This window comes from Peromyscus maniculatus, chromosome 9 (assembly GCF_049852395.1).
Source record: "Peromyscus maniculatus bairdii isolate BWxNUB_F1_BW_parent chromosome 9, HU_Pman_BW_mat_3.1, whole genome shotgun sequence".
Classification (NCBI taxonomy): domain Eukaryota; kingdom Metazoa; phylum Chordata; class Mammalia; order Rodentia; family Cricetidae; genus Peromyscus; species Peromyscus maniculatus.
This window is the reverse complement of record NC_134860.1, coordinates 93505140-93577228: the sequence shown is the minus strand read 5'-3', so window position 1 is coordinate 93577228 and position 72089 is coordinate 93505140. Positions and strand designations below refer to the sequence as shown.

Sequence of the window (72089 nt, the reverse complement as noted above, 5' to 3'; positions counted from 1 at the left end):
ACACTCTATGAAATGTTTCTTAATCAGTGAAATCTAGGCACAATTATCATATTTTAATACTTCAAATACTAGGAGAAAATTATGTTTCATTTCCAAACTGCCTCTTCCAGACCTAACTTTGTGACATGGCTTGTCACATCGAATGCTCTATTTTTCCTTAGTCACTGTGTCATGTGGTGGTCTGTAGTGATATTTATTTGTTTTTTAATTAAAAAAGAATGCCTGGAGATCAGAGGGAAAATGCAGCCATTATAAGTAAACAAAGAAGTAAGGCAGTGGTAGCACACACCCTTAATCCTATCACTTGGCAGGCAGGATCTCTGTGTGTTCAAGGTCACACTGGAAACAGAGCCAGGTGTGATGGCAAATGCCTTAAATGCCAAAACTAGTTAACTATGGAGGTATGGAGGTCTGTATAGACAGACAGGAATTGAGAGAGCTGGGTAGGAAGAGGAAGTGATGTAGCTGAACACAGGGAGCAAATCAGATGGCAGAATAGCAAGGCATATAGGCATTGGTAAACTGGAAATCCTGACATTTGGAAGCTGCAGAGTTGGTGAGGTAAGGATGGCTGGTGGCTTACCCTATTTCCCTGATCAGTCTAAGGCTTTCACCCCTATATTTCATTCCATGTTTCTTATGTAATAATACCATTTGGAAATTCATCTACAGTGGTATTTTCATTTACAAGTGCTGTTTTGATATCTCAAATGATTGTTGGGTTTGTAATGACAGACAGAAAAGAAGTTGACCCAATGGGTGGGGAGGTCTGGAAGAACTGGGAGGTGTAGAAAGAGGGGATATATTACGTGAGAAGAAAAGTTATTTTCAGTAAAAATGAGGGGATTACTGTAGAGAATACAGTTAAGCTGGAGCAGGGTGGCATATAGGTCACTCTGTTTGGACTAGAGTTGTGTTGTTTTCTTCCACCTATTACTATATTGGCCCTGTATTTTCAGCCTAGTGACAGAAAATGACTATGGCTTGTGATTTCCAAACTCTCAAAAATCTAGTGCTCTTTTACATCCTTTAGAGGCATCATCAACAAACCTTAACCCTTTTTAAGAGATTTGGTCCTAAGTCCATGAGACACTGCTCCCACCTCAGGAGAGCAAACAAATCGAGCAAAATCATGTCTTCATACATATAGGTTTCAGCTCCTCAGTAGGACTTTTTCTTCAGTATTCAAATTTTAATAATTGAGGCTACAGAAATGGCTTAGTGGTAAAGTGTCTGCTATGCAGGAAAAAATAGAGAATACCTACCTATCCTAGTTCCCCCCAGAATCCATGTACAAAATTGCTGTTTCAGGCAGGGGGATGGTGGTGGCGCACGCCTTTAATCCCAGCACTCGGGAGGCAGAGGCAGACGGATCTCTGTGAGTTCGAGGCCAGCCTGGGCTACCAAGTGAGTCCCAGGAAAGGTGCAAAGCTACACAGAGAAACCTTGTCTCGAAAAATCAAAAAAAAAAAAATTGCTGTTTCAGTATGCTTCTGTTCCTCTAGGCATGTAGGAAGAGGGTTATGAGGATCACTGAAGTTCATTTTCCAGGGAGCCTGATGGAATCCCAGACCTCCATGTTCTGTGTCTCAAAAAAGTGAAGACAGGAAACAACTGAGAAAAGACCATGGAAAGTGATGCAAGTTAACAAGAGGAATGTACCTTTTTTTTCCAGAAAAGTTTATTGAGTAGATAGTGTTACCATAGACAGAGAATCTAGAATGATTGGAACAATAATCAAATAAAGAAGTTTAAATCAAAGTAGAAAAGCATAGAATGATGCAAGGGTTATTTGAGAAGAAGATCAGAGTACCTTAATTTTATAGGGTGAAACTCAAACCATGCAGTACGAAACAGCAGAAAATCTAAATCAGTAATATATAGAGGTACACAGAAATAAAACAATGGGAAAACTGAAAATAAAGCTCTGAAGATGGTAGAATACATTGATGATTATCAGCTACTCCGCCCTGGGATGTTAGGTAGGAAGTGCTATCATAGTGTAAACTGACCAATCCTTCAGCTTTTTATGATTTTTGTGGGCAAGACAATCAAAGCAAGTAGCTTATTGAAACTTCTTGGCAAAGCACAAAGGCATTCCTTGGGTTTCTTTGAAAATTCTGGATGTTCTCTTCAGAAGTTCTTTTTTAAGAAACACCTCAAAAGTTGAAGTAAACCAGTCTTCAGGGACTTTGTTTTGTTTTGTTTTCCACACTTCATCAGTTCAAAAAGGGAAGTTCAATTACATCAGTATGTAACCTCAATGTGGCCTAAATAAGATCGTTTCCCAGGAAAAGAAATGCATCGCTGTAGAGAAGAGGTACGTGCTAGAGGAAAAGAATGATGTGGAAGGGGCCATTTCTAAGGGTTCAGACTTTTCACAGTGCTACTCAATACAAGTTGTCCAAACTCCACTTGAGAAGTCAGCTGTCCCATCTTGGATAAGAAATCAACCTCTTCTGCTATCCCTGGCATTGAAATGGTTCAACTTTTGCTGAACTGTGTAATTTTGTATGGGTGACAATTCCTATTCCTGTCATCTCTCCCTGCATTCTCTGTGAAGTCTGTCCTTTTTGTTGTTTATGTTTTTGTTTTGTTTGTTTGGCATCATGTATTTACAAATCAGCTGTACTGGATATTTAATCATAAAATCATTTCAAGGCAATACACAGATGAAATAGACATGAGAATTATTATGGTAGTTTGAAAGAAAATGGCTCCCATAAGGGTGGCACTATTAGGAGGTATAGCTTGTTGGAGTAGGTGTGGCCTTATTGGACAAAGTGTGTCAAGTTGGGGTGGACTTTGAGGTCTCCTTTGCTCACACTTACACTCTGTGAAACACCGTGGTTTCTGCTGCCTGCAGATCAAGATGTAGAACTCTCAGCCCCTTCTCCAGCACTATGTCTGCCTGCATGCTTCCTGCCATGACAGTAATAGACTAACCCTCTGAAGCTGTATGCTAGCCTCAATTAAATGTTTTTCTTTTTAAGAGTTGCTGTGGTCATGGTGTCTCTTCACAGCAATAGAGATCCTCACAGAACAATTATGCAAGGCCATACATTGTATTGGAATCTCATGATGCCTCAATCAGAAACATGAAACTTCACAACTACATAGTCATGTAGAATGTTAATGTTCCTTAGATTCCCAATTCCACCTCTTATTCAGGACTTTTAAAGATTTTTTTTCTTCTAGAAGTATATTCTCCTTGTTGGATCTTCATATCAACAAGTTTAGTGATCATAAATAAATGGACAACATCGTAAAAGAGGACTTAAGCTCAATTCTTCTTTTTGTGTGTTCATGGTATTTGTGTGTGTGTATGTGTGTGTGTGTGTGTGTGTGTGTGTGTGTGTGTGTGTATACATGCTTACATATGTGTATACATTCATGGGTTTTGGTGCAGGCACACTGCCCACAATGTGTGTGTGGATGTCCTAGGACACCCTCAAAGAACAGTTCCCATCTTCCACCCTGTTTGAAACAAGGTCCCTGTTATTCATACTGTGAATTCCATTATATGTGGCCTATATTCATCAAGGGATACTTCTGGCTCTGGTTTCCATTTCTCTTTAAGAGTACAGATCATACAGATGGGTGGTACCATACTTGGCCTTACTTGGATTCTAAGATTCAAACTAAGATACTCACATTTGTGCAACAAGTGCCTCATGTACAGAGATAACTTTCCAGCCCACAGATTTGTTATTCTTCCTATGATTTGTCTTGATCCCGTGTGTTAATTTGAAAATCATTCTCAACACCATTTCTAATTAAACCTGCTAGGCTTGAAACTGAAATCCCAAGTCTTATGAGAACTTTGATAGGCTTTGATCTGAGACAATCTTGTAGATACACAAGAAAAATAATATCTATAGGTAAAAAAAAAATCTGAAGCCACCAAGAAGTTAGAAGAGAGATGAAATGTATTCTCTATTCTCTTCACTGATGTCAGAAGAAAGCAACCTTGCTGACATCTTAATGTTAGAGCTGATTCCCCAAATTTGTGAGGTGCTGAGTTTTATTACTTTGGTATGGAGACCAGGGGATGATAATACAGCTGTAAGTAAATGCTTTGGAGTATTATTTCTTTTTATTAGTCTTCTACTCCTTTCAAGTAGGAGACAATTGCAATCCAGATCAATGTCAAAGGCCCACAGAAAACATGGAGTTGTAGGATGGATATAGGGCTTCTGGATGAACCACAGGAAGTCAAGAGGTTACCCTTTCCACCATTCTTTCCAGGGCTTTGAATGGTGCTACAAAAAGATGCAGAGCAAGATAGTATAAAGCAGGCCAAACTCTGTGCTTTTTAATAGGCACCACAATTTTCAGGATCTCCAAGGTCATATGGGAGTAGTACCATTTTCTATTTTTGTTTATGTTTTGAATAATTTTTAAACATACAGAATCCACTAACTGATATCACAGTTCAGTCTATATTGCTCTCTTCTCAAAATCTCCCTGACATAGTAAAAGACTGTTTGCGATTACTGTCCACCATATCAGCACCTTCAGATTCTTCTCACAAAAGCTTTACCCTGAAACACGCCTCCTTTGTTGAACATACATTAGGTCTCAATTTAACCTCAGAAGTATACGTGAAGTAAATTATTTGTCTTTAATGGTAAAATGACTTTTGGATTCTGTAAATAGTAAAACAAAACATTATTTTTATGGGCTTTATATACATCTCTTACCTTTTTTGTTTTATATCTCAAATCTGAATTATGTGATTTCTCTCATTAAATCATCTTGGCTTCAGCCAGTTAGACAAGTTTCTTTCCAATCAACAAAGATTTTCTTTCATAGTCCTCCTTGGTATTTGAGATAGTCTTGTTATATTGGCCAGGATGTCCAAAAAGTTGGCATACTCTTGACTAGCTTGGGAATGCTACCATACCTGACTGGAATCTTTGAGTTTTTAACACCACCATCAAATGAGATAAAATTGTAAGTCTAGTGTTGATTTCACGTAAATCTTCTATGATAAATTAGTTAGTAGAAATGGTCTAACAGACTTAGACATGACAAAGCTCTGAGCTAGGGACACTAGACTCATGACTGCCTTTACACTGGGGTACTTACTGTCTTGAACAGATCAGTCCTGCAGTCCTAAGTCTAGTGTCCCTAGGTCAGCACTCTGCAATATCTAAGTCTGTAATTAATTTGTAGACATGATAGAAAAGAGGGAATTTCTAGATAAAAAGGCATTTAAATTATATTTTTTCCTAATATGCACTTATTAATATCTATGATTTCAGAAAGAGGAAAGTTGAAGAGTAGTGAAAATGTTCAGATGTCTTTAGTTCATTATGATTCTATAATTTTGCATGAATATAAAAATATATAACAAATTTCCAAGCCTATAAATCTAGATATATCCTGGGTCATGACATAGTCATGGCAACTAAAATTATTCATTAGCAATATTTACTATTCCTAATGGGGAAAGAAGATCCAATTAACCATCTTTCTTTCCTTAGCATTGATTTTTTTTTTTTTTTTTTTTTTTTTGTTTTTCGAGACAGGGTTTCTCTGTGTAGCTTTGTGCCTTTCCTGGAACTCACTTGGTAGACCAGGCTGGCCTCGAACTCACAGAGATCCGCCTGGCTCTGCCTCCCAAGTGCTGGGATTAAAGGCGTGCGCCACCACCGCCCAGCAGCATTGATCTTTAGATGCTAAAATATAACTCATATATCTCAGTGCAACTAATATCATTACACATATCAAGAGAATTCATCAGCTTTCAGAAGAATGTACACACAAAGTCCTTTGCAATGGTCCTTTAATTAAATTCTACATTTATCCATGTTAATACTATGTAATAAAGTGGTCTCTGGATTGCTGTGACTCTCACAAAAATGAGATTATATGAGATATGACATTTATGACTAGCTTCTTTGAACTTATTCTGATATCCTCAAGGTTCATAGATATATTTTCTGACATTATAACAATTAATATATCACTAACTTAAAGCAGAAAGAATATGTTTGTCTCATAGCTGTGGATATTATAGTTCATATCTTACCGGATCACTTGCTCTGAACCCATGCTGAAATAACACACACAAAAAAATGGAAGTAGAATATAAAGAATGAATGATTACGTCAATGGCCAGGTAATGCGAGGTAAGACAACCCAGTAGCAGGAAAGAGGTCCCACAAGCAGGCAAAAGAGTCAGAGATACCCTGATTGCCATAGTTAGGAATCCAACCAAAACCCCAAGTTAAACCACTACAGCATGTTTGCGGATGATCAAAAATAGATCAATGCTGTCTTGGCGATTGCTGCTTCCATCCCTGTGAGCTCCTATAAGCCCTGCTTAGTGGATTCTGTGGGCCAGCTCTTTTTGACCGCTCTGGCTCCTAGAACCCTTCTTCCCTGTCTTCTGTGGGGTTCCTCAAGTTTTAGTCATCATATTCGGTGTGAGATGAAATATTAGATTTTGAATTTCCATTTTTAATGACTAATTATATTGAGGGTTATACCATGCATTTATTGTTTGCTTGTGTTTCTTTTTTTCTTTCTTCTTTTTTTGTGGGGAGGCTAGATGTATTTAAGTTGTCTTTTTGTTCCTTGTCTCAGTTTTAGTGAAGACTCTATATTTAAAGGTGGGTTTTATAAAGCATTTGGTTATAGCTTTCATAACAGCAGGAGAGACCTAATGAGATTATGCAATAATAATAAGATCAATTCCAGCTCTTTATTATTTGAATATGTTTTCCATATTAAGAAGGATGGTGGGACAAATTCATTACTTGGCTTCTGAAAGCTAATATCCAGCCCTATGGCTCTGTTCTTTTAGAGGGAAGGCAATTAGCTGAAGATATGTAGCTTGCTCAAGATCACCCAGCAAGTTATTGGCATAGTTAGAATGTGAACACATGGGCTCTGAGTTTCCCATCTGTTGCCTGGATCATTTGGCTGCTTTTCTAGACGTGGGTGTATATATGTATATTTATGTTGCATTTCAGGAATGAGCAAAGCAAAGTATGAAGGCTTATGCATTGTTTCAAACAGTCACAGGGAAATGAATATATATGCATATACATACATACATACACACACACACACACACACACACACACACACACACACACTTTATTGCTGTGAAGCAATACCATGACCATAGCAACTCTTATAAAGATAACATGTAATTTTGGTGGCTTGCTTACAATTTCAGAGGTTCAGTTCATTATCATCATGATAGAGAGCATGGGAGCATGCAGGCAGATGTGGTACTGGAGCTGAGAGTCCTACATCTACAGGCAAAAGGGAGTTGAATGACTCACTGGGCAGTATCCTGATCATAGGAAAGGTCAAAGCCTTTCCCCACAGTAACACATTTAATCCAAAAAAGCCATAGCTCTTAATAGTGCCACTCCCTATGAGCTTATGGGGCAAAATATATTCAAACTCCTACATACATAGTATACTATTGTAGATAAAGAGTTTGTGGGTTGTCTGATGTTTACACATCTCTTTTAATAGAGTACTTTCCTGTAGCAAAGATGCTGGGTCATAGGGATGAAGGGTCTGAGTCACCAGCTCAATATCTCCATGGTCATTGAGTTGTATAGGTATTGTCTTCAGCAATAAGGCCTTGCTGTCTATTTGTGGAGAGCAACCTGTAGTCTTGGCAACAGCCTGAGTTACTTGAGGAATTCCCATGAGGCCCCTTTGACAAACAATTCAATTAAATGTAATCCAACCCAGTACCGGAAGCTTTGGTGGCAATGTCAATGACAATATCTCTCTCATTATTTGGAGATTTCACTTAGATTGCCTTCATTTAGGTATATATTTTGAGAAGTTTCATCACATTTTCATACATACTAAAAGTATACTCTGGCCTTATAAAGTCAATAATATAAAAGGTCCTGTATTTTAAAAAATGCTATGTTGGCTAGGTTTGATTATATAAACCTTAGGGTTAATGTTGGTCATGATTACATAACAAGCTTGAGCCAACCTGAGTTATCTGAGCCTGTCTGAAAACAAACAAAATAAATGAAGAAATCAACACTTAATAAGAGTTTTACAGCAATTTATTTTCTGGATCCACTTTATTCTATAAAAAAAACATATAGTTTACTGTGTACAGAAATGGTCAAGGTTCTGGAAGGAGTGGGGAAAGGGGGTGAATATGATCAAAACACATGAAATTCACAATTAAAGCTGACAACCTACGATGTCATTCTTGTACCTGGATAAGGGTACTGTTTCAGATGGTTTTGAAATATTTAAGAAGTGTGTTAAGGGGCATAGGTCTTGGGTTTATAGCAACTTCCACTCTATTCTTCTTTCAGATTCCAGACTACCATGTCACATGATCAGTCAACTGCCTCATGCTGCAGCTGCTGTGGCTTCTGCCAGTTCTGCTGCGATGCTTGCCCTGACATGGTGGACTGTACCTCTCCCATAATGTGCCAAAATAAACCTGTGCTCTCTGAAAGTGCTGCTTGTTAAGTGTTTAGATGCAGAAATGAAAAAAAAAACTAATAAAGCAAGGTGTTTTTTCAATGATCTTTTGATTATAATGCTTTCTCTTTTTAAATGATATAGACTTCAAATACTTCAAGGTGACTCCCAAACCTTAGCTTCCCCGGATGGATAGAAAATGAGCACTGATTTTTGTTGAGTTACAGCACCTTTCTCAGAATGAGTTGGCAGGGATGACAAGTGTGTTAAGCATATGACACTTTGAGGCCAAACAGTTTCCAGAAAGAATAGAATTCCACTTTTTTTTTTCTGCTGGAATGGGGGCTGCAGAACCTCAGACAAGTGACTTTCAAGCCTCAGGCAGCTAAAACTCAAAGAAACAGAAGGTAAGTGTGTTTGGCAATGATGCCTGCTAACGGAGTACAATTGTACTGGAAGTGGGTTATTTTTATCTCCCCCACTGTCTGCTGCTCTCCCTGGAGAGCCACTTTCTTTTCCCTCTACCACTTTCTATCCAAGAGAGCTAATAGGACACACACCATCAATAACACAAGTAATCTGTGATGTAGTCATGAAAAGTCTCTCCTAACCCTGATGTCTAAAAGTAAAAAAATATTGTGAAGCAGGACTCCAAAAGATAGGCGAGAGGCTGGAGGACTTACATGAGGTGTGAATTTAATTGTCCATAGTTAATCCATGAATCAAAGCACTACTTTGTTTATTTTTAAATGTGTGCACTTATTGCTTGTCAGTTTGGAAAATGTGTTTTTTAAAAAAAGCAAATCTCATTCCCAATTACGTTAACTTGGAAAAGTGATGGAGCACCTTACTTCACAGAGAAAGTTAACTACAGTATTTCACAAGATAGATCACTCACACTGTTCCATCATTCTATTTCCCTTTCATTTCAATCTGTTCTTGTCCTCATGATGCCACCACTAATTTCTGTCCACAAGATGCAATCTTTTACACTAGTTTATATGTCCATTTGTATGATAATTTGATATTTATTCTGAATGTGGCATATACTGTAGCTTTACACTTCCTTTCATAAAGTGGACCTGTTACTTTAATTAGGCATACAACTCTAACTTCACCATTGTTTACAGCTGCATTTACATAATTTACCTTTAAAGATTATAAATGAACACAGAATTTTTATAGCCTGTGGGTTTCATAAATAAGAGCTAGAATTTCCTTGTAGAGTTAGCTGCATCTATCATCTTTTTTGGAAACACCTTTGTGGTGGTAATTTAATTATACTGAAATGTGATTTTGATTGTATGTTAATAAATAAAGTTGCCCGGGGGTCAGAGCTATTAGAGCCATAGCAAGAGTGTGGCGGTGGTGGCACACGCCTTTAATCCCAGAAAGCCAGCCTTTAATCCCAGGGAGTGGTGGTAGAAAGCAAAAAGATATATAAGGCGTGAGGACCAGAAACTAGAAGCATTTGGCTGGTTAAGCTTTCAGGCTTTGGAGCAACACAGTTCAGCTGAGAGCTATTGGGATGAGGACACAGAAGCTTCCAGTCTGAGGAAACAGGACCAGCTGAGGAACTGGTGAGGTGAGATAGCTGTGGCTTGTTCTGTCTCTTTAAATAGACTAACAGACAGGAAATAGAGCCCTGATTCGGGAAGCTGGGACACCGCAGGCGGAAGGGTGAGATTTCAGCTCTGAGCTCTGACCTCTTGGCTTTCTCTTTTGCATTGTTTCTGTGTTTCTTATTTAATAAGACGGTTGGTCACTCTTGCTATGGCTCTAATAGCTCTGACCCCCGGGCAACTTTATTTATTAGCATACAATCAAAATCACATTTCAGTATAATTAGATTACCACCACACACCTTACTGTATATCATGTTTCTGCATCCTTTATCTTGGCTGAAGCTTCTGCTGAATAAGATATTTGGGCTGTCCAACTAGCATACATTTCGTCATCAGAGATGAACACAGGTTGTTCCAACATAAGAGGTAGAAATGAGGGTACATGCACACCTTTGCTCTACAGCAACCAGTCTAAGGAATCTATGGTTGCAGATAATTCCACTCATCTTATTCTTTCTGGTACACACACACACACACACACACACACACGCACACGCACACGCACACGCACACGCACACGCACACACACACCCACACACACGCACACACGCACACTCACACACACACACAGAGGGGTTCCGCTATTTTGGTGACCTTAATGGATGTGTGTTTTTGACACTTCTAGGTTCAAGATGCATCCAAAGAGGTAATATTATAAAATATTTTATCATGTGTTCTGTGACACATTCAAATAAGCATTTCTATATTGTAGATGTAACCAACCGTCTTATTAAATAAGAAACACAGAAACAATGTAAAAGAGAAAGCCAAGAAGTCAGAGCTCAGAGCTAAAATCTCACCCTTCCTCCTGCTGTCCCAGCTTCGCGAAAAGAGACCTACTTCCTGTCGGTTCGTATTTTTAAAGTATGTTGTTCTGCCTTCTCATTGGTTGTAAACCCAAACACATGACTGCCTCGTCACTGTCTGAATGTACAGCCCCCTAGGTCTTAAAGGCATATGTCTCCAATGCTGGCTGTATCCCTGAACACACAGAGATCTTATGGGATTAAAGGCGTGTGCCACCACCGCCACACTCTTGCTATGGCTCTAATAGCTCTGACCCTGAACACACAGATATCTATGGGATTAAAGGCGTGTGCCACCACCGCCACACTCTTGCTATGGCTCTAATAGCTCTGACCCTGAACACACAGATATCTATGGGATTAAAGGCGTGTGCCACCACCGCCACACTCTTGCTATGGCTCTAATAGCTCTGACCCCCAGACAACTTTATTTATTAACATACAATCAAATTAATATTTCAGTACAAATCAAAATAATATTTCAATACAATTAGATTACCACACTATATTGTTAGTAGAAATAAAAGATTTAAAGAGAGAGAAAAATCATACTGTAAACTAGATATTTGGGGAAAATTCTTCTATATGCTGATGTCCTGCATTTAACTATACCTTCCTTACTTTAAAAAGTGAATTGACTTAATGTGTGAAAAAAGTTAATGTGTATTTTATCTTATGCAACATGGTATTTTATATATACAACATTTTATATACATATATATATTGACTAAAGTTAATTAATTTTATATATCACAAAATTGCCATTTTTATAATAGGACACATAAAAATTGATTCTCAGCAGTATTCAAGAATTTAGTAGATTATAATTAGCTATAGTCACCATGTTGTAAACAATTGCTGAATATACAATTCTATGCAATTGAGATTTATTTGTTTTTCCTCTTAGCATGTTTATAAACCTCTCCATCTCAACTCACTACAACTTTGTTAGTCTCCTACTCTGCTTCAGGAAGACCATGACTTTATTTTCCACTTATCAGCTAAATTATTTGTTATTTGCCTTTCACTGCTTGGTTTGTTTCCTGAACAGCATATTCTTGTTTAATTCATGTCATAGCACATATTACTCATCGTTTTAGCATCATATACACTTCTTTAAATTCTTTCAGTCTACTCGTCTTACTCTCCTGCACTGAGCATTTGATTTTTCCCTGATTCTGTCTTTTATGCAATGCCATAATTTGGAATCATGTAATAGCAGAATTGCAAATTGAATTTTATTATAACTATTATACATTTGAATTTATTTCATAACTTTATAATATGTTTCTTTTTATCCCTGAATAACTGTTTTATGGTCTGGATATTCATTGATTTATTTACTAACTAATTTTCTGAAAAACATGCTATTTGCTCCCATGTTTTGTGTATTATAAACACAGTTGATTTGTTCACAAATGCTGTTGGTCAATATTTCTTATTTTTGTGTGATATAATGTCCAGTATACTTTGGTAAATGTCAAGGAGTGGGTCTGTTGGATAAAACACTGAAAGCCTGGCCAATTTTGTAGGAAGCTGCCAAACTGTCTTCTTAGGTGTCTGGACCATTTTTCAGCCCTCTCTCCACCAAGTAATGAGACTTCCCATTGCACCAGCAGTATTTGGTATTGCCATTCCTTTATGTTTGCGGCATTCTATTAGGTGTGTAGTGGCAACAAAATCTGCTTTTAATTTGCAATTAAATACCCTATGAGATTCTAACTTGAAATATTGTCAGATTTTTTAAACCCATTTATTGTCAATTACACCAACCAGATATTTGTTCATGGGGGGAAAAAGGCCATTTTCTCAATGTCTTTGTTTCTTGATTTTATTCAGATGAGCCATAGCTTACTGTTGAGATTTGTGTTTTTGTATATTTTATGTAGTAAACTTATCAGAATCTTTTATAAACACTTTTCCAATTTTAGCGATTATTATTTTTATTCTCTTGGTATCATTTTTGAATTTCATTTTTAATGAAATTAATCATTTATTTCAAGTATCATATTTTAGTGTTAATGTCGAAAATGCTATCACTGTACCAATTTTTTTTTCTGGTTTTCATGTTGTTTTCTAAGAGTGTTAAGATTCTGCATTTTACATTTTTGTCTAGAGTTTATTTTGAATTAATTATTGCAAAGCATGTCAGTACTGCATGTATAAAGACACATTTATTTGCATGTAGATGACAAGTTGTCCCTGTACTATTTTCTCTCCATTGTAATGATTTTGTTTTGATGCCCCCGTTCATGGATCTGTCTAATTTTACACTACTCTGTTACTTTAGCAATGTGTTAGTGTGTAATACCAATACTGTTCCTCTTCGGATAAGGTATGTCATTCTGCTACTCTCGCTTCTACTTCAGTATTGTGTATGTCATTCTTTCTCCTCTATCTAGATACTTTAGAAACAGTTTGTTATTGTCAATAAAATAACTCATTGGACTTTGATTTGGAAGCATAAAATGTCTAAGTCAAGTCAGGGTAAACTGACAGTTTGAGACTTTATTCATAAACAATATATAGGATTTTTTAATCTCTTTGATTTATTAGATATTTATAGATGTTTTCTTATCAACATTTTACAGATTGTTTTATTTGTAAACTGGGAGATTAAGAAATAAAGACTGCTCTGTAATTGAAAGGATTCATTTTCTCTGTGTTGTTCTGCATAAAACCGTACAAATTTTACATGTACAATATAAAGCATCTTCTTTCTCGTGATGAACAAAGGGGAGTATGCATTAACTCCCATATTCCTATGCTCCCTGTTCTTTAAATTTCTATAGAACCTTTAAGTTTTTATAATACATAGTGTGAAGAAAACCTGTGTTTACAATGATTGAATCAAAAAAGTGAGCTTTGCATTATCTTATAAAGAAGACCACAATGAAGGGTATAAATTAGCATGTTCCTTGACGGGCAAACTTTTGAATTGGCTAGCTCTACTAAAGCCTGTATTATTCACTTAAATTCAAGCAGGCATGCAGAAGAAAATTTTATATATATATATATATATATATATATATATATATATATATATATATATATATATATATAATTATATACACCATATATATGGTTAAAATATATGTGTATGTTAAGATGGAGAGAAAATACATTTAATATGAATGATTATTAAACATTTGTAAAATATAATTTAGATAATAAAATCTTAACTAATCCACTGTAAGCCAAATTTATGTTCAAATTTATGCACATATTATGTAAGATATAGTATATAAGGTGATTGTGATATTACCATTTTTTTGTTTTTTTGTTTTTTGTTTTACAGATTACCCATAGCAACTTGGCTCATTGTTACTAAGATACATATACTTAATGTATAACTACCTCTCCATTACATTTCTCAGTAGTAGATTGAAAGATTCAACAATATTTAAATAAGCATTTCAAGTCATAATAAATTCAACAGCAAATATCTCTGTGTGTGTTTTAGTTTTGTATCTTAGAAAAACTATTCTAAATATTCTTCTGCTAAACTCTGTAAATTGGTGATCTTCCAGTAATACATGCTCTCAAGGAACATTCATTTATTTCATTAATAATAAAAAATATTTTAAAGATGATAAACTTAAAATGAGAGGTTTTGAGTGACAAAATAATGTTATATCAGAAACAGACTTTGTAAAATAAAACATGTGAAGATGAGATGCTAAAATATGCATGTGCTTATTCCAAATAATTTTATCTTATTTGTCATTGTAATGCCTGCTGAATGCAAACAGACTGATGTCGTCTAATCCATGACATTGACTCTTGAGGGTTTTCCTTGATTTCACACATGATGTGAATGCTAGATGATTCATTTGGTATGATTGAGTGCCCTTGAGGAAGGTTGAATAGAGGAGCTCAAACAGGGAAGATAAATTCCCTATAGCCACCCAGACTGCTGCGTTTTTAAAAGCTAGAAATATTTTTCCACACAATTAGCACAAAATCACATTGTCAGAGATTTGCCTTCAGGTCATTAACTAATATGTTCACTAACAACTTGTGCAAAGTGTATTGAAAAGAATAATTTTTTTTTCCTGCCTGAGTCAGAGCTGTGACTGATACAGAATTAAACCATTCTTAGTGAAATTCTGCTGGGAGTCTTGTCCTCTCAGGGATTCAGTTGCAACTCTGTAATGACACTAAAAGATGTATTTGTATTTTATACTTATTTTATACTTAAATTTATTTCATATTTAAATACATTTAAAATAAATTTGCTTATTTCTCCATATTTTAATTTGATTTTCATGAAAATAAATACAATATATGTTACAAAGTTAGATATATGTGCTCTTTTGGTCAAATTTGCATATATTAATATAGTAATTGTACTGTGTTCAGGACAATATTAAGGATTTATTTTTTGGCAAAGTCCCAAACTATATTAAGTAATATATTATTTAGGAAGAAAGTTATCTAGAGTTCCAAGTAAGCTTCGAAAATATAAAATTTGAGGAAAAGAATAAGAATCTTAAGGTAATCATGGATCTTTGTAACTCAATTTTATAGCTAAGTACAGTAAAAATTCCCTCAGACACCATTCTAAAGTCTTAGCTTCAGTTCTTAGATTAATTTCACTATCATTAGAGCTAGGACACGAAACATTTTGGAAAATAATCCTACAGAACAAAACTGAAAGTTGTAAAAGCGTGACCCAGTTTAAATTATCATTAAGTGACAATATAAATGACTTTTGCAGGCCTCCATCATCCAATTTTCTTAGTTCATAGGATTTTGTATTTATGAGATTTTCATCACTAGCACCGTTTGATAATTCTACCCTGTGACTTAGCAGAAATTGGTATCTGTATATCAAAATTACAAATTAATTGCCCTGAATAACTACAACAGAGGTAGCTGCCAGTTGGTTCAGGATCATTCCTCACAGGACTAACTACATCCCAGAAATGCACAGAAATTCCTGAACAGGCTGGAAGCCTGACTCTCCTGCTGCCACTTTGGGATATTCCCTGTTGCTAATACTACAGACATCAGAGAAACCAGAAGCAATGGTGACAGACAGCGAGTTTCTATATCCCGGAACTGAAATACAACTGCCTCCTGCTGGCTTGGAATATCTTTCTTTGTACTAATGTCAGCCATATGTAGATACCAAAACAAAGGTCCCAGAGGACCAGATGGAAGATACCCAACATAACATCTACAGAATGAGATGGCTGAGAAAATCTAACTTTACCAGAAAAAGACAATGGTGGCCTATAGAATCTTCATAGTGCTAGATGTTATTTCTTAGGAGACACCACAGTCAGGTCCCCATTGTTGGTCAGAAGTGAAACATTTCCATATGCTCATTACCATCTTACATTCCTTCTTCACGACATTTCTGAAATGTTCATTGTCTTTTTAGGAGGCTATAGTGGAGGGAAATATTAATCCATTACATGTTTGGTAGGTTTGAATTTTCTCCTGGACTTTTTGTTTATTCTATTTGGTAATACTAAAAATTTCAAAAAAAAGATTTCTTTTTCTGTAAATTATGAATATAGAAGTCTTCCCCATATACAGATCATAAATTTTCTACATTTTCCATTGGCATAACTTCTTTGATTTATCATTATCTCATATATATCATTTCAGTGTTACAGGCTAAAAGTGTGTCTCCACAAAATTCTTACGTTGAAATCCTGATTGTCTATTCCCGAAAAACAAACAATTTGAAATATAATTAAAGTTAAATGGGGGCTTGGGATGTACCTCCGTTAGTACTTGCCTATCATAAGCAAGGTCCTGGAGCAACGCTCCTTACGACAAAAACCAATCAAGGGGTGTCAGCCCTTGAGAAGTGCAGGTTGAAAGATCAGGAGTTCACGGATGTGCTTTATTATATAAAACCTTTGATACTAACTAGTCATGGACTTTGTTGCAGATGGTTTATAGAATAACTGAGTCCATTACTAGACTAGTTGCAGGGTGTCCAGCCTCCCAGGAAGTAATTATCATCTCCATAAAAGAATGAAATTTAGATAGCACAGAAGAAAGCAATGTTCTAAATTAGGCTGTCTCTGACTTCTGTGAAATAAAGTAAAAATCACCTTTCAGATCATGTTTATCAGAATTTCCCCCAGATGAATACTAAATAACAAAATAATTTGATTTATTTCTCTTTCTTTATACTTTCATTACACTTACTCATGGAAGAGCTTGTAATACCATTGTGTGAATGTGGAAGTTAGGGGGAAAATTGAGGTACTATGTTCTCTGCTCCCACCATGTGCATTCCAGGGACAAGACTCAGGCTGTCAGGCTCGCCAGCCAGTGTGTTTATTCATGAAACCATCTTCATGGCCCTGTTTTTGTGTTAAAATTCTTGTGCTTAGCATTATCAAGAAAGGCTTTACTTAATTGGTATCTTGTTAGTGATTTTATACAACATAATTATATAATTTATATATTGATATTGAAGTTATTTTTATTGCTAGAAATGAACACAGTAGAACATATTTCATTTTTTTAACTGATAATGTCTTAAGCATATAAGTTTTTTAGAACATTCAAATATAATGCATATGACCACAATAGATAATAATAATAATAATAATAATAATAATAATGATAATAATAATAATGAATTTGGTTTTTAAAAGGCTTATCATTTGCTTATCTCAGTCACATTGTGCAGCAAGTTCACTGTTAGTGATTAAATTCTACAATCATATATTTTGGTTTATCAGGCTATGGTTTGATAATTTAAGCCTCTGAGCTGAGTTTTTCTGTTCCAAATAGATTATTGGATGTGTCTGAGCTAACTACTGGAAAGTGAATATTCTATATTTTTCCCATCCACAAGAAGCTAGCCCAAAAAGGCTGGGAGGCCAACAGAAAAGCTTAATAATAGACACAGTTGACAACTGCTGGAATCAACTGCAAACACAACATTAGTCCAAGAAAGGTCAGTGATTTAGTACAGGTTCTGTGTAGGGAAGCACCTAGAAGGCACATACAGAGTCATGAAAAGTATGGATATTATTGTAAACTATAAAATTTCAGAGTTGATTTGTTAGTGCTAGTAGAGAGAAAACCTTTAGATAGTACTTGTTTTGGATTTATGTGTACAGTTAATTGAAGCCTTAATTTTTTTAACCAAATGTAAATTGTTTTCACTGGACTATAAATGTTTTCACTGATATTCACGTATTCCTTCTATGCAATGACAGTAATCAGATTTTCTATAAATCCTAATATACATTATACTTTTTTAGTAAGTAAAAAACATGCATATATATAGATATACATATAGATGACATAGGTTCATATTTGCCTCAAATATACATCCTAAAGTTTAAAAATTGATAGTGGGAGCAAAAGTATGAATAATACAGCATACTAGATTTTAACATTGTTGAGTTACCTCTTTCATAAATTTTCCAGAATTAAATTGTTATAAAAATTATGTGAATCATGATTTTTACTTTATTTTGGAAAACAATGAGAAAAATTCTCTTTATTTGTTCACCCAATTAGTGCACTTTTGTTTTTTTCATGAGAATTTACTATAATTTGTCATGATTACTTCAATATAAAGACAATGATTTCTGACAGCTCTAATATTTCTTTTGTTCTCTAACAACACATTGACTTCCCCTTGGAGACCCTTAATGAACCCTATTCTCAGGATCGCAGTCTCTCTTATCACAGTTGCTGAACTGAAGGTTAGCATCCTGAACATACAATAACCCACACTCTATTCTCAATTTCCTCCTCAGCCTGTCATTTTCTAATTACTTTCCTTCGTTCACTTTCTATGAATGAAATCATGTATTAATTCTATTTTAATGATTCAGAATAAAATTCAATATGTGGTAATGAATATTAATAAAATGCAAATTTAGGGCAGAATGACTTGCTTTTTCATAATTATTGTTTTTTGTGATTATAATGAAAATCAGGACCCACACATCATATGTAAATGATATTTTATGACTATTTTTAGTGGTGGTTGATGCTAAACTACCTGAAATTGGTCAATATTCAAGGACTTAAGGAACAGCAAACAAGTCAGACTTTATATATTCATGTATGGAATTCTTTAGAATTTTGATGTGGAGTGAGCTTGGCAATATTTTGTTAAGACATAAGGATGTGAGGTCCTACAATATGAGAGTCTAATTGGAAGTAAGTGAGTTTAAAGTGTCTGTGGTATTGTATTCCCACAAATATTGTGCATGCTAATAAACTTATCTGGGGTCAGAGACAGAGCAGCCACAATATTAAACATAAAGGATAGGCAGTGGTAGCACACACCTTTAATCCTAGCATTCTAGAGGCAGAAATCCATGTGTTCAAGGATACAGACAGGCATGGTGACTCATCACGCCTTAAATCCCAGAAAGCGAGCCTTTAATCCCAGGGAGTGGTAGTAGAAAGCAGAAAGGTATATAAGGTGTGAGGACCAGAAACAAGAAGCATTTTGGCCTGGTTAAGCATTTGGCTGGTTAAGCTTTCAGGCTTCTAGCAGCAATTCAGCTGAGACCCATTCTGGATGAGGACTCAGAGGCTTCCAGTCTGAGGTAACGAGACCAGCTGAGGATGAGGTGAGCTAGCTGTGACTTGTTCTGGTTCTCTGATCTTCCAGTTCACCCCAATACCTGGCTCAGGTTTGATTTTATTAATATGACTCTTTAACATTCCTGCTACAGGTGTTAGTATATTTCAAGAATGTGTTGAATAGATAAGTATGTATATGTATATACATATACAAATATATAGTGGGTATATATCATATATAAATATGCACACACATATAGTCATGCTGTAAGATTCTTGACTTTCCTCCCTTATTTTTACCAAAAACTGAAGTTATAGATATAGTTTATTTTCTGGCATCATAAATAACTCAATATATTCATTAGAAAAAGTAATTATTTTGGATGACCAGCTTGAATTAAGGTATTACAGGAACTGTAGCAACTATAGAACTTGTTTTTCCAACAAAGACGATTTCATGGAACAACCTACGTGAAGCTCATTTTCTATAAAAATCATTTCAACTGAATATTTTGCTCTAAAGGATATATATTTCTAATAATTCCTGGCTGAAATTATGTGCCTGTAGAATCCAGCATTTCCTAGTGGTAAATGCCACTTCACAATTTTCTGGGAATAATGATTAATACATGGATGCTGAAACAGGTTAAGATGTTAGTTACTAAGTGTTATTAATAATAATCTTATATTTTAAAATTAAAGAAATATTAATAAAGTAAGGAATTTCTGTTAATTTTCCATACAAAATAAAAGAGTCAACATTTCTGTTTCAAGAGATAATATTTAAAATCGTTAATTTAAGTCTGTTGAATATAGTGCAACTTAGGTAAATTAAGTCAACTGAAAAGTAGTCACATAGAGTGAGAAACCATGAAACACTCAGCCCTAAACTGGATGTCTCCATCAAACCCCTCCATAGGGCTCAGGGCACCCTTCAGGAGATGAAGCAGAAAGAGTATAAGACACAGAGGGAATGGTGGACACCAAGAGAACACAGCCTTCTAAATAAACGTGATCAATGCACCTATGAACTCAAACAGAATGAGGCAGCATGCAGAGGGCCTGCATGGTTCTGCCCCAGATGGGGCCCTGGAGCCCACAGGAGAAGTGGACACGTGTCCCCACCTCTAATCCTGCAGCACTTTCCAATTGTTACTCACTTGTGAATGAAAATTTAGTTTTCTCCCAAGAAGTCTCATGGTGGAAGCAAACTACTCCTCAAGATAGGCTGCATACCCAGCAATAGATGGCCAGCAGAAAATGAGTCAATGGCATCTTTACAGGTTCCTTGTTTCATGGTGTCATGTCAGCACTTTTCCAACTTTTTAAAAATGATCTATCCGTCCATATTATAATGCATTTTAATTATATAAAGATAACATGTAAAATTACCTATCTCTATATATTTATATGTGTGTTTATGTGTATGTGTAATTTTTCTTTCTTTTACCCTGAAGGTCCTCTTTGCATATATCATTGCTTTCAGTTTAGGGCTTTTATGGGATTCTTGCTTGTGCCAGCGAGTGACTATCTGTTTCTTGAGCCTAAACATGTTGAACACTAAGACACTGTTAGCAAACAAGCCAGAAAAATACAAAACCTTAAAAAGTATAAAACTCTTTCACTGTAGCTCAAGAGATGGCTCATGATTAAGGAAGCTGGATATTCTTTCTGAAGACCTGCATTCCATTCTCAGCAGCCCACAGGGTACCTTATTCCCATATATAACTCTGATTCTCAGAGATCTGAGACTCTCTTCCACCTCTGCTGGGTACCATGGTGCATGTGATGCATAGACATAAATGTAGAGAAAACACTCATACAAGTAAAATAAATTAAAACAAATAATAAAAGGTTTTGTACATTAATATGTATTTATATGTTGTGAATTAACCAAGAAATACATTGTGATTCCATTAACTAAATCTCTATTTGAAGCTTTATTTCATGCTCTGCTGTAAAATTCTTTTGTTTTTTTCAGAAAAATTAATTATAAAATTTCATTTCCATGTCTTAAAATATATAAATAGCATTTTTACTTGATAACTGGATAAAAATTAGGCACAAATAAAATATTGTACACAGTTTCTTAGCATAAGTCTGCCTCAACAGAGATTAATTAAGGTTTCTAAGTTAATACAGATAAAATTGAATTTTAAGGAATATAAATTGGATTTTGATAACTTAGTTTATACATTTACTATCAAAGACTTGTTTTTAACCTCTTTTTCAATGCTGTTGCTCTTCCTATCTACTTTCTGAATAAAATAAAATTCTTTAAAATGATAACTAATTGATAATAATGAAATAGGAGTAGGCATAATTGTAAAGATATGAAATTTAAAAACATGTATATTTAAAATTTTTCAGTGACTACATAGTATTATAGTCCAATATTTTGTGTAGAGGAGGGACATTGTATAAGTAAAGAGAGAAATGTGCTAACAAATCCCATGATTTCATATCTGTTTTTTGAAATATATTAACTTTATGATTTTAGGAAAGCCAATTTTTGTGTTTTGGCTTTATTGATATAAAATGAGGATTGAAATGATAAGATATTTGTTAAGATAAACTGAATTTTGTGGATAGTTTTTGGAGTATTGATGTAGATAGTTCTAGATCATACCACTGTATTTGAGCTGCTAATGGGGACATGTTAAGCCGGTTTCATCTGCTCTGATAATTCAAGGCAAGGTATATCATCACAAGAAAGTCAGCATTATATTTTTTGAAATCTGTGAAATACAGAGTGAGTCCAGGAAAAAAAACCACAATAACAAAAATACATTTTCAAGCATTATAGTATACCAGAAATGCAGTTAAGGAATGAGAGAATTGAGAAGCAACAGTTATCAAATGAGGCTAGTACTCAACTAAGCTTGATTCTGCAGATGTTGGCTTTGTGAGGGAAATAAGCAAGAAGGGTGAGCAAAGAAATCCCCATTTCTATGATAATGTGCTTGACAACCACAAATATTTTAAAGCAGGTAGGGAATAAATGCTTTTATAATGTAAAATTAAGAAACAAGAGATGAATAGCATATTGATGAAGCAATCATTTCTGTGCAACCTGAAAACTAAGAATTCAGAAAGGAGGTAAGTTAGAGAAAGATATTCCCATGCAGATTACAGAGAATAGATTGTCTGAAAGACCGACCAAAAAGTCTGAAGATGACTTATTATATAGGGTAGAAAGTGGTAGCATCTAATATCATGTCCTTTCATGGAAGTTGTATCATCCTTCAGAAAACACAAGAAATTATCAGCAATACAGTGAGAGGAGAAGACATGTATCTGGGCTTGACTTTGCTAAGCCTTCCCCGAAGGAGAAAACCATCCTGTGATACCATCAAGATATGCAATGGCTGCGTTAATCACAGTTGCTTTTACTGCAATGAAAACACCAGACAGCTTTTCTGAAGAAGGATCTGTTTTATTAATGAATCAGACGGTTTGAGTCAGTTATGAGTAGGAAAGGGTGGAGCATCAGCTGAGTCCACTGCAGTAGACCAGGAAGCAAAATGTGCAAGGCAGGAAGGAAGCAGGAGCCTCTCTCAACCTTCCGTGGCCTGACCAAGTGAACCACTTCTGCTAGCTATGTCCCAATTCCTAAAGGTTCCTTGATTCCAAAAATTCCACCAGTTGGAGAACAAATATCCAAACCATGATCCTGTGGAGGACATTTCAAATTCAAATCATAACACAGAATAAAAAGATTAAAGGCGCATTGCAGAGGAGAACTTAAAGATGTTGAAGTCCTATATGACATGAAAATCAGAAACAAAAAATAAGAACAGTATATGGAGAGTATAATGGAGCACAAAAATGGGGAGAAGAATGGAACTCGTCACCATAACTAGAAGTAACTTAATATCTGAGTTTAGAACTCATGGTCTCTTAAAGAAGTCAGTTGATCTACCATTTCCAAGATGCTGTAGCATGTATGAAACTAGTTTCTCCTCAAGCTAATGACATGTTGCTGATCTTGTGTCAGAGCAATATCAGTGGGAACACTGGTTTATCTATAACCAGTCCTTCTGGAAACCATAAAGAAAAGTGGCATTTCTCATTTGATTCCCATTAGATATACAGAACTAGCTTGCTTCTATGATGTCTAACATATGAAAGTCATTCCTGAATAATACATTTGAATTACAAAATTAGTTAAAAAAGAATATTAGAGGATATTGAGAGAATATATTTTGGTGATTGCTACCTTATTTAGATTATTTTCTTGACCATCCTAAAGAACACATTTAAATACATTTACAAGTTACTGAAATGTTGGTAAGTATATCTCAAACATACTTTAGTTGTTTTTGTTGTTATTGTTTTGCAGATAGGGTTTCCTGTACTGGGATGGCCTTAAAATTGCTATGTATGTAACCATTAATGACACTGAGTGCTGATCCTTGTCCTCTATAATAGGCATAACCTATTGTACATGACCGGTTTACTACATAACAATTTTTTATTAGAATTGTTTGTCTTGAAACTCTTCTCATTCTACTTATCAATAAAGCTCTAGAAACTAATAAAAGTCTCAGTAAATACACAATAATCTTATGCATCATGATCATCAAGCGGTCCTATTTTTCCTTCAAAAATATTTCTTATAAGTATGTTATTTAAAAATTAATATACATTTGGTAATAATATTAAAGATCATAGCTTTCCTAAATATGTCCAGCTCATGTGGGTTGTAAAATATAGTTCTTTGTATAGTATTTCATAATTATGATGGTACTTGGAAATTTTAGTAGAAAATTTTGATAAGCATCTGATAGTAAAAGAAGACATAAAATAATTATATTTACAGAAGAAGTCTAAAAGTTTCATGAGCTATATAATTTGTTGCTTGTAGAATGTACTGGAAAAATTATGATTTCTTAGACTGATTTCTAGGAAATCTTGATTTTTAAACTTAACATTTAAATTCTAAGGGTGTGGAAAACAGAACACCCTTACTGAAGGCCTGAGTGACTGTGTGCTGTTTTACATGTTCACAACCATGTGAAGTCCAAAGCTTCAGCCCCAAGGAGGGGCAATGTCTTCCTTGGAGGCCTGAGTGTGAATGTTGAAAGTGTGTCCAAAAAACTCCCTCACAACTTTCTCTTTTGCATCTTTCATGCCTGGAGACTGTTACCTAAAGATACTGCACTAACATATTTACTCAACCTGTCTTCTTGGTCAATCTGTAGACCATAAACAACACTTCTTGTTTATCTTTGGGTAATAACACTATCTTCTTGTTCAGTTGTATACAACAACCTTCCACACTGTTAAACTGTGTATAATCAACATGCTCAGCTACAAAGGTAACACTGTTTCTCCACCAGGGACCAGTTCACTCAGTATCAATTGTTTTATTCATTTGCATGTCTGTCTTTTCTTCATTACTTTATCACTCTAGTCAGGCCCACACCTGGAGCTGTGCAAGGATGGAGTACAAAAAGAGAGACTGAAAAAAATATGTCCTACCAGGCATTCCCAACAGTTTTGACTTGAGGATGAGATGCTGTCATCTACAATGTTCGCATTCTAGAAATACAACTGAGTTAAGAAAACAGAGGCCAAAAAACACCCCATCGTAAAAATTTCTCATACTCTTAACACTTTTTGTTTCCTCCATTTGTAGATATCCTTGTCTGTGCATGGTTGATGGTCTGTTGGTAATAGCTTGGGCTTGCCTATTAATATTCCACCTTCAACTGAACTATTGCTCTTTAATTGTGATACAATAATGAGAGATTTATGAATGAGAGGAGCTCTTGGTAACTGTTTCTACACTGAGAACATGTCTCCTGCCCTCATTAACAAGCTCTAAGGTGTTTTAAAGATCTACGGCTCTTGTCTGTGAAAAATAACATGTAAGAATATATAAACTATAGAGAAGCCTCTCTATTCATGTCTAATTTCCTGAAGTTTGTTTTCAGTCATTTTTTTCCATCATATTTGAGATAGAACTAATGGTAATTTCACTGTATTTTTTCTTTGTTTTAAATGGATTAAAACCCCAGTAAACACATGTCTAAGTCTCATGTAATATTATGCTTTTCTCCAAAGTCAGATTACATATTTGGAAACTAAACATGGTGGGGAAAAAATGGCCAATGAAATTTTAGATAAATTGCCTTAGGAATAAAATGGTGTGTTTGAGTCAATGTTCATTATCAGACTATGGCATTTCAAATTAGAAATATGATTTTATTTTTGTTATTAAATTTATTATAAGAACATAGTAGAGATAGGTAGGAATGGGATGTATTTTATACATATATTTTTGTCTACATGGAGACATAAATGTGTTCCCTTTTGATACTTTTCTTACATTTTTATTTCCTAACAACATAATAGACAAGATATTTCAGATATATTCAATAGAAGCTACTATTTACAGTGAATTAAGTTTTCAAAGTTTAAGACAATGAACATAACACACAGCCTTTGAAACTTCCTTTCTACTGTTCTGAAACTAGATATTTAAAGATGTATAACGGTGAAGTATAATTTTTTAAAATCACAATTAGATCAGCTGTTACTACTAATATGAAAAATGAAGTATTTCTTTAAGACAAGATTTCACTAGACTTTGATGGGTTAGATCCAACTATGCAGACCAGTTTAACCTCAAACTCACAAAGCAGCTCCTACTTCTTCCTCCATGGTGGTAGAATTATAGGCCTGTTAGATCATGCCTGGCTCTTTAATTTCTCTTAAGCAGAAATTCTTCTACATATTCATATATCAATCCATAACATTTGAAGTATTACTTTTATTTATTTATTTATTTTTGACAAAATGAGAATTTATTGAAATACATGGTAAAAAGGCAGCAGATAAATGCCCAAAGAGGAAGCCTGCTGCTGAGAGGGAGAGAGAGGGTTTTTGGTTTTTGTGTGTGTGGTTTTTTTTTTTTTTTTTTTTTTTTTTTTTGCTTTTGAGACTCGGTTTCTCTGTGTAGCTTTGTGCCTTTCCTAGAACTCACTCTGTAGCCCAGCTTGGCCTCGAACTCACTCCACCTGCCTCTGCCTCCCGAGTGCTGGAATTAAAGGCGTGTGCCACCACCACACCACCACCACCACCACCACCACCACCACCACTGAGCTTTTTTTAATAACAGTTGAGAGGGTGTGTTTGGGGAAGGAGTTACTCTGCCTTGTCCTCATGGCCTCTGTGACTGCTAAAGTTAGGTTTTAAATTTAAGTTACTGTACTTAGGAGATCTGTTTAGAAATGTCTCTAACCTGTGCGACCCACTTGCCCAAGGACAGATAACTTCCTGGAATGCTGGGGACTGTTCTTGTAAGACAACAAACTATGCAATTTTAAGAAGTATTACTTTTAATAAGTAAAAGAGTACAATAAATGAGAAGAAAAATTAAAATGTGGGGAAACTGAACATTAATACCTTTTGTACTAACATCTATCTTGGATTCTTTCTTACTAGTATAAGGATCTTTACTTGATATGAATTTAGTAAGAAGAGGCAGAAGAAATATTATTTAATATAGAAATTATAAACATTTTTATTCCTTACTTAAAATAATTTACATTAAAATGATTTTAATTTGAAAAAGAAAAATATTGTTACTTTGCTTTTGAAGACAAGGTCTCATGTAGCTCAGTCTAGCCTTGAAATAAAGTAGTCAAGAGCAGCCTTGAACCCCTGATGGCTCTATTTTTTTCACAATTGCTGGCATTACAGATATGCATAGGTCATTAACAACAATAACAACAACAACAACAACAAAAACCATACTCTGCCTTGCAAGACAATTTTGTAGCATGATTTGCCTGGCAGTCCCCTGGAGGTAGACTCATAATCCATCCCTGATGCATGAGGGGGCTTTTTGGAGCTCACTACCTATGATGGGGCACTGTGTGCAGTCTTGAAGCAAGGGGAAGGGCTTGGACTGGATGTGCAACCCAATGGGACACCTTGCCTTCTTATGGGAGGGAATGGGGGATCTGTTGGGTGTGTGTGTGGGAAGACTGGGGGGACAGGAGGACGGAAGAGGGGATCTCTGATTGGTGTGTAAAATGAAAAAAAAATTCTTAATAAAAAATGAAAAAAAAAAGAAAAACATCAAAAAACAAGCTTTAAGAACAATACTTGCTATTCGTTTCCTACAATGGTCTATGACCTTCATCAAAATTCTCTCAAAGGTTAAAACAGTCTTATGCATTAAATGTTTGACTAATACTACCAACAATAGTCTGTAACTCAGAGAAAACTAAGGAACTAAATATTTTTTGTTCATTTCTCAGGCCTTTATTTAGTTCCCAGGAGCCAATATTGAGCACTTCAATTTCTGAGGCTTCTAACAACAATGTATCACCTTCGAATTCTAGTTTTACGTTCCGGAATGCTGGTGATTGTCAGGGCATTGTGGTTAGTTCTTAGTTCACACTTTTCTGCGTCATTTTTCTCCGTTTGCCCTGGGAGATTTTTTTGTGATCTTTCCCTGAAGAATAGTATTCCACTCTTGCAGGATCTTTGCCTCTTCCTGCAGGGCGACTTCCTCGTCCTGCAGAGCCCCATGCTCTTGTCTCAGTGCCTTGTTCTCCTCCCGAAGAGCCTGTTCTTCCTTCCACAAAGCCTGTTCTTCCATCTCCAGAGCAGCTCCCTCCTTTGTGAGGGCCTCCTGCAGCTCCGCAGCCTCTCCATCCCTCATCAGGGCTTTCCCTTCCATCCTGAGAGCCCTCTCCTGGTGCTGGAGAGCCTTGGTCTCTTCATTCAGGGATTTGATCTCCTCACACAGAGCCTTAGCCTCATGCTGGAAGGCTTTCTCTTGCTGCCTGAGAGCTGTGATCTGAGCCTCCATGGCGCGGTTCTGTTGCCAGTAAGACTGGTTTTCTGTGTTCAAGGCACCGAGTTCTTCGCCAGAGAGTTTTTGATTCTCTAAAATCAACCTTTTCACTTTCCGGAGTAGCTGGTTCTGCTGCCTTAGTATATGATTCCTCTCCCTGATGAATTGGTTGTCCATCCGAAATGTTTTATTTTCTCTTTCTAAGGCTTTGTTTTCCCCCCACAGGAATTTGTTGTCTTTTCTCAGAGCCTTGTTTTCATCTCTCAATGCCTTATTTTCTCTACAGAGGTTTTCTTCCACCTCATGAGATTTATGCTTGAATTTGCTTTGATCTCGGGTACAAGAGAAACAAGAAAACAATCGCAGTATTTTCCCTTTATGTATTTGTTTGGATCGAGAGACATCCATTGTTTGTCTGTTCACTACTGATAATCATGACAGAAGATGTCCTAAATCTGTTCATGTAGTCTTGGCTGTCTGTTGAGTTCTTAGTGAGTAATACAGCAGGTACTGTTCAAAGCTTAGCAAGGAGCGCTGGAGGAGAGAAAATGAAAATAGAAATAGAAATAAAAGTTAGTAGATATACTATTAGGTTGATATGGAAATTGAAGTTAAATCTAAACACATATAAATTAGAATTTAATTACTTTTTCTGCATCAGGCATGAAGTTGATCAAGAGTAATGAATTGAATTGTCTGTGTTCACAAGCTAAGCTGTTTTTAAACAATATGAGTGTTTTATATTATCATGTATTAGCTTTATTAATTTATTGTCTTTTTTAAATGTGGTACCTGCTAATATGAAAGCTTACTACTTCAAGAATGTTTCTATTTGAATAACTTCTAGTAAAAAAAAAAAGAAAAAGAAAAGAAAAACTGGAGAAGACATTGAAGATATTTCAAGGCAATATAAACTAATGACTACAGCATTTAGTTAGCTTGCTAGGAAAGGTAGAGATTTGGGTAAGCAGCCTCACTTACATTGCTGTGTTCTCTAAGTCACTTAAAAGCCTGGTCTCTGTTAGTAAAAGAAAATATTCAACATTGTATGTCACCTATAGTGATGTCACTTAGTGTAACACTAGAAATGTCATGGGCTACATATGCTGTCTTTGGCTTTTTAAGGCATGTCTTTTAGGAAAATGAAGAAGCTAATATTTAATGTATTATTTTTAAATTAATGTAACTATAGTGCTAAGTGACACATAAATTATTAAAATTGATTTTAAATTAATTCTTGCAACATTAGTCAAGTATTTTATTATTGGCAAGTATTTGTATTGTTATTAATAAATAATAAACAACTTCAGTAGTTGAGAATATGTTAAAAAATTAAGACCGATGTTGAATCATCTGAGAGAGGTAAATTTGTATGTTAAACAAGTAGACATGTTAACATCTTAATTCTAGAAATCTTAACACAAATTTCATGTTATCATAAAATGAAATTTTAATTCATGCTTATTACTTTCATAGAATTTCCAGAACTGGAACTTTGAGTGATGAGGCACATGTGTAACTACTTTATATAACAGATGCTATGTTTCTAACCTTTACAAAGTTCTCACTGTACTTGTATTTAAACCTTTATATGAAACACAATAAGCCCAAACCACCTTATTCACACTGGAATAAAGATTTGCCAATTTATTTATCTTACCAGAATTACTAGTGTTTTTTTTTAACTTGTGCTTAACAAGGTTGAAATATATTTTTACCTCTGATATTTTCAAACTATCTAATTTAATTCATAAAATAGCTATAAACCATAAAAACAGGGGCTGAGATATTCCGTAAACCTAAAAGAATACATGTGAATGTGAAAGTATGAAGAACCCATCAGGCTGACATTGCAGTGACTTAACTGAGAATGTGTTTAATTGAAATCTGTGGTGGCTTCTTTGTACCACTGGTTCTGTTTCTGTGCTTCTGGCAGCTGTGGGTTCAGGAACTCTCCAAAGCAAGTGCTTAGAACGTTGTGATGTCTGAACTTTTAGGACAAACAGAAAAAAATAAAATAAAGTTACTCTTGTCCTTGATCTAGTGAATAAACTGAATATAGGATTTGGCTTTATTCACTAATTCAATCTTATTAACCTTTTATAGGTTCCTCATGGTTTTATACATATGTATAATGTGGGATAATGGAACAAAGTTAATCTCTCTATGTACATATCTGTATATAAAGTTACATATATATATATACATATATATATATATAAACATTCAGTAAAGAAATCAGCTTAATAGTTCATCAGTTCTTGCAGTGACAAAAAAATAGTCTGAAATCAACTATAACAATTGTGAGAATGGAAACTGCAAGCTAAAGTAACTCATGTACCACAGATCCAAATAATGACAATGGACACATCAAATTTAATGATGAAAAATAAATCATCAAAAACAATCACTTAGAAACTATTCTATCATTAAATTATTAAGTAATAAGATTATTTAGCAGACTTTTAGACAGCATGTCTGTTGGGATCAGAATGGCTCTGACCCCTCTAAGATTGCCTCCACCTCCCCTGTTCTGAGTGTGCTGAGGTCAGGCTGTTCTGCGGATGTTTTGCTGTTTGGTATATCTCCTAGTTTGGCAGCTGTGGCTTCTTGGGGCATACTGACCATTCCTTGACCCTGGGTGCTTGATAAACAATTTTGTTTGTTTCCTCCTGAAAGGGTATATAAGATGGGGAAGAAAGAATAAAAGGGTCCTGATGCTTGCAACTTGACTGATGTGTGCTGTGTTCATATCGACTTCCCTCGCCAGGTTTCGGTCCCAATTGCCATGAAGGCACCGCACAAGTCAACCAAGAAATCATAATTATCATCACATAGGGTAACTCCAAATTTCATATATATAGCTATAATATGAATGAATTATATATATATAATTAGGTAAAAGTAAAGGACAGAATCAAATTAAATTTAGTCATGTTACCCAGAAAAACAAATATCAAATGGTCACACACATATAAGAATGTAAGACAGACCCTTTAGATTTGTGTGCTTAATTTGAAATACCTATGTAACCTGAAATTTTAAAAAGGCCATTGGCAAGGAGGCCTAATGACAGATTTTTTTTAAATTTATTTATTACATATACAGTGTTCTGTCTGCATGTATTCCTGCATGCCAGAAGAGGGCACAGAATCTCATTATGGGTAGTTATGAGCCACCATGTGGTTGCCGGTAATTGGACTCAGAACCTCTGGAAGATCTGCCAGTGCTCTTAACCTCTGAGCCATCTTTCCAGCCCCATGAAGACAGATCTTAAGAGTGGTTGAAATAGTAAAATATAGGTAAGATGGGGCAGGGGAATAATAGAGGAGGAGGTTTAAATGGAAAAAAGGTGTTTTCCCAGATCGCAGGGACCCCCAAAAGACCACCACGGAGACCAAATCCTGCATGTAAAAGCAAAGAGCCTTTATTTCAAGCTCCAGAGCTTGGTCCCTCTGTCCCACACAGCGGTGAGAGGAGAGAGCCCGGAGCTCAGGTGGGGCAGAATTTTTATCATAGTAGATGTTGGGGTGAGGGGATTTCCAGGATCCAGGACCCTGATTGGCTGACAATTGTCTAGGGGTATCTGTAAAACAAAAATAGGTGTGTGTTAGACTCAAGGACATCTGGCCACCTTATCTAATGGTTGGAATGTTGGGGATGTCAAGTACTTCCTCATCCGTGGGTGGATCCCTGGGTAGTATCAGCTTAAGGTTTCTCCTGGATCTTGCCTGCCAGTAAGCCTGTCATAGAACCTGTGTCTAGACCCCTAAGCCTGTCATGGCTGCTGCTATTTTTGGGCCCCTTCAGAAAAGGGCTGGAAGTGTAGGGCAGAGTAAGTGGTAGGAGGAGGGATAAAACTAAGGGTACTTAAAAGGCATGTGGGAAACCTACTAATGTATGCCCATCATATGCACACATTCACAGAGAAAGAGAGACACATAGAGAGGGAGAGAGAGAGAGAGGGAGAGAGAGAGGGAGAGAGGGGGGGAGTGAGAATTAGAGAGGTTTATTCATTGGCTGCTTACTATAAACAAGAACATTTTTCTTCTGTATCACTTCCCTTGTTTCTCCTTCACCTTTACAAGACAAGCTTTTGATACTTTGCTGAAATTATTCCATTTTTGACAAATATATGATTTCTGATCTCTGTAGATCAATTATAAATTTCTGAATTTTTAGTCTTTGACATCCACACTATCCGTTTTGCTCTAAATTCCTTTCTGCTGTGTTATAAAACACTCTGATCAAAATTAGTATAGTTGAGGAAAGGATTCCTGTGAAGACTGCTTCCATGTACTGTCCATCACTAAGGGAAGTCAGAACAAGAACTCAAGCAGGAACTTGAAGCAGAAGCCATGAAGGAAGCTACTTCCTGTCTTGCTCTGATGTTCATGTTTTTCTTTCTTAGAAGGAATCATGATGCTCAGAGTGGGCTGGACCCTCCTATATCAATCAATCATCAAGACAATCTGCCATGGATGTGCCCACAGGCCTGTCTGAATCTGAGCAATCCCTAAACTGAAAGTCCCTTCTCAGGTGACCCCAAGCCTCTTGAACTTCTTTCACCCTTATTAACCTCTTTGTGTTTTCCTTCTTCAGCTCACACTTAGGCAACTATGCTGGTGAAACTTCATGGGTGTCGCTTCCGAGATTCTAGAAGACACAATCTCACAGCTAATTCACTGTAAGGTGAAGGCTTACATGTTTGAAATATCCATAAATTTCAGCTTTCCCATAACAAATATTGGCAGAAAGTTCAGACAAAAAAAATTTAAAGAGATTATAAGAGACTAATGTTCATTTTCTTCTTCTTCCTTTTCTTCTTTTTCCTAAAGCCAAATCTTTATTTCATCTCTATGTCCTTAGAAAATGCTGAGCTTGTGAAGTAAGCAGTTAAAGCATGCATGCAAAAGCCACCTGGGCCAGCTCACGTGCAAGCATTAGCTTGCTGGGTCAGAAGTAATCTACCCTCTGCAGAAGGCAGGCTGCAGTCTCCAGACCTTTTGCTTGCTAAGCCCCCAACAGTTGGTTATTGCTGGTCAGATCTCAGCTGGGTTCTGAGAGTAGCTAAGACACACAAGTATGTCTTGGGGAGCACTGCAATGTCTAAAATGGCTCCTTGTAAGCATTTCTGAGATCCATGTGTTTGCTGAGTGGATAACCTCTGCTTCTCTTGGCAGTATAAATGCATTTTTAAGTTTCTACAGTCTCACAGTATTCACTTAAGATATCTCTTTTAGGCCTCAAGATACATTCATGTGTAAAAATACCATCTGAATAGACTGTAGCCACAACCTAAAACCTAAGACACGATTCCAAACCTTCTATATGTGCAGGTATAGTGTACAGGTATAGCCTACGTTGTTACTACTGATTGTTCCTGCCTTGTGAATGAGATTTTCTAACCAGTACATTATCTTAAGCCATCACTGAATTTAACAGGACAAAATTACAGATGTCCAAATGACATACAGTACCCACATAACATGTAGTCATTTTTTTTTTTTTTTTCTGAGACAGGATTTCTCTGTGTAGTTTTGGTGCCTGTGCTGGATCTCGCTCTGTAGACCAGGCTGGCCTCAAACTCACAGAGATCTGCCTGGTTCTGCCTCTCGAGTGCTGGGACTAAAAGCATGCACCACCACTGCCCGGCTAATGTAGTCGAATGTTGATGGGTACTATTAATACAGTGTGTAAGAGCAGTAGACTGCACACCTTTGAGATAGATCACTCCAGTTTTCCCAAGTAGAATGCTTAAACTTCCCTCAAGAAAAGAAGGTAGGCTGAGGAGTATGATAATAGATGTGGATAAGAAACTCTTTAGAACCCTGTCCTTGAGGGAAATGACTGACGGAATTGTATTCGGTAACAGGAATGAGAGAACCTTGTTCTACAAGAGTCGCTATTAAGAGCACTAAGGCCGTCCTAAGAGGCTTAGCGGGAGAAAGAAACCCATTTGGCATTGTTTTAATGTTTCCACAGGCCAATCAACAGCAGCCTTTCATTGTGTTACGTGTTTGGAAAAGTTGACACTGACCGAGGTTGTGAAGACAAGGCAAGACATGTTCTGAAGAGATCATCGCTTTCAACCTCCAGGTCCCATGACTGTCTTTCAAACAACAACACTGAAACCTATAACTACTAAAATCAGCCACTTAATTTTTACTTATCTTCAAAGGACCATTTCCTAAAGTTAATGAAAACAAAATACAATCACAATGATGGTTTGTTTAAGTGATGATCTAATTACTTTATAGAAAATTACCTTCCTTCCTTAAAACAGCGTGAAGCTGCCAAACCCACTGCTGTAGTGAGGAGCCTCATGCTATTTGGCTTCTGGGCTCCATCTGTGTCTGCCTGCATCTGCTTTCATCCTCCTCAAACTCCTCTCCAAAGGAGCACAGAGAATCTGCAATTCATGTCAGGGCAGCCAGCCAGATTAGAAGCTGCCAACAACATCAGGTTTTGTGAGAAGAATTAAGTTACTTAAGCATTCTCTGCAGCATAGCCATAGTGCTGCTGGATGCAAGCTTATGCCGCTTGAGTCTGTATTTCCACCCTGCTGCGAAAAGATAATTTAGAAGTGACAGAGTGAGGTTATGATGTGATTTGGACATTTTACAGTGACCTAACCTTTTCAAATGTTCTTCTCACTGTCTGTTTATGTTGATAGTACATTTTGAAAACGCCCCCTCCCTTTTTGAGGCTGTTGTTGAAGGGTTTTAACAGGCCCAAACGTGTAAACATGGTGCCAGCTGGTCCTGCCCTTCCCCCTTCTCTTTCTGAAAAACCACTAGAGCCCCTGCTGGACTCCTTATTTGGCCATTTTCTCATGTCTGACTCATCTCTGAGGCTGACCACCAAGGTCCAGCTGTCCAAATTCCTTATTTGGCTACAATGACCAATGAGTTTAATCAGGATTTACTAAATCATCCTAGCAAGGACTCCCATTTTTCTCCGTAAAACCTATTTCTACAGAGCTTCTTGCTGCTGTTTCTGCCCGATTCAGATTCAGCTACCCTGTCTTTCCAGCTTAATGAAAGATTGCTTTGTGTTGGAAATTGGTGTGTAAGTGTCATCTGTGCTTAATCCGTGGTCCAGAAGGGAGCACCCCAGGATTCATGGTGCCTTTCATTCACAACACAATAACTTGGGGGACAGAATTTGAAAAGGGGCACAAATTACGTTCATATGCGTTTTGTGGGTCTAAGATCATCATCAGTATTCCATTTCCCTAGACAGCTAAAGTGATGACATGTTTCTTTCTGTTTATCTGTGTCCTTGAGCTGTTTTTACTCCCTGCCTTGAAAATGATTTTAGATTAATTTGCGCTTTAAAAAAATCTAAAATTTGAGAATATAAATGATAAGAAATAATTGCATCCTTAAATATGTATTTGGAGGTGTAAATCAGAAAATACACATGAAATATTTTTAAAAATATTAAATAGTTGCAAGTATTATGCAAGACACTGTTGCAGCCTTATCCTTCAATGTAACATAACACATAGTAATTGGAAAGAGGCGAGAAATGATCTTGGGCCCTTTCTTGGAGGCAGTTTCTTAATTGTTCTTTGATTTAGGAGCACCCAGTCCACTGAGGAGTGGACATGAGCTGCAGGACATAAACAAGACAGGGACCAAGCCTGTAAGTAGCATTCCTCCAAGATTGCTGCCTTGAATTCCTGCCTGTACTTCACTTGATAAAGGAGTATATCCTAAAAGCCAAATTAAGACCTTTCCTTCCACGGGTTGGTTGTGATCAGTGCTGTATGGAACGAAAAAGAAAGGAAACTAAGGCAGACTCTTTTCAACTCTCCTCTTTAAGTGAGAAACATTAACTGGAAGACATACATTTGAAATGTTTATGATATTTTTGTACTGTGAAAAAGTTTTCATAATCTGTGTGAGCCCTGTTATGCCCAGATTATGGGGACCCCCAAAAGACCACCACAGAGACCGAATCCGGTATGTAAAATCAATGGGCCTTTATTTTCAAGCTCAGAGCTTGGATTTTCTGTTGGAGGCAGCGGTGAGAACAGAGAGCTCAGAGCCCAGGCAATGTGGGGTTTTTAATCATAACAGAGGTTGGGGTGAGGCGATTTCCGGTTGGCTGACGTTTGTCTAGGGGTATAGAGAATGTTGGAAATGTCAGGTATTTCCTCTTGGATGCAAGCCCCACTGGGTGAGGTCAGTTTATGGCTTTTCCTGGGTCCAGGTGTTGTCTGCCAGAAGCTGTGTCTAAGCCTCTAAGCCTGTCATGGCAGCGGTGTGGTCAAGCTGTTTTGGGGCCCTTCCACAGTCTACGGTTACTTCTTAAAAATAAAGTTCATAAATTTGCATCAAAATTCTATCTAGTTACAGAAAGAATATTTTTGTAACTATTCAAGTGAGTTGGCTACTAAAGTATGATCAGATGGATGCCTAGGATTTTGATGATTGTATGACTCTATTGTAGAATGGGAGCTCCACAATTGGCTGCGCTGTGGGCTTTAAATTCCTGGAAGCATTAGTTCATGCTACATAGAGCATGGAATATTCCATTTTTTTACTTGACCACTAAGTATTTCCAGTTACTTTCCCATTGTGTGTTTTGTTATAAACATAAAACTTCAAGACACTGAAGAGAAAAAGAAACCACCAATTAAGAGCAAAAAAAAAAAAAAGTGACAAAATCATCCACAACCACTAAATTTTAAAAAGTAAGAAAAATGATTTTATTATACTTTTCAGTTAGTATAATGAATTGATACCATGAATTTTGAGTGAGATGTTTTTTGCTAGCTGTATCATTCAGGGGCTCCCTCAAATCTTCAGTCATTTTCATAGTGTAACTGTGAATGAAAGGCATTTGACTATTGCTTTATATACACTAATGATTATCATATGCATCTTCTTGGGTTTTTTTTTTAATTAAATTTCACACCATTTATTTATCTTCCTTGGAAATTTGTAACAGAGATCATAAATGTTACTGCCAAGTAAAACTATTAATATTAATCAATATAATCATTATTTTTGGCCAATGACCAATAAATCTTCTGGCCCACAGTGCTAGAAATTCTGACATGGTAGTATGGATTTCTTTTTCAAAGTTTCAGTCAAACAAAGACGTTGTACACTGTGTTTGAGCATTTCTAAATAGTCTTTCTAAATTATTTCCATCCTGTATATTCCTAGGGTAGAGATCTAGAAAGAATTCTTCATAGCACTAATCAGTCTCTTGTTCCCTTAATATTTATTAACAGTCACTATACCAGTTGGTCTAGAATTGTACAAAATTAAAGACTCCAGTTTTCATATTTAAGTCACAGTGAGGTTTTAGACTAAAGGTGAGTGTGATTCAAAATCAATTTATTAGAGGAATTTAAATAAAGATTAGTTGTAATAATATATAAGGCCATTCTCAGCCTTCCATCCTTATGGAGCTTTGATGGACAAGTACGAACAATGTGTATATTCTCTTTCTTTTGAAACCTATGCATGTGTCTCTTTCTTGTCTCTGGGTATATGCTGCTTGTGGCTTTTCACTTTTTTATTTTCTTGTTCTTCTTCTTCTTTTTTTTTTTTTTTAATTTCCCTGTATGCTTTCTAAAGAGTGATAGAAAGACACAGAGGATTGGATGGATGGCTGGGGTGGTAGGGAAGATCTGGGAAGAGATAGAGGAATGGATAATCATTATCAGAATATATTGCATGAATTTTCATTAAAAGTGTGAGTAAAATTCACTGGTAGGAAACTGTACAGTAGAACTAACAGATTTCCTTTACTTACATTTATTTGTTTGTTTGTTTAGATAGGCTTCTTAGATAGGCCCTGGGTAGCCTGTTACTCAATAAGACCAGACTGGAAACTGCTATTGTAATTTTCCTATCTCTGACTACTGGGTGCTGAACTGACTGACATATAATACCTTATCAGGATCAAAACTGGCAGGTTTATGGTATTCATATATGTTAGCACACCTGTGGTAGAGAAAGGAACATGTGTCTATCATACTTGTAAATTACATCAAAATATGAAGGGTTGAAAAATGGAGAGACAATGTTAACAAATGAAAGAAAAGTTTACAATTTATAGTAAAAATAAAAAATGCCTTCAGTATAGCATCGGCATAATTGGAAGGACTTTGAAGATAAGTGAATCCAACATTCTCCCTTCATGGGAGGGGACCTGGTGGACATTCACTGAGCATCTTGCTTAGGGTCACGTAACTGGTCAGCCACAGAACCTTCAAACATCCCAATTCTCCCACAGAGAGAACAGACCATTTCTTGGGATGTCATAGCAATATTTATTTTGGTGGAGAAAAATATTTTTTTTTTCAAATGGTTAAAATTCTGCTGAGACCTTCCAACCTGAATTATTTGTTTCCTTGTTTCTACGTCAATCAGAACAAGAAAGTTCTTTTGCTATTTGCCTTCAACAATCCCTGTCAGACTTTTCCTCCAGGCAGGAAACCCAGGGACTCACAGTACATTTGTGTGATACAACGTGTTGGTTTATGGTTCTGAGATTGTCAACCTAATCCTCTGTCTTACATATTAGACATTTCTATAAAAAAGGGAAGAAGTAACAGAGGCAGCAATGGGGAGGAAATGTACTTATAAGAGGGAGCCAGTCACAGGAGATGAGTGGTGTGAAGAGGGTGCAGTCTGAAAAGCAAAGCACATAGGACATTCTTCATTTTTTAAAATTTATTTATTTTATTATTAAGAAATTTTATGTTCACTTTACATACCAACCACAGACCCCCTCTCTTCCCTCTTCCCACCTCCCAGCCTTCCCCTCCCCCAACCCACGCACCCAGCCCCAAATTTTCCAAGTCAAGGTCTCCCATGGAGAGTCAGCAGAGCCTGGCACACTCAGCTGAGGCAGGCCCAAGCCCCTCTCTCCTGCACTAAGGCTGTGCAAGGTGTCACACCCTAGGCACTGGGCTCCAAAAAACCTGCCCATGCACCATGGATGGATCCCTATCCCCCTGTGTGGAGGTCCCAAAAACAGTTCAAGTTAAACAAACGTCTCCTGTATCCAGAGTGTCTACTCTAGTCCTGTGGAGGCTCCACAGTTATTAGTCCACAATTCATGGGTTTCCACTAGTGTGGCTGATCGTCTCTGCATGTTTTCCCGTCATGATCTCAAAACATTCTTATATGAATCAAATGTGAGGTCTGCTTTTAGGTAGGAATGTAAACAGAAGTTCTAGAAATGTTCATGCATGCACACACACACACACACACACACACACACACACACACACACGCACACACACATCATACATTTAACTTTCAATAATTGTAGCAGTTTTAGAATGCTGCCTAACCAGACTAATTGCAACTGCTATTGGTCTATCTTTACCCTATTAACAATATTCTTTGCATACCTCTGTGTCTGATGAAACATCCTTGTTACTATCAGGCAAACCCTTCTGGAATATATTAACAGAATATTAGTGTCGACCAACTAAATGGTTAACAGTGCTATAGATACATCTGAAGTCTATATCAGAAATTCACCTATAACCTGATATTTCTATCAACATTCGAAAACTGTCTTCTTGATTTATGGTTTTCTTTGTCCGGTTACTGTAAAGTTTATGAAAATGTTATAGCACTGGAACATGTATTTGGAGTAACTCATATCTTGGCTCCAGAATAAATTATGTGTTAGCCCCTTTGAAGTGAGAATTCTGTTCTTACAATTAGAACAACTAACAGAGACATTGCAGTATCAAACAGGAAAAATCCAGAGCATGCCATTAATGAAGATGACTCTGAAGACAGTGGGCAAATGACACATGAGGATGGCTGAGAAAAATCTGGCAGGTGATAAGGAGTATGCCAGCATGGTAATAATGCTTGTTGTCCAGTGCAAGGAAAGAGAGACAGTTATGGTATGACTTGAATAAATAGGAACATTTCATTAATACAATATAAAATAAGGAATAAATGCAGGAAGCAGTGTGAGGAAAATCAAAGGAGGCAGAAAAAACAGTAAGTATTTCAGTGATCAAGAATAAATGATATTCTAAAGAGACCTGTTCTGGCTCCTGGACCAGAACCACTTACATAAATCATGTCATCTTTACCTAGAAAGAACAAGTAGATTGGCCAGCTCTCCAGTCGGTTTTTAGTTTTTACATAAATTGCTTTTTTATACTATTGTTCTATTTTAATAATGTGATCCTGTCTGCCTCTCATATTTCATGTACTTATTATACATGTTATCTTCATTTTCATTTGTGTATCTTTAGAGACAACAACGATTCACAAATTTCTGAATTTGTGTTTAAGACAGTCACCTGTATAAGTAACTGTATGTTATTATAGCCAAAGGAAATCAACACCTTCCTACCAAAGACAGATTTCCTTTAGTTGAACAGTTATGAAAAATACAAAATAGCACAAAAGCATCAACCTAAGAACAGATCATGCTGCTTCTGCCAAATATTATTATTCTTAACTCTTTACTGGAGAATGTGTAAATTAATCAACAGAATTATTCTGTTGATTCTATAATTTTATTCACAATACTTGTGTTCTTAATCTGTCTCTGTGGAAATTAAATTCTTGGCAACTGATCTAAATCAGCAATAATATTTAAAGGGAGGTAGGAATTCAAAAGCATATGTGACCTTGTGGTTTGATAAAGAATTATGAACAATGAGTTTGATTTTTTCTTTTTCAGTTAAATCAATTGCAATACTTTGTAGCCATTAAATTGTTTTCTGAGAAAAGAGTCAAGAGAGTTATTTGACATTGAAAAGCTCCTTTCTTGAAATGTTTGTTTAAGCCTAATTTCCCTTTATATGTTTACATAAGTGATGCATTATATAGAAACATTCTAAAAATAAATATCAACTGAAAATGATAAATATTCATATATATGGATATATATATATGGATAGCATTTATAGGTATATAATCTACATGCTTTTAAACATGTAGAGTGACATTCTAAAATATGTGCAAATGTATGAGATGCTGTTAACTTACAGCAGTATTTACTCCCTCTCAACCTCCTGACCACTTTTTCTATGATTTTTATTGCTAAACACACACACACACACACATGCGCACGTGCACACACACACACACACACACACACACACACACACACCACACACACAAACACCACACACACACATACACACACACAAACACCACACACACACACACATACACACACACACACACACGCACACACACATATGCACACATGCACACACACATGCGCACACATGCACACACACACACACACACACACACAATCTATTGAATGTTGTCATACAATCTATTGAATGTTATCCTGTTGTCTTCAGGAATGTGTAGGTCTGATCACATGGAAAGGACTTCAGCCACTGATTGTTTGTAGCACTTCCTTTAAAATGGTGCCTTGTCAAATTTTCCCTGTCTCTATCGCACTGTGTTTCTATCAGTGGTTCCTTCTACAATGCAGCAATTAAGTTCAAATATTTTAATTATTAACTCTCATTGTCCAAGTCATATCAAGGTTCAGTGTTTGTCTCAAGAAGTCTCTCTTAAAGATCAAGTTTTAACTAAATCTAGAAACAATATAGCTCTATTAACATGAAGATTTAAAAGCATCAATGTATCCACGAGGAAGCACTTATATTAAACAGTGTTCAATGGTGATGAGCTTGCGAAGATACAAGGGAAAGGCAGAGAATAGGAAACGACATAACATTCTGCCAAACCAGCAAATGTGTCCACGTGCGCTTAATGGTTGGTAATAATTTTTATAATAGAATAGAACATAACTGACCATCTTAATTTGAGAAGAATAATTTGTCAGTTCTCAGCGACAATGGTTTTGGTGGTTTACTGTATTCCTGTTTACTGGGGATATTTTAGAAAATAAGGTGTAAGGAAACTTTGCGTTTATGAATGGGAAAGTCTAACTGACACAGTAAGGGTTCATCAGACGCAGAGTTTGTGACCAGAGAGTTATCATAAAGGCTTCCTACGAGATTTAAGGACATCACATCAGTTCAGCATAGTGTTTGGCTTCTCACAGATCATGTAGAAAAATGTGTTTTTCATAGCCAGTTGGCTCTCCAACATCAAATATGAATGAAACTGTAGGACTTTAGACAAAGACGTGTCAATATAAATAATATATGTATAGACTAGAGCAAGTACAGTAGAAAACAGTAAGACTGCACTTACAACCACGAGGATAACTTGGTGAACGTATACTGATCAGCACAGGAAAACCAACATGCTCACTAAAACCAGAGAATAAGACACAGATTTAAAGGGAACTTACATAGAAAAGCGGCTCATGAGATGACTATGAGTAACCAAAGCACAAATTTGAAAATTGGGAAAATGTTGTTTACTTGTTAATATTTTCCATGAAAAAATATAAATAATTTACAAATGTGGATTAAATTCAATGAAAACTAAAGGAGTTTGAGCAAAGAGAATACTGAATTATTATGAATATCTTAACAATACAAGAAAATTGTTAGTAAATCCTTGATATTAATGTCAGGGAATATAATATTGTGACTCTAAAATATTCTTGAGCATATGTACGAATGTGGTGATTGCTCTCTCTGTCTCTGTCTGTCTGTCTGTCTCTCCCTCCCTTCCTACCTTCTGTCCCACTCCCCTTTGAAACATGTAGCACATGTCCATGTTACCCAGTTTGTCCCTTTAATATCAGTCTTGAATAAGTATGATAGGGGTATTCATTTTCCAAATATTGACTTTCCTAAGTGACCTTTGGTACCTGTGGAATGTTGAAAAATATCCCATTCCTGAATTCACCCAGTGAGGAGACAGAACGTGGCAAATTTGCAAACTTTAAAGAGATAAAAAAGAGATGAGAATAAATGGCACTCCTTGATATAAGGATTCGAACATTTCCTTTCCATCTTACTTGGATACACAGCTTAAGGAGATTTTTCAGTACTTGAAACAATAAACTTCCATTCCTGCAGATTCCTACTGGTCTTTTTATCATGCTATTCTTATAAGTACAGGATATAACAGACTTCAAAAAGCCTAAAAGATTCAGTCAGCAACACCCATTATCTTTTGTGGCTGTTGCAGCCAATGGGAATAGTTTTAGAGTATGCCTCTGTCAAGAGTTTCTGAGTGGTAATAGAAGCAGAACTGTCAGGAGAACCACAGCCACTGACGTGGAGAGATAAAAGCTTAGGGACTCCATGAAACAACACTAGCAGCCACAACTAAGAACCACAATGTAGAGAATCTAATTCCAATTAGAATGTTTCCTAAGGTCAGATTTTTTTTTAATAAGGAGATACTGTTCTTCAGACATCTCTTCAATGCCACAAATAAGTCATAGAAATACCTCCCCAAAACAGAACATACCTCCTGCCATCTCCTCTGAGACATAGGGTCATTATTACTGCCACCATTATTGTCATTATTACTGTTCTATTTTTCTAAATAATTCAGAAGAAAAATACATCTTTTCTAAAGAAACAATGTTTTATTTCTTAAAAATTTGGAAGTAAAGATAAGTGGGTTCAAGACCTTGAAGTTTGAGTTTGGCATTTTCCACACAATCTAAGAAAATACGGTTTACCAAAAATTATATGTTAAACAATGAAAATTATTTCATGTTAATATGTTTGAATGCAATATAATAAAATATCAAATATATATATATATATGTGTGTGTGTGTGTATTTAAAATGCATCAGAAAATATAACTTTAAGTACTAATATATTTTTCTTTGGAATACTTCTTAATTACAAATAAAGGAATGAATGATATTAGAATAGTCCCCACAATGAAAATTATAATATTATATAAATTATTTGTGCAAATAGCTATTTGAAGGTATCTTGGAGTCAGAAAAATCAGACAGAATTAATCAGATAAGACTTACAATTTACTTGAAATGGTGAGATTTGGGATTTTTACAAGTTAACAGAGATGATGATGATTGCTAATGTTTATAGAATTCTATCATATACCTAGTATTTCAATAAGCACTTTGTTTAGTTATAACATTTGATCTGTTTAACAGTCCCATCATATTTCCTTTGATTATACCCTGTCATTTAAAGTAGCAAATCTATCAGGCTTCTGAGTCTACAATTGAACATCCTCACTCTGGCTCCAGGACTTTGATATTTAAGAAGTCAGCTACTTAAAACAGGAGTAAATAAAGATAAAGTGAGCGAAGCAGGTCCTGAGGGGACAGGGTCAAAGCAGGTGTTTCCTATGTTCCACAGGAACAAAAAGAGACCAAATACAGGTAAATCATAATCTAATAGGAAATAAAACATACAATACCTAAAATTAAAAAGAAAAACATTTTGAGGTATGATTGAGGTCCAAATGTTGTTCTTATATTCATACACACAACTTGATATGGATACATGGCTGTTCCCTCTGTTTATCCCTTGGCCTGCAGTACCCTGTCAAGCACTGATTGTAAGTGTTGCAATGTTTCAGGGATAGAACACTTGACAAGAAGTGTGTAGCTGGAGTTTTCTTCAGTCCTGCCTAGGCCCACACAGCCTCTCAGACCCAAATAAAAACACAGAGGCTTATTTATATTGTTTTGTTTTTTGAGACAGGGTTTCTCTGTGTAGCTTTGCACCTTTCCTGGAACTTACTCTGTAGCCCAGGCTGGCCTTGAAGTCATAGAGATACACCTGGCTCTGCCTCCCTAGTGCTGGGAGTAAAGGTGTGCACCACCACTGCCCGACTAGGCTTATTTATTTTCAAACTACATGACCTAATGGCTCAGGCTTCTCTTTATCTTGCTCTTACATTATAAATTAACCCATTTCTATAAATCTATATTTTGCCATGTGGCTCATGACTTACTGGTACTTTACATGTTGCTTCTCATGGCAGTGGCTAGCTGTGTCTCCTCAGCTCTGCCTTTCTCATTTCTCTCTCTCTAGTTGGAATGTCCTACCTAACCTCATTCTGCCCCACCATTGGCCAGCTTTATTTATCAACCAATCAGAACAACACATATTCACAGCATACAGAATGACATTTCACAGCAGAAGTGACTTCAGATAGTTATTTGAGCTCATGGTTTGAGGCTACACTTTATCATGACATAGTATGAAAGTGATTTTCTTAAAAGTAGATAATTTAACTTGTACTCCCTATGTCTTGAAAGATACAAAATTGAGAAGACAGAAATGAAGGCTACTCTTATTACATACCTTAAGGTTCAAACACCAGAGACTCACCCGAGTAGATAGGCCCACCTCCCCCAAATTCCACAATTGCCCCCTACAAAGCCATCAAAATTTGCAAAGTCGTGAGCTTGCAGGTGGTAGTTTACCTAAAATGATGACCTATATTTTCATTTCACCATATGTTTCTATGTACATATCACCTCTTCTCATAGTTCTTTCCAGTTCTGACAGTTTGTAGTAACATCCGTATGTTTCCCACCTGCTTTGACCTCCTTATTTCACCCATGATACAATTTTATTACTAGAATTGGAAAGCATGCAGAAGTGAGCATTAAGTACACACTGTGTGTTGCTCATCCATCCAAGGTCCATGAAAACAAGGGTTTTTCCATTTTGTTCAATTTAAAATTCACAGCATAGACTAGTTCTAAGTGTTTCGGTAACTTATTAAATTACCAGTAGACACTTTTTGTACATGGCATAACACTGAATATTGAAAACACCTAACAATCAATGACAACATGAAAAGTATGACAGATATCACAAATAAATGTCTAAAAATTAGTTTCAAAAATAATAGTTTAAAAGGCTTGCTCAGTTGAGAATATTCTATTGCTTCTGTCTGTTTTTAAATCACTATCATGTAGACTACTTAATTATATTTCAGTCTTGTTATGCATCTTATCATTAGATTTTTGGCAATTCTCCTGATTTATTAATTATAAAAGTAGAGTTCATTAGCAACTTTAATAAATATTACATTGAATCCTTTCATAATTAAAGAAAAAAATCAATCATTATATATATACACACATATATATATATATATATATTCTGTCAACTATATTCATTTTATATCATTCTTAAATATACAATTCGTGTTATGCTCCTAGCTGTTTTTCAGGTTATTAAACACGAGTACTTTCCTTCTCTCAGTAGTAAGAGAATGTAGCTTTATTGTTTTTTTTTTGTTTGTTTGTTTTTTCAGAGGGGATAGAAAGCTTACATCAAGTCATAGTAGCATTTTACCTGTCACAGGCTAGGAGCACACCACAGACCAAAACTGATGGCTCTGTGCATCTGTGCACCCAGTACTTCATGGCTCAAAGCCACTGGGCTCTTTTCTGCATGACCAACTGACTAATTGCAGTACTTGGCCTTTTCTATTCTCTCCAATTAATGCAATGCACAATTGCACATAGCAACAGAGTCACCCATACAGAACAGAATCTGGGCCAGAATTAGGCTCTAAATCCCAGAAGCACCTGTTACAAATATAAAGTGTCCAGATGGTCTAGTCTTTGCGGGAAAGTGTCAAACACTGACTTATCTGTCTTTCTTACTTTTGGTTTAAGGTCAAAAACATGATCTGTTAGAAGCAGGGAGCCAAATACAAATCAGAAAAAGAAATACCTAGGATTACTATAGAAACTTCCCAATTTGTTTATCTAAGTCTTCAGTGCCCAGTGGAGCTCATTGTTATCATTTTCTAAGCATGCGAGTGGGATTAGCCTGTGATTACATGGCAGGCTGCAGTATAATTAGATAGATTTATTTAAACACAGCTGTAAATCATAAAAAGTGTGGACTATTTTGTGATTGCAAATTCATCGGTGTGTGTATTCAAACTTTAGTCTTCAATCAACTTCATTGTTTTGATTTGTTTGAGTTTCTAGAAAATGCAAAATGATAGCTTACTTTAGGTCAGCTTTTCATTGTTTTCGTTTATTTAAATCATCTACCAAAGAAATGATGTTACATTGAGATATGCTTCAAGTAATCCTTACTATATAGAGAATATATATTCTTCTTTCATCTATAAGAGGCATATTATTTAAGTGTACTTTTGTCATCTGCAAAAACCTTTATCTTGATGCAAATCTTGATTACCCATCTACATAGTTGGTGTCTTATAAAATAAGCTAATGAGTGTTTTCCCTTCACATTATCAATCTTGAAAGACTATGATAATTTCCTCTTGAAATTAATATCTTTTACAATTTCCCTATAAGTTGCGAAGTAATTTTGTATGAATTAACATCTATTTTCATCAAAATAAGTAATTCTCAAATATTGCAACTAATAAGGAAAGTGACAATTATTTCACATCTTTATCTCGTGTCCAAGTTCTATTAATACATATTGTTATATGAATATATATGCATGGATTCTATGTGGAAACCATATAGAATATATAATTAAAAGCAAGTGCATATGCATTTTTTTCAGTTCTTACTCATAAGCATCAAAATTTATCTGTGACCTTGATGTATCTGATTAAGTTATTCTAAAAATATCAGGAATGTGAATACTCCTTTAGGCATATGCCTTGTTACTTGTGATAAATTGAAATTAGAAAAAACAATCTGGCCTCTCAAAACAAATACTTGTGAAGGGATACAGCCAAAATATACCCAGCATGGCAGGTAATTGTTTCATCCCCAAATTTCTATAGAAAGTAACTATGAAAAATAGGCAGGGTTTATGCATATATATGTGAAGTTGTCTGAGGAGCTAGAATATAGAAAAAGGTTTCTCATAATCAAAAAATAAAACAGACGTTTCAAGACTTGTTAAAAAAAGTCACTGGTGAAAGTTTATATAAATTTAAGCAACAAAGATTTGCTATGAACTTAAAATTCACCATTTTTTTAGGGAAGAATGTTTTCTTGATCCAATTTAGGTCATCATTGATTTGAAGTGATCTCAAATGGTCATTTTTAATAAAATAGCAGTCTCTTGGGAAAGGAGACATCATACAGATCTTTCTCTGTATCATTAGAAATGACTAATGGAGAGTTTATCAGTTAATATTTAAGGATCAAAAAAAGAGTGATACACAATGTTAAATAAAAGACTTGTAGGAAAATCAAATAGTGTCGATATAATTCAAAATTTTAAAACACATTTAAACTTTTTGATGTTTTATTTTAATTTAAGATTCCTTTGAAAGACATATTCCCCAAGTACTTAACTTTTTTTCTCATAGTTTCCATCTCCTAAGGGCTCCACGGGCAACAACCAAATATTTAAATATGAGCTTTTGAAATTCACGTTAGAGCCTAATCCATGTAAAAATAAAACCATCATTGATTTGCATATGCCTTTTCCCTACTATATAAAACAAGAGAGCAAAAAAAAATGTTTTGAACACTTTTATTTTCACTATTGTAGTAATAACATTTATTTAGTTGGTTTATATTTCCAATGGGTTAATCTACAGATGCAAAATCTATTTCAATAAACTGGACATAAATCAACTTAAAGTTTCTGAATTTTAGGGTTTTTTATTTTATTTTGCCTTTAATAGATATGTTTGGAAATTTATAGGAGCCTTTCAATACAGAATACCCTTAAGGTGTCATCCTCAAGACTAAACGCTATATAGGTTGTTTCCCCACAGAACATTGTGTTAATAAGAATATATAGTCCAAGAAAGCTTTGCTACAACTCAAGACACACACCACACCATTGCTAATGTCAACACACCATTCTTGATGGGAAGCAAACTTGAATGTGTATTTTCTTTCTTGGGAGCAATTGGGTGAAAAGGAAAGAATGTACCTCTGTCATTTGGGCTCTTTCAAAGGTTGTCTGAAGGAGCTGAATCTATGTCACTAACGTACAGGGTCAATGGAGAACTGTCAGTTAAATACGTTCTTTATCTGATGGGATGGGTGGGGGTGAGATAACATAAAACACAGTAGATTCCAGAAACACCAAAGAATACATACCAGTATAGAAAGCAATAAGCACAATTTCTCAGGAATGGAAGGAGGTATTTTGTTCTTTGCACATTGATAGCTCCACAGGTCAATTCTTGATGCTGACATGTTTCTTTGTCTCATAAATAGCTCTAAACAGGAGGTGGATTTTTTTTTGCAGCATGATTTTTGATCTCACATAAGAGTTACCTGGTTAACTCTGGTATGAAACTTGTCAAGTCATGATTAATACTGTGGGAAAACTTTTTCTTTCGGTAACTGAAATAAATAAATGTGTGATATTTATCATTAATTTTTAAAATAACTGATTGTTATATGATAATACCAAATTTTTTTTTGGGACAGGGTTTCTCTGCGTAGTTTTGCGCCTTTCCTGGAGCTCACTTGGTAGCCCATGCTGGCCTCGAACTCACAGCGATCCACCTGGCTCTGCCTCCCGAGTGCTGGGATTAAAGGCGTGTGCCACCACCGCCCGGCGATAATACCAATTTTATTGTTGTCAAAGTACTTTGGTAGAAAAATATATAAAATATAATCCCTGGAATTTTTAAAGAAATATTAATGGTAGAATAAGAAAACATTTTCTAATAAAAAATAATAGATTTTTCTTAGAGAAAAACTCCTACATGAGATAAGCTCAAGGTAATTTCACCCCATTAAGACAGTGACCCTGCAAAGAAGGGTGATCACTGTGGTTGACAATTAATTGATGGCTTCAAAATAGCTATTAGAGAGGAATTTTAGTATCCCTAGTTAATTTAATGTCTGTGATAGATATGCCAATGACCCCAATCTTTATACATTTACCTGTAGCATGAATCTTAACAGGTCTTATTAATAAAAACAAACCCGGTGCCAGTTATTGGGATGAATGCTGGAAGATAAGAGAGACAGAACAAGCCACAGCTTCCTCACCTCGCCAGTTACTCAGCTGATCCTGTTTCCTCAGACTGGAAGCTTCTGGGTCCTCATCCAAATAGATCTCAGCTGAACTGTGCTGCTCAAAAGCCTAAAAGCTTAACTAGCTCTAGTTCCTGGTCCTCACACCTTATATACCTTTCTGCTTCTTCACTTCCTGGAATTAAAGGTGTGTGTCACCATGCCTGGCTGTTTCCAGTGTGGCTTTGAACTCACAGAGATCCAGATGGATCTCTGCCTCTGGAATGCCAGGATTAAAGGCATGTGCTACCACTACCTAACTTTTATGTTTCATATTATGGCTGTTCTGTTCTCTGACCCCAGATAAGTTTACTGGGGTGCACAATATATCAACCACATTTACCTATGTCTTTAAATATCGTACTCTACTCCCAGAATATGTACAATTGCTATTTTTCAATTAAAATATAACTTTTAAAAACTAAACCAAAATCCTTCTTTGGCAGAGCTCTATCTTGATAAGTTTACCGGTAAGCATATGACAGTAATTCAAGAATGATTCTGCACCACAAAATTTAAATTCTGATAACAGTCCAAACATCAAGATCACCTCATATGTCAGTACCAGAGTTCAATCTGTAAACGGAACCCAAGTAGAAAATAATCAATCTCTTTCTTGATTTCTTTGACCAGCTTACCTGGGTAAGTAACTTGTTCCCTAAAAGATTGTGTATCTAGCTAGAGACATCTTCCATTTCCCATCTCCCTGAACTATTGTCAAAGTCCACATGGAGGCCTTTCACGTTGTTCCTGCTTCTGTGCACATTTAAAACCACAGAAGTTTTCATTAGTTTCTTCTGATTACTCTTCTTCCAACAGTGTTTCATGGGCTCCTGTCTGGGTTTTTTTTCCCCACACATGAAACAATGTGAACGATGTTTGTGGTCCACCTAGATGCTCGGAGCACTGTGGTATAGATAAAAGGCAGGTCATGGAAGTGGTTCACACCTTAGCCCCACTGGCCTGGGTTAGGAGGGCTTTTATCCCAGAGGCTGGTGTTTAATGCCATGTGCCTTTTCTCCTACTCATTTGTCACACTTTGTTTCTAAGACGTTAGCCTGTTCTGATTAGATGAGTTTGTAACAGTTTTCTAATCACATCAATTGAGATCACAGGAGTGTTTCACTTAAAGACTTGGTGTTAGTAACAAACATACCTGGGGATGATATTAATTACCACTAGCTTTTTACTAGTGAATCTAGTTACCATCTGCTCTTCAGTGATTAAAGAACAGTATTAAGGACAACTTGGTGCCCAGAATTTCACAGATCTTTGGAAGTGTAGCCATTAGCCATTGTTTCCCACATGCTATTTACCTGTCTAAAGTTCCTTCTCTGCCCCAGGCTCTAAAGTTGTTTCTTTTTACTTGGTTTTGCTGGTTACTCCAGACTATAAACTCACATCTAAACATTCAGAGATAGAAACCAAAATAAGAGATGATGTGATATTTGTCTTTCTGGGTCTGGGTTACATTACTCATTATAATATTTTCTAGGTCCATCCATTTATCTGAAATTTTTATGACTTCACTTTTTTATTTTTATTTTTACTTCTTCTTCTTATTATTCTTTTTTTTTTTTTTTTACCAAAGAGGCTTTATTGTATAAATGTACTCCACTTTTTATTATCCCTTCACTAATTGAATACCATTTAGGTTGTGTCCATTTCCTGAGCAAGTTATTGTGGTGTAGGATGTTGAGTCTTTCTTTGTACACATGTTAAGGGGTGATGTATATGGTTCATATAGTGTATCTATTTTTATCTTCTGAGAATTTTCCACACTGATTTCCAGGGTGGCTGTACCAATTTGAAATGAAGAAAGAGAGAGATAGAGAGAGGGAGGGGGGGGAGAGAGTTTTTTTTTTAAGTCAAAAGTTCACAATTATTTTAATTTTTAAAATTTCCAAGATTTCCATTAACTTCAGCTTGAAGATATTTGTTATGAAGTGAATCTCTTTTAGTTCTTGATAATCTTCCTAAAAGCACTGAACATCTTATTATTTATTTCAGTTACCTCCACAATCTGTAATAGAGTTATGCAAGATCTGATTCTGGCTTTTAAATTTTGAATGTTTGAGGTTTTATATCTTGAGGACAAATCTTGTTTGCTGCTATCAAACATGAATACTCTTTGCTCCCAGAAAGCTATGTTTTTGTTTATTTGTCTCAGATTCATCACTGATTATTTTAAATATACCATCTTTATGAAGCAGTGTTGGTATTTTAATGGAATTACATGGATAGTTAGACTTATAAACAAGTAAACATTTGTATTATTCTGAGTGGTTTTGCCCTTCACAAACCTTAGTACCTTTCTCTAAAAACTGAAAAGAAATATCAGTCAGAAACCTTTGTATGTTTCTCTCAAACATGAAAAGAAATTGTCCCTGCTTTGTTTCTTTTTCTGGGTGCACCTGTTGTCAGCTGTGAGGTGAGGAGCTGCCACTTCAGCTCAATTCTGCCAACACACTTGCTCTGTTTTGCTACAGGCTCATAGCAAGTTCATCTGGGACTTAAACCTCTAAAACCATGAACCAAAACAAACATTTCTTCTCTTAATTGTCTTTATCTGTGTTTTGTCTCAGTGACAGAATATTAACTGATATCATTATTCCTTCTGTTATTATTCCCTTCATTATGAGTTGTTTGGATTTAATTTAATGGGAAATCAATTTTACAAGATTCAAATATTTATGCTCCACCTAAAACTGTTATTCATACAATTATTTATGACTTATAGGTACTTTTTTCGAGACAGGGTTTCTCTATGTAGGTCTTAGCTGTCCTGGAACTTTCTTTGTAGATCAGGCTTGCCTGGAACTTGAGAGATCCTCCTGCTTCTGCCTCCCAAGTGCTTGGATTAGTGGTGTGTGCCATTACTGAATGGCTGGTAAATTTTTTTTTTTAAGGAAACCATTCATTGAAAAAAAGAGAAACTATATTTATTGGTGTACATGAACTGCCAGCTTTGAAATGTTATGAAGCAGAAAAAAATGTTAAAGGTCTCCCTTTATAAAAATTATTCCATTATTCCTTAACCTATTTATTCAATATAAAGATTCAATTATCTTTATATATGTGTATGCATGATGCCTCCCTGCATACATTTGTACTACATTTAGGCCAGAATTTCTCTCCTGGAGCTGGAGTTATAGGTAGCTATGAGTGTCTTGAGGTGGGTAGTAGGAAATGAACTTGGGTCTTCTGTAAGAGCAATACTTGCTCTTAAATACTGAGTCTCCTTCTATCCCCTAACTTCTTTCTAAATGTAAATGATACAATTGTGGCATTCATAGCTATCAAGTGAGTTTCCTAGAGTAAGTTATGATCCTACATGTTTCTTCATTCTCTCCCTTGAGACTCTTTGTGAACTTAAGGAAAGCATCTAGAATGATCATGATGGAGAAACTAATATGACATTGAGTGACTCCACGAATTCAAGCTTAAAAAACATGTTTCACCAATCCTGTACAATAAAGCCACCTCTGGAGGCATCACCATCCCTGACCTCAAACTCTACTATAGTAATAAAAACAGCTTGGTACTGGCATAAAAACTGACATGTGGACCAATGCAATAAATTGAAGACCCTGACATTAACACATACACTTATGAACACCTGATTTTTGATAAAGAAGCCAAAACTGTGCAATGGAAAAAAGAAAGCATTTTTAACAAATGGTGCTGGCAAAACTGGATGTCAACATGCAGAGGATTGCAAATAGACCCATATCTATCACCATGCACAAAACTCAAGTCCAAGTGGATCAAAGACCTCAATATAAAACCAGTTACACTGAATCTGAGAAAAGAGAAAGAAGTAATTTTGAATACTTTGTCATAGGAGAATACTCCTATAATATCATATCAGTAGCACAGACACTGAGAGCAACAATTAACAAATGGAACCTTCTAAACTGAGAAGATTCTGTAAGGCAAAGGACACAGTAAATAGGACAAAACAACAGCCAACAGAATGGGAAAAGATCTTCGTCAATCCCACACCCAACAGAGTGCTGATTTCTGAAATATATAAGGAATTCAAGAAACTAGACATCAAAATACCAAACAATCCAATTAAAACATGGGCTACAGAGCTAAACAGAGAATTCTCAAAGGAAGAATTTCAAATGGCTGAAAGATATTTAAGGAATTGCTCAACATCTTTTAGTCATCAGGGACATGCAAATCAAAATGACTCTGAGACACCAACTTACACCTGCCAGAATGGCTAAGATCAAAAACACTGACAACAGCTTACAGAAAGCATGTGGAACAAGGGGAACACTTCTCCACTGTTGGTGGGAGTGCAAACTTATACAACCACTTTGGAAATCATTATGGTGGTTTCTCAGAAAATTGGGAATCTATGTACCTCAAGACCCAGCTATACCACTCATGGACATATACCCAAAGGAATGCTCAATTATACCACAAGTACACATGCTCAGTTATGTTCATAGCAGCATTATTCATAATAGCTAGAACCTGGAAAGAACCTAGATGTCCCTCAGCCAAAGAATGGATAAAGAAAATGTGGCACATATACACAATGGAGTACTTACTACTCAGCAGTGAAAAACAATGACTGCTGTGGGATGTTCTGTATGTTAAACGTGTTGCTCTGATTGGTTAATAAATAAAACACTGATTGTCCAGTAGACAGGCAGGAAGTATAGGCGGGACAAGCAGAGAAGAGAATTCTGGGAACAGGAAGGCTGAGTCAGAGAGACACTGCCAGCTACAGCCATGACAAGTGAGATTTAAGGTACCGGTAAGCTACGAGCCACGTGGCAACTTATCGATTAATAGAAATGGGTTAATTTAAGATATAAGAACTAGATAACAAGAAGCCTGCCACAACCATACAGTTTGTAAGCAATATAAGTCTCTGTGTGTTTACTTGGCTGGGTCTGAGTGGCTGCAGGACTGGTGGGTGAGAGAGATTTGTCCTGACCCTGGGCAAGGCAGGAATGGAGAAAACTCTAGCTACAAATGACATCGTGAAATTTGCAGGCAAATGGATAGAACTAGAAAATATCATCTTGAGTGAGGTAACCCAAGCTCAGAAGGACAAACATAGTAAGTACTCACTCATAAGTGGATCCTTGATGCAAAGCAAAGGTCAACCAGACTACAACCAGTATCTCTAGAGATGCTAGATAACAAGGAGGACCCAAAGACAGACAAATGTATCTCCCTGGGAATGGGAAGTAGATGAGATTTCCATAAGTAAACTGGAGATGAGGGGTGGACAATAGAAGGTAGGTGATGGGGGATGAGAACATAAGAGAATTCGATGGTCAAGCTGGAACAGTGCCAGAAAGGGAGAGCAAAGAAAGAGATACCATGTTAGAGGGAACATCATGGGGGACAGGAAGAAACTGGGTTCTATGGAAGTTCCCAGGAATCCACAAGGATGACTTCAGCTTAGACTACTAGCCACGGTGGATAGGTGCCTGATTTGGCTTATCCCAGTAGTCAGATCGATGGGTAACCTAATTGTCATTGTAGAGCCTTTCTCTAGTAACTGATGGAAGCAGAGATCCACAGCCAGGCACCAGGCCGAGCTGCAAGAGTCCAGTTGAGGAGGAAAAAGAGGGAATCTGTGAGCAAGAGGCATCAAGATCATGATGGACACACCTACAGAGACAAAGAAAGAAAGAAAGAAAGAAAGAAAGAAAGAAAGAAAGAAAGAAAGAAAGAAAGAAAGAAAGAAAGAAAGAAAGAAAGAAAGAAAGAAAGAAAGAAATCATGTTTCACTAAAACAAATTGTAGGTGCACTTCACTATGAAAGTGACTTGAAAAAAATGTGTCAAGAAATAGAATAGATTAATTAACAAGTTTAACTATACTAATAAAGTATATCTGAATAAGTAAAGAACAAATAATTACAAATAAAATAAAAATAAATATAATAACAGAAATCAATGATTAAAGGGGATGCTATATCAGAATGATGGAGTTAATTTAAAATCCAAAAACTTTAAAGAGAAATTCCAGTGAGAATAATTTAATAGTTAATAAAATGGCATACACATATACTTATATTTTCTGTTTAGTCTTAGTCATTAGCTTTTCAAAAATGTTTTATTCATTGTAGGAAGTATTTATTATCATACTAAAGATTTAGAGTAGCTAATGACATTTTACATTACTCTAGGAGCATACCTAAAATGTAGCAGAAAATAATTGTTTCTAAACATATCGATAAATGCCTAATATATATGTCTATTCATCTGTCTCATCTGTGTATCAACTTATCTATTTATAATCTATTTGCCAAAGTTGCTAATTTATGATTAGAGACAAAGGAATGACAATTGTCATTGAATTACATATTTCAGTAAATTTGAAAAGATACAGTAATTCATCTTGGAAATGAATGTACAATCTAAATGTATTGTGCTACATAATAGCAGAACATATGTAAGGTTTTCAAGCATGATTGGCAGACAGAATTGGCAATAAAAGCTTTATATAGTTAAAATGATTTCTTTTATGTTTTTCTCTGAAATGAAATTCATCCCCTCACTTCACAGATGTGATTTTCTTCCCTAATTTTTGTCATATGAATGAATTTTGAATTTCTTTTAGTGTGCATAGTCAGATGAATATACTGGTGTATGATATTTCATAGTATAGTATGGAACCAAGAATTGCTGCATGTCAATACACTCAAAGCAGGTGGCTTCTATTGTTAAGACCACAAATCCCAGTTAAGATTATTTATTACTTATAGATTTTTTCAAGCAAAATCACATTCCTGCAATACAGCATGTAAGGTTGAATAATAATTTTAAAACAGCATTTTGTGTTGGTTAGAAACTCAAAAATATTTCTGGTTCTGTTTATATGGCTCAGATGCTTATACTTACAGAAGAATTTGCTTAATTCCAATTTTGAAATAGCTACCTAACACGGGTATCATATTCTGTGATATATATGCCTAGCTATTTAAGGCATCTCCTTTTATTCAGCTTTTTTATTTTTTATTTAATAAAAAAAATAAAAATTAATATCTGGAACAGCTGTCACATGTTTACTGACTATGATGTTATAGCTCTTTAAATTAGTACATGCTATAAATTCAGTTCATGGGAATGATGAACATATATGATCATGTTCAGTTCTTTAAGTATCATTAAGCTGTTAAGAATTTTTCAAAATTAATAATATGGACCATACAATATTAGAATCCTACAAGAAAACAAAATACAAGGAAAATCATTATAATCTTACCAGAATTAAATATTTTTGTAAAACAATGTATTTGTATTACTGTGGAGACATAATGAAGTGATAAATACACAATTTAGTTTCCTGGAGTCCTCTTTGTTTGTTAATGGCCCTATTTCCTAGGTTACCAAGGTTCTCTTCAGAAGGCTGTTTTGTGAGGTGTATCAACATGACGCACACTCTTGATTTCATTTTCTAGAAGTTTCAGAGTGGCACATCTAATATTAAAGCCTTTATCTATTTGCAATTGATGTATGGCAGGTAAAAGGGAAGGATCCATATTCACTTTTTTTACATGTAGAGTTTCAGATATCCAACACCAACTGGTAAATAATGTGTCTTTTTTTTTCTTTCTGTATTTATGGCATCTTTGTCAAAATGCATGTGGTTGTAGGAATGTTGACTTATATCTGGGTCCTCAAGTCTACTCTCCTAATAAAGAGTTTCTACACTGTATTTATTTGTCTTACGGAAACAGACTTGAATGAACTATGTCTAAACCTAAAGTGAAAATGATTGTAATTTCTGGAGGAATAGGAAGTTATAGGAAGTTATCATAGATTTGAAGGTAGTTATTACAGTGAGTAATCATGGCTTCTGTAATTTATCATGTGAACAGCTAGACAAATTCTTATTTTCTTTAGAGAAAAAGAAAAACAAGTTTGGAGGGCAAGCATTTTCCAAGACTCCACACTAATGTCATTTTAACCATAAGAAGTCTGAAAAACATGTAAAATATTTTATGTATACACAAAATGTACATATATTATATGTCAGGTGAGAAGGTTGACATGGAGATTTAATTTTGTATTGTAGCTAACTTATGCCATTATTTATTCTAATAGCTTCTTGTGTCTCTCATGTTAAAGATAACTCTCTATATATCCTGTTTGCCAATGAGAAAGTCTGGAGAAAAGATATATATATATATATATATATATATATATATATATATATATATATATATATATATATATATATATGGAACACTTTACTAAAAAGTAGCCTCCATAGGACCATATTGTTGCTAATCTAAGAGGAGGATATGCTCTCTGGGGTGCTTAAAAATCTGCCATGAACTTGATAATAATCCTATTACAATACTGTTTCCTGAGTTTTCCTTCATAGCCCCAGTACCTGACAGAGTTTTCTTCTTCACTTTTTCTGTCTGGGTTTCTGTCTGACTTTTCTACCTTTCTCAGCTCCAACCACAAAATAAATTTAACAAAGGCAACAATAGCAAGAAACACATATCTTTACTTCATGTACTAAAAAGTACCACCCTGTCATATCATCTCACTCCAAGAAACTAAATCCTGCACCATTTGTTATTCATTATATATGAATATATATAATATATTACTATATGTCATAGCATTTTTTTATAGTTTGTTTTTCTTTTTTTTTTCCTTTTATTTTATTTTACAATACCATTCAGTTCTACATATCAGCCACGGATTCCCTTTTCTTCCCCCTTCTGCCCCCCTCTCCTTCCCCCCAGCCCACCCCCATTCCTACCTCCTCTAGGGCAAGGCCTCCCCCGAGGACTGAGATCAACCTAGTAGACTCAGTCCAGGCAGATCCAGTCCCCTCCTCCCAGACTGAGCCAAGCGTCCCTGCATAAGCCCCAGGTTTCAAACAGTCAACTCATGCAATGAGCACAGGACCTGGTACCACTGCCTAGATGCCTCCCAAACAGATCAAGCCAATCAACTGTCTCACCCATTCAGAGGGCCTGATCCAGTTGGGGGCCTCTCAGCCTTTGGTTCATAGTTCATGTGTTTCCATTCATTTGGTTATTTATCCCTGTGCTTTATCCAACCTTGGTTTCAACAATTCTCGATCATATAAACCCTCCTCTTTCTCACTAATTAGACTCCCAGTGCTCCACCCGGTGCCTAGCCATGGACCTCTGCATCCTGTTCCCTCAGTCCTTGGATGGGGTTTCTAGCCCAACTATTAGGGTGTTTGGCCATCCCATCACCAGAGCAGGTCAGTTCCGGCTGTCTCTCGACCATTGCCAGCAGTCTATTGTGGGGGTATCTTTGTGGATTTCTGTGGGCCTCTTTAGCACTTTGTTTCTTCCTTTTCTCATGTGGTCTTCATTTACCATGCTCTCCTATTCCTTGTTCTCCTTCTCTGTTCTTGATCCAGCTGGGATCTCCCACTCCCACAGGGCTCTCTTTCCCTCGACCCTTGCCCTTTATTACTCCCACTCATGTACAGGTTGTTCATGTAGATCTTAGCCATTTCTCCATCACTGGGCGATCCCTGTGTCTTTCTTGGGATCCTGTTTTCCAGGTATCCTCCCTGGTGATGTGAGCAGCAGTCCAGTCATCCTTGTTCCACCTCTAGTATCCTCCTATGAGCGAGTACATATCATATTTGTCTTTCTGAGTCTGGGTTACCTCACTCAGGATGATTTTTTTCTAGATCCATCCATTTGCCTTTAATTTTTAAGTAAACGCAATACATGAGTTTGTAATTAATTTGTTGAGTTGAGGCATAGATTTGCCTTGGTAAGAGATGTGAAACCAGCATGTTCAACTTTGAGTTGTGTATCCTGAGAGTTGAAAGAAGAGTAGTATGTTCCACAAATTCAAATGACTAATACAGAGTAAAATAATTCTTCATTATTTAATTCAAGACCTAATTGAACTTAGCAATTAACTAACCTTATTCCTTTATTATCCCTCTAATATCAATGCATTAAGAACATTGTTTTAGCCGGGCAGTGGTGGTACATGCCTTTAATCCCAGTGCTCTGGAGGCAGAGCCAGGTGGATCTCTGTGAGTTTGAGGCCAGCCTGGGCTACAGAGTGAGTTCCAGGAAAGGCGCAAAGCTACACAGAGAAACCCTGTCTTGAAAAACCAAAAACAAAACAAAACAAAGCAAAACAAACAAACAAAAACCATTGTTTTAGATTAAGTAGTTCATCTTTAATAAAGTCTCCATGTTATAATCAGAGAATTATGTAGGAAATTTTTATGATAGTAGAATTAGTTGAGACTTATTCAGAAAGATGCTAAATATGCACATGATATTATAAAAGTCTTCATTTATAAAAATATATATTTCTTTAACACAGGGGAACCTTATAAATGGATATTCAAGGTAACGAAAAATCTAGATAAATCCACTAAAATAAGCCAGATTCACCCTGTAGGTCATTTTTTTTCTCATTTTGTTGAATGTCTAATATTTGAGCTATCACAAAATGAATTAAGATGCAACAGACATCAAACCAATTGAGAAATTAGTTTATCAACATGAATAAAATCATAAATGATTGAAATTAGAAATTGCATTTTTTTAATTTGTAGAATATAAAATGTGGGAAAATATACTGAAGTTGGAAAATTAGAAGTATTTACTTTTTACTCTTCTGGGATATTGTACTCTCTAGATAATATTCTCTTTGCAACATTCAGTATTTTATGAGTACTTCTGGAAAACACAATTTCTACCCCTAATATAGAAATGGTAAAATCAACAGAAATGAAAGAACCACTTTGATATACTACTGTTAAAACATTGGCTGATTCTGGCTTAAGTCTAGTCTACCTAAGAACAGCAGGACAACCTGTGGTCCCACATGGTGTGTTTATTGATTAATGGCAAGAAAGGATAGTAAAGATTAATGTGTAATCCAGCTACAAAACTAGGAAGAAGTGAACATCTTTTATAAAGTGTGGGGTCTTGCTCAAAGAACACTAAGACCCTCTCATAGACTAGGAACATGTATCGTGTTAGCTTCTTTTCACAGGAAACTATGGAAACTTCACGGATTGGCTGAGCACGAGCAGTCAGGATTTTGTGGGCATAGGAAAATCAATCTGAGGGCATTACAATTTTTTTTGAAAGACAGTAATTGGGCAAAATGACACAGGTTAGGGAGTTTTGGAGCTGCTGTGTGACCTCTGGGAAATAACACTTTCTTCTCTGGTTGCAGATATTTTCACATGTCTGCCATTCTGACTTAGGACAGGAATGCTTTTTAAAGTTCATTGCAAGCTTATTTAAAAGCTTTCTTCTTTATTCTTTTTCAATCCCAAATAGGTTTTACTCTTAGTTTACTGTGTGCCCATTAGATGATTTCACCCTAGACTTTGATTCAATAACCAGAGTTGCATGTAGCAAAGGGGGAGGTCGGGGGAGAATGGGCTTCTGTGGGAGACCAAGGTAGCAGTGGAAGCAACATGCAGGTAGCACTTGAGGCCTCCCAGAGTCACAGACTGTGCAGTCTCCTGACAGTGCCTTTGGCGGCAATTCTTAGAACACAGTATGTGACGATTTAGGCTACAGCATGGCTTCAGCCTTCCTTGAGCCTTGTTTCTGTTAACATCTCTCTGTGAATGTTGCTCACCCTGTCAGGTTTTTCTGCTGCTTCTGTAACATGCTATCAAGAAAAGGAGAAGCAAAATTCTGCTTCTCAGTCCTGTTTGCTTAGAAACACAAACTTATTTTAAATTTTCACTGATATAAAGGCATATGACTACATGAAGAGCCTTCCTGGAGTCTTCCAAGTCTTATAAAGCATACCTCAAGTAAGGAAGCCAGACATTTAAACATTTGAAATTTCGAAGTACGTTGTCACCCAGTCCATAGTGAACTCACATTGAGACATGGAGAGAGCATTTTTATGTTGTCTTGACTGCTGGGTCCCTCAGAAATAACTTCAGCTTGAGCTCTTTCAACTTATTTTCCTTTTATTCCTAGGGTGCTCTAAAAATCAGATTTTAGCAGTTCCAGGACTGCGATTTTCTTTTGGCCATCTTCGTTATTTGGTAAAAGAAGTGGGATATCTCCTCTTATAAGTAATTTCTTAATTGTTGGAAAGAATGAACACATAATTTAGGGATATTTAGGAGACTGAAAACAGCAAGGTGAATAAGCAATTTGTTCAATTATAAAGACACTTGAAACAACACTATCCTAGGACAAAGAAGGGGCCCTGGAGAGAAGTAAGCTCCACAGATGCATGTATATTCCTTACCTTCACCTTACTTCCATGCGCCAGTTTTCTCAGTTACCATTGCCAAAGTCTTTAGCACATTCAGTACTCCCATCTCTAAGTTCACTGGTTACATAAGCACGACTTTAGACTTCATTTTAACAAGGAGCTTATTCCCTAAGTTTCACACTTAAATTTTATTGATTGCATAATACATTTTCTTAACCAAGTTTGGTCTTTTCATCTAAGCAGAATCCTCTGTAAATATTGTTCCTGATGTGTAGTGCCAATGTTTCCTCCTAGAACTAGGGAACATTAGTCTAATTTATTCAGAAAGGAATAATTTAAACAGTTAATGATCAAATATTTACTTAAAGAAATAAACACTTGCTAATACTTACAAAAGTTGTGTATTCATAGTTCACAAGCTTGTATATAAGCAACAGAGGAAAATATGCTTACTCAACAATATAATAAAATCATAAAAATACCCATTTAAAATATTGAGTGTAGAACAGATACTAAACATCTGTATACTTATATAATTATTTCATACATCAGTGAACTAAATCCTACAATAAAATTTATTTATTCAAATGATAGTTTACTAAAATTAAAGATGTTAGCAGAAGTCCATGTATTAGTTACTTTTCTGTTGCTTGTTGCTGTGATAAAGCATCATTACCAAAAGCAATTTTTGGCTTATGGTTCTTGAGGAATAAGAGTTCATCATCGTGGGGAAGGAACAAAGGTCAGAGATTGTGGCCAGAGCAGGAAGTTCACATTCTCAACAACAATCTTGAAGCAAAAAATAAAGGAAACTGTAAGGGGCAGGAGACTTTAAACTCTCAAAACCCACCTCCAGTGATGTACTTCCTCCAGCAAGGACATAATGTGACTAAGAAGATTCAAACAATGGGAGACTATTTCTTTTCTGTATTTTTTTTTTTTTGGCACCTCGCTTACATCAACATGATGTCAAACAGATTTATTCTGAAATATCAATGGTTTTCTTAAGGCACAAACACTTATAGATTGATTATTTAAACACCTACTAACTTTTATTGTTTAAAAATGACAAAATAAAAAGCATAATCTATTAAACATAAATAAAGAAACATTTACATAGAGAATAATTGGTTCTGTGGTTTTATTACTATATTTTTTTGGAACATAGGATTTTCATCTTAATGATGTTTTGCATAGAATATAGCCATATTTCTTTTGTAACAAAATGTAAAGAAGTTGTATATATTATTAAAATTTTGTTGTTGAGTTTAACATGAGCCTCAAAGCTTCATACAAACAAAGTAATAGCTCCAACACTGAGCTACAGATGACCCATAAACTAGAATTTAACTGCGTTTATATTAAAAGATAAAAATGTTTTTGGTGAAACTTAATGCATAGCCTCCCTTTTCATTTTTCTCTGTGAAACAAATGCTATTTCCTGGCCATAGGATTTTGAGACTAATCTGTGTTCTGTAACAGTCAGGATTTCACAATAAACCCATGCATTTGGATTGGTGGAGTGGAATCGATTTATGTTGTGTTTTCTATCCCAGCTCTCCTGGCTGGGACTGTTTACATTGAATTAGAGTACTGTGCAGCTTATTCCCGGCTTGTGGAGCAACCCTAACATCTTCTTATTCGTTGTCGCATCAATAGTTTACAACTGGGGTTTCTGTTCTCTAATCTTACCTGCAAAAATATTAGCCAGCACTTCCTCAACACCAGGGCTGGTTTTCACTTGACATCCCTTCAGCTTTATGACAAATTCTAACATTTCAAGTTTCATGTTGTTTTCCCCCCTCAGTGTCACTTGCCTAGATAAACATTTTTTTTTCTAATATTCGAAATACCCTGTGTTGTAGACATCTCTTTGTAGTACTTAAGGGAAGTAGCTACTAACATTGGAATCTAATTATACAAAGAAAAAACGTGAAATTTTAAAAGTTGTTTACTAAATTCATGGAAATGAAAATAATTGAAAGGAATCTCATAAGATAGAGAAACCAATGCTAGTGAGCATTAGAAGTTTATTATAATGATGGAAAATGTGGAAAATATACAGAAATTGTAAGTCAGCTTACATGTCACTTGACCAAAAAAAAGTTTTCATATATTATTCAAAAATCTAAGCGAATATTGCTGAATTAGACCATACCTGGTTTGGTACTGAACTTGTAAGATGTCATTGCTTTGTTTTTGTTGAGCTTCAACAGAAATTGAAGTTTGCCAGTGGAGGGAGAAATGAAATACAGGAGTTAAAATTCCTTTCATACATAAATCCTGATCATCCTAGTCTATGGGAATGTATTGATCAAAAGTCATACATCCCCTGAGATATATAATTCTTTATATTTTCTTATCATGACTGTTGTACCATTTTAGTTCATTTTTCATATTGTAATCTGTTGAAATTTTCTTATTAACATATTATCAAAGTTACTGTTATAATTCATTTTTTTTGTATAATGTATAGTTATAATTTTTGGTTTCTTTCATAGTATCCAATATTTGGGGCATTGTCTCAAAAAGTTTTCTACTTATATTTAACGCAAACAATAACAGGTCCAGCCAATATTGTTTGCTCCCAGGGTCCGCGGAAGAGTCTACCAACCAGCTGAGGATTCTAATCTGAGGGATATTCAATGAATCTAAGCACATTGAGTTCTTTAGTCCATTCACTTTATTCTTCCATGGTGATTCTATCTGCACAGTTTCTTTTCTGCTCTCTTACTTAGCTCCTCTCAGTCCCTCCTGCTCTCAGTCCCTTCTGCTGTTCTTTCATCATTCTACCTAGTTCTTTCCATATCTGTCCTCATGTTTGTTCTTCTCCATCAATCCTCTTCTCCCAGTGCTCTCAAAGAACCAGTATATATACCCACACAGTAATTCTTTGGTAAAGCAATGTGAGGCTTGAAGTTTTCAGGGTCTCAGAGAGAGGTGATAAGGACCCACTCATAAAGCAATTAATTGTCAGCTTCCAATTACAACCCCAAAGGGGAGTGACTAGAGGGGAGTTCTCTGGTAGGGTCAACTAAAGGCTAAGATCATTAGGGAATTTATGTGCTCAAACTATAATCTAGAAATGGCTAGATAGAATGTTAGGTGTCAATAAGTCACAAGAAAGTAAACTGTCTTTGGTGCCACTTTTCCCACTCATCCCAGCTGCAGCTGCTTTCTGATAGGCAGGGGGACATATGTTAGGTGGCTAAGCAACCTATGTCAGAGCATGTAGTATTTGGTTAGTAAAAGCACTTTCACTCAGAGTAATTGCTGAGGAAAGAATCTAGGAATAGCACCTGGTTGAGGAGGAATAAAAACTTAATTTGCACAAGAAAGAAGCTTGACACCTGTTGCCTGCCTGGCCTGGAGGCAATCTCCTTGGGTCAGTGGGAAGTAACTGCCTTAACTCAGCATCTAGCAAATGGCTAAAACTTCATCCCAGGAATGTGAGCAGTAAATCTCTTAAGTTAGGGTCCTGTGTAAATAACTTGGGGTGAAGGTAAGGGGTTGAGGATTTAATTGTTAGTGGTTCTTTTCTCTATCTGTGAGTGAGGTGAGCTAATGTTTATCTATGTGCAGTTTTGTCCTGGGAAAAAGGTATCTTTGCTGAAATGCTTTTGTCTGGAGAATGGCCCTGGCCAGATGTATGTTAATGAAAAATAAACGCAGCTGGGGACAGTTGTCCAATTACTCCAAATGTATAGGGAAAGTTGTGCCCAAGATTGAGATGCAATTGTGAGATTACATATACAAGTAACATGGAGATGCATGGTAAATGGGGAGACTCATAGCTGTTATTGCACAAGAAGTTTACAACGGAAAGCCAGTTCATTCAAAAGGCAGTAATTCCATAACACCTTGTGTGATGGTTTCCTCTAACAGAACCCTTAGTTCTGATAGGTTGACCTTCTGAACACTAGTTGTCACTGCTGTATACTCTCATGGACTTTCACTACCAGCGGTTCTCAATTTAAAATATTAAATAAAAATAATGATTATGTGTTGAGACATTATATACTGTAGTTTGAAGTTTTCCTGTGTCCCTGCCAGCCGGCGGCTGGGACAAATCTCTCCCACACATGACTCCCAAGTAAACACACAGAAGCATATATTAATTATAACTGTTTGGTTAGCTCAGTCTTATTACTGCCTAGCTCTTATACTTAAATTAACTCATAATTCTTATCTATGTTTGGCCATGTGGCTTGATACCTTTTCTCAGTTCTGCCTTGTCATCTTGCTTCCTCTGTGTCTGGATGGTGACTCCTGACTTAGCCTTCCTCTTCCCAGAATTCTCCTTGTCTGCTAATCCCACCTATACTGCCTGTCTGGCTACTGGCCAGTCAGCATTTTATTTATCAACCAATCAGAGCAACACACATTCACAGCATACAGAATGACATTCCACAGCAATATACAATTGAGTACCACAATACCAGTCATGCACCTATAGCTACATAGATTTTGACAAAAAGCCAAAAATCTATACTGGAGAGAAGACAGATTCTACAGCAAATGATATTGGTCAAGCTGGATGACTTTATGTCAAAGAATGAAACTAGATCCACTCTCAGTCTGAACAAAATTAAATTCCAGATAGATCAAAGAATGCAGTGTATGACCTGATCTCTTGAATCTGAGAAAGAAAGAGTCAGGAACATGCTTCAACTTTCAGTCAGAGAAAATAGCTTTTTGATCAGAACCCTGAATAGCATAGACATTAAAGACCAACCACTGAAAAACAGAATGACAAAATTTTATTTTTTCTGTAAATTTCTGTAAACTAAAGGACACCAAAATGCTGTGGATATCACTCTATATAAATAAAACACTGATGGCCAGTGACCAGGCAGGAAGTATAGGTGGGACAAAGAGAGAGGAGAATTGGGGAAACAGAAAGAAGGAAGGAGGGACACTGCAGCCACCGCCAGGACAAGCAGCATGTAAAGACGCCCATAAGCCACAAGCTACATGGCAAGGTATAGATTTATAGAAATGGGTTAATTTAAGATATAAGAACAGTTAGCAAGAAGCCTACCACGGCCATACAGTTTGTAAGCAATATAAGTCTCTGTGTTTACTTGGTTGGGTCTGAGCGGCTGTGGGACTGGCGGGTGACAGAGATTTGTCCTGACTGTGGACAAGGCAGGAAAACTCTAGCAACACCAAAATGTAAGGAAAGCAGCAGGCTACAAAATGGGCACAAATAGTAACAGATACACATCTAGCAGACAGTATATATATATATATATATATATATATATATATATATATATATATATACATATATATGTATATATATATATGTATATATATGTGTGTGTGTGTGTGTGTGTGTGTGAGAGAGAGAGAGAGAGAGAGAGAGAGAGAGAGAGAGAGAGAGAGAGAGAGAGAGAGAAAGGACACTGCGCATCAGAAAATAAACAATGCAATTACAAAGCAATTACAAATTGGGGTATAGAGTTAAATAATTTTCATGAGAAAAATTATAAGTGGCTTAGCAATATACACAAAATGGTTCAACATTCTTACCATTAGGTAAATGTGAATTAAGACTGCATTGAGATCTTTTCTGACACAGTCAGAATGATTATTATTACTACTAATAACACAATAGATAGTGACAAGGCTAGTGTGAATGTGGAGAAATTTTCAGGTAAATGAATGGAGCCAGAAAAGATCACTGAGCGAAACAACCCACAAACTTTCAAGACAATGTCGTGTGTTCTCCCGCATCAGAGGCTCCTAGCTACTAATTTTCAAATGTGAGTTCATAACCTGCATAACTGAAGAAACTAGGGAATTAAAAGATCTTTGCAAAGATTAGGAGTGGGGAGGAATAGAGATGGGTTTTGGGGTACAAATAATCTGATCGGGGAAATGGGAAAAAATAAAAGAGGAGTATTACTTAAGGATGAGAAGGGAGATAATAAAGAAGAAAGAGAGTAAAGTAACAGGATGTCTGAAAAAATCATAAAGAATCATATTATTTACTATTTATCTAAAAATAATTGTAATAATCGATAAGTTTGTACATAAAATATGTATGCATATTTTTTAAGCTAAAAATTTTATCTCTTACAATACTGCTTCTAAAAGCCAAAAATTATCTAATGAAAAAAATCCAAAACAAGGCATGAGAAGTACTCTTTTGAATTGTTAGTTGCTGTTGCCAAAAAGACTCCCAAAACATTATAAGCTATTGTTATTGCCTTTAGTTGAAAGAGCTGGAAAATAGCATAAACTTCAGATGCAGGGCCCAGAAGCTTCTGCGCTGGAACTCACCTGAATGCCTCTTCCCTGAGGACTGTTTCATTTTACTAAATAGCACCATGTAAGCTTCCAAACGAGTGAAATAACCAATTGTCCTACCCAGCTTTGATGTCTATGAACTACAGTGACCATGATATTGTTCAAAAGTGGCATGTGTATCTTGGAAGTAACAAATAGTCTATAATTGGACTCATGACCCACTCACCAAGTGGGAAGTTTTTCCTGGTAGTGGAAATCAAGACACCTACCCACATCTAATGAGATCATGGATCTTGAAATGGAGCTTGCAATCATCACTTTAACAAACTAACATAATCCCTAACTTCATTCTAAAATATTTGTTTTCATACCTACAGATACTTGTAGTTCTCACTCTTCATCAAGGAAACTTCTTTTTGCAACAGACAAGAACTATTATAGAAATATAAAACCAATCAAAATGCAGACTTGAGGAGCCTAGTCCTAATGATGCATCTACAACACAACACTTGCACCTAAGGCTAAAGAATCATTGTGGAAGTGTGGTGGAAAGATTACCAGAGCTAGAGGTCAGTGATTTTGCTGTGAGACTGTTTCCCAAGAATGTCAGAAGCTACATCCATAAAGTCTTAAGAACATGAGTGTCTAAACAAGGAATAATAAGGGTTGACATGATAATGTAGACAGGAATAGCCTTTGAATCCTCATCTATACAAAAGAATGCCAGGCATCTAAGGAATGGTGAGAGCATGAAAAATAGTCTTCCCAGAGGAGGAGCATGCCAATTCATCATCAAACACCAAATAATGAGCCTTGAAAACATACATACACACAAATATGCATATAAGTAATACTGTACATACTAATCAGGTATCTATGCAGGCAGGAATATACATGTTTGTGTGTGTGTGTGTGTGTGTGTGTGTGTGTGTGTAAATACCAAAAATTAAAGAAAAAAGAAGCTATAAATTTGAAAGAGAACGAGTAGGGAGGTACTATATGGGAGGGTTTGGAGAGTAGAAAGGGACGTTTAAATTTCGTAATAATATTATTATCTCAAAAATAAAAGAAATATTTTAAAAGAATGCCATTATGGGCATTGTAGGCAAATGGTTCATTCTGAAAATACTCGTTCATCATGAAGTAAACAAGACCCAAAAGATAAATGTCACATATTCCCTCTCATGTGTATATGCTAGCTTGTGTTTTTTAAATGTAGTACTCATAGAAGCCAGAAAATAGTAAGGGAACATGGGGCTGTATTTCAAATGAAGAGAAGCAGAAGTTAGTTGTTATGAAAGGCAGAAGTGGATTGATGGAATAGGAAGGTTAAAGCCGATGAGAAATGTCAGAACACTGTAGAGGAGAGTACATGGAAGATTAAGTAATACTTGAAGATCTTCAAAAATGTTATATATAAACCCAATAATCGTAGAAGCTTCCTAAAATATAGACATGAACATGTATGAAATTATTTTAAGTGGTGCTACCCTAAATGGAGAAATATTCCCCCCATATATAGTATAGGTTGCCCAATAAAAAGGCATTTGCAGGGTATGAGGTACCTCTTTTCATTTGTTGGTCAGAGAGGTTCCACAGTTTCCAAAATATTACAAACTATTACAATTGCTTTTGATACACTTCAGTACTTGATAACAAGACACCTCATATGTGAGTCAAGGATATGGGAAAATCAAGTGTGACTGATCAGAAGGGAGCTTCTTCTCCAGAGATGTGCTAGTGCTAGAAGGCTTTATGCATTTTACTGGAGGAAGAAAATAGTCATCATTGTTTCCCACTGCGAAACTCTAAAAGTGTGGTCATGACATACGTCGCAATAGAGGTTCACTGTGAAATAGTGGCATGACTATCATAAGAGTAACAATAAGATCATGATTGGATTTAAAGCCATTCCATATGAACTTATTCCTGGTACTGTCACATTTGAGATCAGTGTTGTCTTTATAGGCATGAGTGTAGGATCATCTAGAATATAGGCCTCTTACAAGACTCATTTATTAAAAATAAATAAATAAATAAGATTTTCTCCCACAACACCCATCAGTGGCCCATTAGCTAGGTGCAGGAATTCAAGATGTCTCCCCCCCATTCATACTGAGATTATGGCTGGTCCAAAAACACATGGTTGGCAAAGTCACAGGGACTAAAACTAATTTCGCTAAATATACATAACAACACACTGTCCACTAACTTCTTTCCCACATAAAATGATCTTTGAAGTATATGATAATTAACACAAAGACCCCAAACTTCAACATTCAACAAATGAGAGACTGTTGTGTGTTCTATGGCAAACAGGATATCTATATCATATCAATCCCTAAGACTTAGGGATTGCCGGGTGGCACATGCCTTTAATCCCAGCACTCAGGAGGCAGAGGCAGGTGGATCTTTGTGAGTTCGAGGCCAGCCTGGTCTACAGAGGAGATCCAGGAAAGGCGCAAAGCTACACAGAGAAACCCTGTCTCAAAAAACAAACAAACAAACAAACAAACAAAAAAACCTTAGGGATCATTGGGGTACAGTAGGTAAAAATATCATTAGTGTCAGATGTAGTGGACATCTGCAGTCAAACCATATTTGTTATATAGGACAGAACAGTTACACACATGAACTCATAGTTGCTGTGACAGCAGGAACAAGACCTGAACAAAGAAAAGTTAGCCATTATCCCCGTATGAAGAAGGGAGGAGATCTTGAATTCCCACACCTAGCTAAGGGGCCACTGATGGGTGTTGTGGGAGAAAGCCTTGTGTTTATTTATTTTTAATGGATGAGTCTTGTATAGGCCTAGAATCTGGATGATCCTACACTCATGCATGTTCAGATAATGCTGATCTCAAATCTAAAAAGAGCACATGAATTTGAGAAAGGGAAGTGAGGTAGAGGATAGAGGTGTAATTGGAGGGCAAGGAATGTGGAGAGATTTAATTAAACATACTGTATACATAAAAATCTCAACAAAAATATGAAAAGAGTACCGGTGTTCTTATAAAAGACCACCACAGTGCATCAAGTGGAGGCCAGCTATTGGGACAGTCCAGGCCAGTGAGGGTCTTGAAAAGAAACCAAGCTTTTATTCAGCACAGAATCTGCCAGAAGAAATACCCTTGCTGCATATTTATAATTTTCAAAGGAAATTTCAGTGGACTGTTTTCATTTTTTGTCCAAAGAAACTGAATTCACCAAACGAGATGAATGAAATCTGAACTAAATCATTTTGGCAGTGAATAAATCAAAGTACACAATGTAGCTCTTGAGTAATTTCTGCTGCTAAAATGCCTTGGAGGCTTCAGAGAAGAGAAGGACAAAGTGATATTCAGCTCCACTACTGAGCAACAATATATTAGAAGTGAGGACGCCACTGGAGAGTCACAGAGAAGAAATCACGGCAAACATGAAGTTTTCATCCCTTTACTTACAATCAGTTTGACGACAGGAACATACTGCACATATGCTATAAAGAATATTGAGGAATTTAATATGTGTATGAATAGTATGTGCAATAGCCAATATATGTGGTGAATTTATAAGGGAATTTATAAGTTATTCCAAGGGAAAATGTCTTGGGAA

General features: G+C 36.0%; 1 long non-coding RNA gene and 1 pseudogene across 2 annotated transcripts; both read right to left on the bottom strand.

The window, feature by feature from the left end:
* Positions 1–22802: 22802 nt before the first annotated feature.
* LOC121832117 (uncharacterized) lies at positions 22803–25066 on the bottom strand. Its single transcript, XR_006075650.2, has 2 exons — positions 24872–25066; positions 22803–23060 (listed from the first exon to the last, which is right to left on the bottom strand). It is a non-coding gene; the product is annotated as an uncharacterized LOC121832117 (long non-coding RNA).
* A 2575-nt stretch (positions 25067–27641) lies between these two features.
* Positions 27642–29045, bottom strand: LOC102906803 (uncharacterized; annotated as a pseudogene). The gene is made up of 2 exons (XR_013042569.1): positions 28850–29045; positions 27642–28736 (listed from the first exon to the last, which is right to left on the bottom strand). The product of XR_013042569.1 is annotated as an uncharacterized LOC102906803 (transcript).
* Between the last annotated feature and the right edge of the window lie 43044 nt (positions 29046–72089).